General features: G+C 43.5%; 1 protein-coding gene across 1 annotated transcript; it reads left to right on the top strand.

Annotated features, from left to right (window-relative positions):
- Positions 1 to 15,589: 15,589 nt before the first annotated feature.
- Positions 15,590 to 52,200, top strand: TMEM154 (transmembrane protein 154). The gene is made up of 7 exons (XM_045552120.1): positions 15,590 to 15,707; positions 27,727 to 27,984; positions 28,075 to 28,113; positions 35,561 to 35,588; positions 36,695 to 36,780; positions 38,886 to 38,943; positions 49,837 to 52,200. Exons 1-7 carry the CDS (start codon positions 15,644 to 15,646, stop codon positions 49,850 to 49,852), a joined length of 549 nt encoding a protein of 182 aa, XP_045408076.1. The 5' UTR covers positions 15,590 to 15,643; the 3' UTR covers positions 49,853 to 52,200.
- The last annotated feature ends 15,803 nt before the right edge of the window (positions 52,201 to 68,003 follow it).

Raw genomic sequence — 68,003 nt, 5'->3', positions numbered from 1 at the left:
AAAATCTCACTGGATGCTTAAACAGCCATCCCAGCATTGTATAAACCCAAATCCCTGCGCACGTACTATCAGTATCTCAAAGATGTGAGAATGCTATCAACCACTGAGTCTGAAAATTTTCTAGCAAAGTAAAAAGCAGTTGCACATGCAGGGTAACATTTATTATTTTTTCTCCTTTTTCAGTCCTTAGTGAAAATGAGAACAGCAGGTCACCGCAATGCGCAACCCTCACCTGCATGAAGGGTGTTATTAAGCTGTCTCTCAGCCACTGGTTCTCCCCAGGCTACGCGGTTCTGCTTTCTGTCACCTCTGCTCAAAGGCCTCACTGGACTCCCCGTTGTTAGTCATCTGGGTTTCTCTTCTTTGAACCTTTTCCAGGTTCTTCAGCCACAGCTTCTTGTGATGTCCACTCTGCAGTTCTGGAGCCCAGCTCTGTCCACAGAACCCCAGGTGCCATCAGAGAGGGTGCTGGGAGGATGACCCCACAGTGCCAGCACACTGCATGAACAAAACACTGCCCCGATGCCCCAGACCAAGGCTGGGGCTCCCCGCAAAGTGTGGGTGTTGTTCAGTTTTACTCTAACTTTCCTAGTCATCATGTTTTATTTGTCAATTCCCTTGGTGTACCCCCTTTTATTTGTGTCTAATGATCTTTTTTATTCTCCCAACTCCTTTGATTTCTCTAATAGAAAGTAAATGTCACATATTTATATATGCACAGAAATTTAGACTGTCTATGCACAAAAAGGTTGGAAGGAGAAACACCAGAATCTTAAAAGTTAGTTTCTCTGGGAAGTGAGATTACTAGTGATTTCATTTATTTGCTTCTTGCCTCTCTGAACATCTAAGTTTTCCTATGATTGACACAGCAATTGTTTCATTTTTGAAAAAGGCAAAAAATAAAATTGGAAAATTAACTACCTGCATGCTCACAGGACAACAACAAGAATATGAAATGCCTGTGTTAAGTAAGGTCTCACTGTGCCCACGACAGCTTCCACTTTAGCGAGATACAAAGCCGTGCTTGGCCTCAGGGTTTATCTAGGACTGCCCATTTTGGCACTGACACTAGGCAAACCGGGACAGGTGGCCATCCCCCCTCCCAGCCGCCTCCATCTCCCTTTTCTCTGTTGAACCACAGTGACTCCCTCTGGTCTGTAGGACACGCCTCTGACGTGTTATTAATAATGTCTTGCTTTGTCATTTCTCGGGTAGTTCAGCCCAATTGGGCCTTGAAGACAGAAGAAGCATCGCTGTGTCTGGCGGTTCAAGGGAGGCCTAGCAGCAGTCAGAAGGCGAATGTGAAGAGGCAATTGAACTCAGCTCCCTTCCAGGGACAGGGACGGAGCGCAAAGCCTTTGGGACATCATGAAAAGATGAAGGTTCAATGGAAGAATCAATGTTGTTGCAGGAGCTACTGATAGTGCTTTGTGGGGACGCCTCTCAAGAGGGTGACAGCGGAGGGTAAACACAGCCGGGCTTTCTTCCCATGGACATTCATTATATGGGGACTTTTGTTAACTGTATTTCTCCCTTTCGTTTTAAATGTGTTATATCCATCCATCTCATCCAGAGATCTGAGCGTATGAATGTTGCATTGTAAATGAGGGGTTGTCAATCCTGGCTGCACAGGAAGATCACCTGGGACACTTCTCAATGCTCAGGCCCCACCCTGGACCATTTAAATCAGAATATCTAAGACGGGAACTTAAGGAATTTATACATACACAAACATACATACATATATAGACTAATTACATGTAATATGTAATTATATATAAATTAATGTATTAAGATATATATAATATTATTTACATATTATATAGGGATGCTCCTCAACTTATGATGGGGCTGTGTCCTGGTAAACCCATCATTAAGTTGAAAATATTGTAAGTAGAAAATGCATTTAATACTGCAATAAACCCAGTGTAAAGTTGAAAAATCATCCTAAGTTGAACCATTGGGCACCATCTGCATAATATTTTATGTATATGTATATAAACTGACAGTTGCTTCCTAGGTAGAGGGCTGCCCCAGGCTGGGGGTGAGGACATTCTGTTCACATCAGTGTTTAGAAAGCACAAGTGACATCCGTTAAGGATTGCAGTATCACCCCATGCTTTCCCGAACAGTGATCCCACAATCTGGGATACAACTCGAATTATTTGAGGGTCAGATGCGGGCAGGTAGGGCAGGTATATGTAGAAAAGAAGTAAACTGGATGTATGTGTGCCTTGTCTTTTCTCAAAGGTTCACAGCCAGGCCGCTGGGGACACAGGCAGCAAGTGTGAGGCGAAATGAGCCACCAAGAGCAAGAGGCCTCTCTGATCATGGGCTCTCAGCCCAGAAGCTCTAAGCCAATGGCTAAACACCGTGGCGGTGCAGTAGCATCGCCTAAGATTTCTTGAATGTACAGATGCCAGGTCCCCACCCCCAGGGTTCTGGCTTAATTCGTTTGAGGGTGTGTCTGGTGTATCCACATTATGTAATTGTTCTCCAGGTGATTCTGAAGTGTAGCCAGAAGGAGAACCCCTGATTTTAGCATTGACGGGCGCCAAATCAGTGGCCAGTCAGGAGGGGAGAGGGGTACGGGGGTGGCAGAGGGGCTCAGAGGACCTTGTGTGCCCTGTGCAAGGCTGCTAACCCTGGGATCACTCCAGCTACTTTTTATTTTGTCCTTTTTGCCTACTGATTTTTTCAGTTTTACAATTTTTAATGTTTCAAAATGTCTAGTTTTCTTTTGGATTCTCAAATGGTAGCTACGTCAGAATCACCAGGAAGACTTGTTAAAACAGATTGCTGGGCCCCACCCCGAGGTTTCTGGTTCAGTAGCCCTGGGTGGGGCCCAGCAGCTGCATTTCCGTGCCGGTCCCAGGTCGTGCTGGTGCTGCCGGCCCAAGGACTGCTGGGCTTACCTTACTTACCATTTCATCCTTTCAGTATCCAGTTTTCTAGATTTAGTGTTTCAGTTAGATCTCAATTTTCCTCAGCTTTTGTTTTCCTCTTCTCATTAAACTATGCTATATTTAATTTTTTTTCTTAATCTGTAATTTATCTAGAATTTTTTAGTACTACCTTTAACTCTGATTTTTCACTCCATTTTATTTTGCCAGTAGTTTTTCCCCCTTTTTAAAGGCAGTTCTCAAGAATTTCACACAGTTATTAACTATAGTCACCATGTTGCACAAGCTCTCTTGAACTTGTTCTGCCTAACTGAAATTTTGTATCCTTTGACCAACATCTCCCCAAACCAAACCCTCACCAGTCGTTGCCCAGGCTAGAGTGCAGTGGCATCATCAGAGCTCACAGCAATCTCACATTTCTGGGCTTAAGCAATCCTCCTGCCTCAGCCTCCCGAGTAGCTGGGACTACAGGCAGGTGCCACCATGCTGGGCTAATTTTTCTATTTTTAGTAGAGACAGGGTCTCGCTCTTGCTCAGGCTGGTCTCGAACTACTGGCCTCAAGCGATCCTCCTGCCACGGCCTCCCAGAGTGCCAGGATTACAGGAGCCAGTTGTTTTTTAATTTTCCCTTTTAAGCCATATCATAGACACTCTTAGTTGCCCATTCAAAAATCGTTTTGTGCTCTTCTCTTTCCTGTTAAGTAAATCCCCATTTTGCTGAGGTATGGGGGAAGCCATGTGCTCCATGAGCCCCCTCTTCAGTCTCAGGGGGCAACTCCTGATTAGGCTAAACCAGTAAAGGTGATCCCACTTTCCTGGCTGGCAGAAGGCTGAGCAGTGGCAGTAGAGTGTGAAGGGAAGCCAGCTAGTGGTTTCTGGGAGAGTTTTTCTTATAAACAGGACTGGCACATTCTCTTCTCCAGACCTTAGACACTGTTGTGTGAGAGTGTGACCCTTGGAAGAGGAATAGCCATCTGGCCTCTTTGAGGAAACAAGCCTCACAACCAAAGTCAATAAAATCTTGAAGATGACAGAGCAGAAACATGGAGGGAGCTCCGGTCCTTGACTATGTTGCTCAGCCACTAGACCGGTAAGCCCGAGAACTGCCCTGTCTCCAGACTTTTTGTCATGTGAGAGTCTCTTTGTTGAGTAAGCGTTTTAAATTAGGTCTTCTGTTACTTAAAGCCAAAAGCATCCTCCAGATGCATGCTATACTTATTCTTAAAAATAACTATATTTTTATCTGTAGATATTTATGGTTATATCTCATAATACATTTCTTGAGGTCAGGAATCATGACATTTTATCTGGAATTTTCCCAAGATCTTGAATACAGTACACTGTTGCTTGAGAGAATAAATGAATTATTTCATTTTCATAAACTTTAAGATTTACTTTGTGCCAGGTTTCTGATAGCGGACTGGGAACACTAAAATGAAACATTGAGCATGTAGCATTTTTTTTGTTGTTGTTCCAAAACAAAAACAGGGTGTCTGACTGCCTTAAGAGGAAAGGAGAAAGGGGCTTTGTTGTAAGGATGCGGCTGGACTTAGCAGGGACCCGGAGCACTCTCACAGCCCCCTGGGGCCGATCCTTTCCTTGCTCCTGCTCCTTAGACCCCAGTGTTCTCTCTCACTGACTTTGCCTGGCTCCGTGCTTGTGCGTTCTGGCCATCTTTCACCACCGACTGGCCACAGGGCTGCAAAGCCTTCAGTCCAGATTTCGGAGGGACAAGTTAGATTAATTTATTATCACAGTATTAGGGCAAAAGCCCTCAGGCCCACTACCTTATGGGTCACTGGACAGCTTTGGGTTAAGTGTCACGTTCGGTCCAACCAATGGCCACCTCAGGACAAGAAACTATCCTGGCACATCTTCCCTGAAACTGTAAGAGGAAGTCAGGAATGAAAGATGCCATGACTAGTATGCTTAAATGGGTGATTTAGCAAATAACCCTGGAAAGAAATGCATCGTGGTGGAACAGTAGGTGACACTTTCATTTTCTGCCCTCTACTTATCTGCATTTTTCATTTTTTCTACAATGAGCATGAAATAACTAATATAAAATATTAACATTTTATATTAAAATAGGAATTATAAGTAACTAAAAGGTAAAGACAGTCATTTATTGGGTTTAGTACCCAGCATGGTACCACAAGGAACTAAGTACTTTCCTTTCTAATGCCTTTTAGGGTGACGATCTCCATATCAGAGGCAGCAGATGTAAATGACACTAGATCCCCTGTGCACACACGGTGGGCTATTTTGGTTCATTTGAATGTGGAATTGTAGTAATGAGCCTATTTGCGTTAGTGTCAGGTGAGGGCTGCTCACATGAATATCTGCGCTATGACTTCACTTACTTTATACGTAAATAGGCACACAAAAGCCTGTGCAAGACGCTATTTTCATCTGCTTCCAATTTTGCAGCAAGTTCTGTCGTCCACATTGTGTAACAGCAAAGCGCTCAGTCCTCAACGAAAACCCACCAACATCAAATGCAAGTGCTTTTAAAAGCAATCAGTTTTATAACACGGGCAGCAGGAATAAATATTATTTCAAAGAAAATGTTCTTTGTAGAGTATACTTCCTAAGTCACGTCACTGCTGCTCTTAAAAACGTCCAGGGCTCCCTGGTGCTGACAGAATCTAGTTCCATTCCTCACTCATTCTCCAGGACCTTGGCCCGGCCTTCCTTTCCACCCTCACTGCCCACCACGTCTCTTCCTACCCTCTACTTTCAAACCACAGGTAATTGTCCTTCCCCAAGCAAGCCAAGCACTTGCATATCAAAAACTCCTCCTGTGAGTGTATGACAAAATGTGACCAAGAACCACAGTAGCTGTTTCACTGGTAATTAATTTTCCATCGATTTCTTTCAGTTATTTCTCCCCTGGAGTTGTGACTTTTCTACCTTTGTTTCAATGACAGCCCCTTTCCTAAGTCACCTTCTGGGGCATAGCACCTATTTATTCACCCAGCCGTCTAGGTCAGAGCTGGCTGCATGGAGCCAGGGCCCAGGACCAGGATTCCAAGCCTGGTGTGTGCCCTTGGGTCAGTCCCTGTGCTATGTCTTTGTCATGGGGGGCTGGCCTGTGTGTTGCAGAATGTCCACCCACCAGATGCCTGTAGCACCACCACATGGTACAACTGAAAATGTCTCCAGATATTGCCAAATGCTACTGGTTGAGGACTGGTTGGTTTGGTGTGAGCTTTTAGAGCTGTATTCTGGTTACCCTCATGTCTTCCCCCAACTGTTCCTCTAGGCCCATCCTCAGTCTTTGCTGGTCCTCAGATAAACAAGGCTTTGTTTGATTCCATGTTGCCACAACTTTCCCCCACCCCACCTACATCTGTAAAGATGTTTTTCCAGTTATCCATGTACACACTTAGTAGCTTCTCTGGATTCTGTCCACAGAATCTTCTGGAACAAAACTTCATTTCCTGATCCTGAACTCTTTTTTAACTCATCCTTTCCGTCTTTGCTTACTAGACAATCCCACTTTTGACATATACTTTCTGATTTTGACACCTAGTTTCTCTTAGAAATCTAAGTTTCGTTATTGAGTCATTTCTCCTCTTCCTCACTGGCATCACCAACACACCTGCAGGCCTAAAAATCATCCCATAATGGTAAGTCTCTTTTTTCTTTTCATGTATCTTTTCTTGTTTGTTTTTTTTTAATATTAAGAAGGTATGCATGGTATTAATTTTTTTCAAATAGCACAGAAGTGTATTAAGGGAAACATGTCTCCTTTATTTCTCCTTCTCCTCCCTGACCACTTCTTGTCCCAAATTTCACTCTTCCTTTCCAGAAATACACTCTTTTTTTTTTTTTTTTTCAGAGATACACTCTTAATTCCTGGTGGATCCCATCCGTCCAGTTGTCTATGCATATGCAAGCATACTTTTTTCTCATTGCTTTTCCAACATGCTAATGTTTATATGTGAAGACAATTCTTTTTCTCAATCCCTAAAGATGGTCAAAGAGGAGGTTTTATTAATGCTCTGCAAGTATCTAAAATAGGCTCCCCTTCCTGCCAAAGCCCCATGGGAGCACGACCTGTGCTGGAACTGACAACAGCTTGAACAACCTCCAGACATCACCAAGCAAACCCCTTTAGGTATTCACACACAAAACCCCAAACATTCAAACCTCCATCCTGTTGCATTTGATTTTTCAAAAACAGAGGCAATGTGTTTTGCAAAGGACGCTGAGGAGAGAGGAGAGACAGGTTTGTGCAATGGAAAAAAGCAACTCTACACCACAGGAGGAGAATTTAGGCAGGGTATGTAGCGGGGCTTGTTCCAGTGAACGTCCTCCCTTGCAAAGCTTTAGAAGTTAAACTCCTGGCAGGAAGACAGTAAGAATTATTTTGTTTCCGATTCAGTAACTTGTGACCATTTACAAATGCAGGTGCCCAGGTGCAAAGAAGAGATTTTTCTTTTTTTAAACTCCCATTTGAATAAGGGCCATTTTTAGATCTTTTTCTTTAATTCTATTGTCCGTTTAACACTTATTAATTGTTTCTAGGCTCTCCTGTGGGGCAGAGCTTTGAGTAGAAGGAAGTCATAAAGCTAACTCCGATATGGATCTTGCTTTCCAGAAGCATACGGTCTATTAGTGCAGAAAGAGGTTGTCTAAATTATATAACCTGAATATAATGTGATAAAGGTAGTGAGTACAGCTTAAATGCTGCCAGTGTTACCAATATTCTTTCTCTCCAATAAACGCTTCCGTGAACATGGGTTCTAACACAGCTGTCCAGTGACTTGGGAATCCAGGAGTGATAACATAGCATGACTCAGCCGTGGTTCCTGCAGGAGGAGGGAAGGAGATAACTGTGGCAAGTTAAATGTGAACAGCCCCATCTTTTCAAGAGCTCTACAGTATGACCTGACAGCCAATTTCTCAAGGTTTCACTACTTACCAAAAGCAGTTCTTATTTTCGTCTCTGATTTTTCTCCATTCAGGGTTACAACTCCTGAGTGAGAATCCTAAGAGATGTGTGAATCCCCTATTGCTGCGCTAGTGCTATGTAACAGATAATCTTAAACACCTCCATGCCTTACAGTCATGAACATTTATGTTCCTGTTCATGGGTCTGCAGGTCAGCTGCGGTTTGGCTGATCCGGATTTCTGATTTGCTGGCGTCTGCTTTACATTACAGAGGGCATCTTCGAAGATCACAGAAATGCAAGGTGACAGGAACACAAGAAGGCAAGCCAAAGTCTGTGATGGTCCTTAAAGACCTTTGCCCACACCTAGCACACTGTCTCTACCATCATATTTCTTTGGTCAGAGCAAGTTATCCATGGCCTGGCCCAACATCAATAAGGCAGGGAAATAAACTTTGTCAATTCTAGTGGCGGAAACTACCAAGTCACAAGTGTATGAGTGAACAACTCTAAGTCACAGAGGACACGAAGAACTGGGAGCAATGATCTCATCGACAAGGGATCACCACTTTTCACAAAGAAAGAATGTCACAGTGAGATATATAAGCAGGTGACCTCTTGCCATGCAGTAGAGTTGCTGTCGACCTTTGACTGCAAAAGGCTGGCAGGAAAGCACGGTTACTGACACCAGTGCTTGGTGTCGCTGTGTGGTTGTAGCTGAAATGATCATCCCTGCAGATCTGAAGCCTTTTGTTCCTGGCTTCAGGTCAGCTTTGCACCTGCTGCTTCACAGACAGTGAAGGAACCACTGCAGGCTTCTCTTCAGTGTATTTGCCTGTTTATTTCCTTCCTCCGTTCCCAATTTCACTGCTGTCGGGCTTCTCCAACCCACCCTGTTTATGACTGCTCCATTTCAGCTCAGTAACACCCAGCTGTGTGGCAATTCTGGAAGTCACTGCCCGCCGTTCTCATCTAGGCAGGCTGTCACACTGCCGTACATACCACTCTTCTCCTCTGGATCTCAGTCATGGTGGAAAACCTCCATACCCTGGCTGCGTTGTCTGTAGCAGGTCCGTGTCCTTAGAAGCCAAGGTTTACCTCTCCTTTGAAAATCTTTATAGGAATCTACCCCAAAAGGACTCTGATGGACTCACAGAATATGAGCGCTGGGCTTTATGATCATCTAGTCAGCCCCAGTGTTTTACAGATAAGGCAAACAAGGCCAAGGGATTCCAGTGAGTTAAAGAACCAAGACTGGGGCCTTGGACTTCTGATTCTCAATCCAGATGACCCACAGTGTCTCACCACATCTATCTTTCCCTGGGGAGAGTTTGTTGCCTTGTTACTGAAATGATCATGAATATAAGTGGCAGGACAGAAGATGTAATTCTATAAACATGATATGCATTTTAGGGGCCCTAGACTGTTTTGTTTACACACCTACCTAAACCCACCCAACCTATCAGATTAGACCACTTGGTCCAGGAAAAGGAGGCCACAGCTAAAATCTAAAACTAAAAATAAAGAGTTAATTCTTAGCATTTGATCTTCAGAGGGCCTAAGGACCAGAGTTGCATTTTGGAGACAACCTTCCCTACCAACTCTTTGGCCTTCCCAAGATAGTCCTAGAGAAAAACGGGAGTAGAGGGTGGGAGGTGGAGCATGGGAGGGAGGACCCTGAAATAACTGAAGTTAACCCTGAATAACTGGGAAACCACTAAAGTGATTGTATTAGTAAATGACTGTATTGGGTTTACCACTACCAGAAAAACTGGAATTCAAAATTGATGCTATAATAGAAAAATAGAGTAAGTTACTATTTCCCCACATCTGAGTTTGTGACCTGTGAGTTTTGTACCTACAGTCTCTTAGCAGGATTGTGATACTAACTGCTAGTATTGGAAACGAGAGTAGGAGTAATACTGCTAGTTAATATTTATGGAAAAAGATCTGGAAGGATTTAAAAATGGAATAGTTTTGTTTTTACTTTTTATGCATTTTTAATTTTTCCACAACAAACATGTATTGTCTTTGTAATATGAAAAATTTGTTATTTTAATTGAAAAATAATCACCTCTTACCTTCCACTACTCTCTCTTATCTGATACAATATCTTCTCAAGTTTCACTTATTTCTGGCACTACCCACATACATATCTTGCCACTGGAGTTCTTCCTCCTGGCATCTTTCCTAATTCTCTAGAATTTGTTATCTCCCCCAAGCCTTTGTGCCTTTGTGTTTTCTAGTTCCATTGATGTTGAGGCTTTAGTTGTCCAGGACACCATCAACCGGAAATCTGAAGTCAAATTAAACAGAAAAAAGAAAAAAACATTGAGACTATTAATCTACATGTATCATTCTGAAGTGGACTTTGATTTAGATACTGTGTGTTTATTAATAATGTACGTCCTACTTGCAAAAATAATTGAGGAGACTTAGGAGAAAAAAATCATTAAGATACGACTTGATCAAAAACAAAATGGCAGTAAAAGGAAGTTTAGTTCCTTTAACTAGTGTGGGAGGCCACAGATGAGTTTGACTCATCAAGGGCGGGCAGTCAAGGAGGGGGAGTCGAGGGAAGTCTTCTTGATCTGTTCTGATGGGTGTAATGGGGGCCACGGTGGAGGACGGGCACTTTGTCCAGCCTTGGGGGTGGAAGGGACTTCTGAGACAGCTCTCTCCTAGACATGTCTCCTGAACTAGGCCCTGAAACATGAGTTAGAATTAGCCAGGGAAGGAAAAGTTCTAGAAGTGGTAAAGACATCTATGCAAATAAAAGTTATACAATCAAGCTTAATTTTTAGTTCTAGGCTTCCTGACAGTCAAGGCAAAAAGGGGAAACATCATGTGCTACTTATTTATTCCTTTTTGAGAAAAGGGACATATCTTTTCAGGAACTAACAACAAAATTCTAAAACCGTGATTCTCAAGTTTTATTGTGTATACAAGTCCCCTCAAACATCATTAAAAATGCAGAGTTCCGGTCCTCAACTCCAGAGATTCTGACTCCATAGTGTTAGAGCCGGTTCCCCTCGGCCCCAGGAACAGAGAGACAGAGTCACTGAGGCTGCAAAAGGCAAAGGAGTTTATTTGCTAGCTCAAGCCAGGGTCCAAGTCTCGGAGCACCAACGCAGTGGCCTCCCTATGAACCAGGACCCCACCCTGGGATATATTTTTCTGTATGCTAGTTTGCACACAACATGCTAGTCTGCACACAACACACTGGGCACTCCATCCCTCCTCCTCGCTTAGTTCGTTTGCTCCTTCAAAAGTGGCTGATCGTGTTGGCTCCTGATTGGTTGGCTCCAAGCCTTGGGCTTTTCGCGCCGCCCCGGCTGTGGTCAGCGTCATTTCGGGGAAGAGGAGGGTCCGCGACGGGGGAGCTGTTGTCGCATACCTTCTAGTTTTGGGTTACAGGCGATACTGGGAACACACGCCCTGCACAAGCTGTTCATGTGCTGATCATGCCTTGCCCTTTTTATCTAATTAGTTGGTTGGAGGGCCCCTGGACTCTCCAGCCCTTTATCAGGAAGTAAGTTGTGGTTACTTCCCCGGGGACTTGTTTTCCTCAACTTTAGTGAACCCTGTCATGGCTCCACTTAAGCTAAGCGCCAAGCAAGCAAGCCATATATACAGAAGCAGAACTAGGCTGTTAGCTTCTCACATCCAGGAAGCCTAGCCTATCATAGAGTTACCTTTGCTCTTACAATAGTTCAGGGGTAGACTCCAGGATTCTGCCTGTGAACCAGCTCCCCCAAATAGTTCTGACGTAGTGGTCCCTTCCAGCCCACTTTAAAAAATACTGCTGTGAAAGGAAACTCGTACTCATTCCTTTGTTCACTGTCCTACATACTGGGGATACGCTGGAGAACAAGACAGGGAGGCCTCCTGCCCCCAGGACAATGGGAGGAGGAACACGGACTCTCAGAGCCAGTGGGCCCATGTTCTGCCTCTTCTCACGTGCCGCCAAAGGGCCCTCTAGACCAGAGCTCTGCACTTTGTCCCACGTGCCAACTGCCACTTTAGCTCCTAATCACAATCCTTTTCAGTTTCATTTTGTAGTGACCAGGGCATCTGCCCAGGCCCTGGAGGACCCTGTCATCGAGGAGGTACAGCTGAGGCCTATGGTAGCAGCCCCTCAGATTCTCCAAACCCTGCAGCGGCTTTGCTGAACGGCCAGCCGAAGTGTGTGTGACCAGAGTTGGCGGCCTGGATGCAGGGACAGAGCCCACATGGGTGCAGTGGGCTGGTCAGGATGGACCCGGCTGTGCAGGCTCCAGCTGCTCCAGCTTCAGAGGCAGGGAAATTGCCACCAGCCTCTCTCCTGGCAGGGGCTTCCCTGCACACCCTGGGCTTCAGTCCAACCCTTCTGCCCCCACCCTGCGCTGCCCAGTTTCCTCTCTGGCCATTCCTTCAGAACCCGGGACCTTAATATGCCCCCTCCCTGCAGCTTCCCTGCTGCCTTCAGAGCGATATTCTGGCCCCCCCTCCCCCATATTACTATTGCCCTGTCTGAGGGCCGGCCCTTCCTAACCAAACACCATGGCACCAGCAACTACCACCCACTGGCAATTACACAAAAAAGAAGTCCCAGAAAGTTTGCGTGTCAGGGTGGGCGTTTTTGTGTGTGAGGGTGTGTGCACGTTTATGAGTAAGTGAGTGTGCACGGAGGTGTGTGTTGGGAGACTGAATATACAAATGGACAATATCCAGATCATATATAAAAACAGAACTTTGACCCACAATTTGCAGCAACCAGCCTGGGAAAACACCCCAGTATCTACAGTAGCGAGTCCAGGAAGCCAGCCCGCCATAAATCAGATGTGCAGGAAGTCAGGTCTCTGTCTGACAGCTTCCCTAATGTTCATCCCGGCTTCCAACTTAGGAGAAGCCGTGTGTGCACCCCTCACAGCCACCAGAACCGATCGATACCTAGGACTTGCTACGAGTTCTCCAGGCCAACAGACTCCCTTCGGGGCACACCTGAGCCTTCCTTTTCCCACTGCAAAGCTTTCTCTGTCCTCTGCCCGCCGTGGGGTCTCTGCCAAAACACAGAGATGGTGGCTGACTCCCTTGCTATAGCAAGCTCTGGATTAAATAGCCATTGCTTGTTCTCATTTGTTGATCTTCATTCATTTCCACAGGGCGCATGGGTGTTTGTGTGGCAGGGAGCTGTGTGTGTGAACGAGTGTGTGTGCACGTCGTGTGAGTTGGGAATGCTCAAGGGGGAATGCAGAGATGGGAGTCTACACTCACTGTAAGATCTTATCACTTGTCTGGGGTTTTTCCCTGGGAGTCCCTCCTCTTTTGTGGCCCATGGAGTTGGGGAAGGGGAGGGAGATAGGGAGGAGGAATTAGATTGAGAGTCACTTCTGTGACACAGACAGTTGATTGTAAAATTCAGACTCCTTTGTGTAAAGTAATAGAGTCCCTGGAGGTAGGAACCGGGTCTCTTCCTGCCCTCCTGACCATGCTGAGGGCTCAGGCCTTTTCCTGGGCCCCATACTTCTTTCCTGCTTTCAGAAAGCCAACGGCAGGCACCAAAGTGACTGTCACCCCTGCCTGTGTGCCTGCCACTCACTGGAAGTCTCCTCATGCCCCACGGCTGTGACTGAGGCCCTGACTTCCTGCCACCAGTGCATCAGGATTTAATCTGAAGCTTGGGGGGCCACTTGCCAAAATTAGTGGTTGGCAAAATGAAAACAAACACAGGTAAATAGCCCTTTACCCACCACACAGTCTCACTGAGGTTACTACCATTTTCTGGTGGATCATGGTAATTTTCTTCCCCCTGAGATCAGCTTAATCATGCTAAGGGTCTTCGAGAGCACAGGGGTCAAAAGAAAATTACACGGTTGTGCAGGATTTCTCTGCAGCCCAGTTCATTTTGCACACCATGCTAACTGATTTAGTGTCGTGCTGCTCAGAGGCAACGCAGAGCACACTTGTTGAGACTGTGGGGAGCTGTGTGGCCAGGCCACCGGGCTCAGCGGAGGTCTACAGAATAAGACGGTCTGCAGACCATCCTCAGATACCTGACTCTGCAAAAGCTTCCACAGCGAGCTGTAGTTGCAAAATGGAAGAAACTAAGGCTGACAAACTTGCCTCAAGCCTGGGATCCAGCAATGGTTTTAATAGGGTATAAATGGCAAAAGGAAGAGAACTCCCAAGCCCTGGGCCTTCTCTCTGGCATGTGTGGGTCACAGCTGGAGAAATGTGTGCTTGTATGGGACTAATTGCCGCCCCAACTCAGTGCTAGAGGATCTTGGAGCCAGTGGTCTATTCACATGCTCAGCAAGAGTTTAATTGATAGTTCTTTCTCTGTTGTTTTCAAATCAATCATCCAGTTTTGAGCACATCTATTTTCTCCTGCTGTTTGTTCTGCATTGTCACCGAAGGTGCAGAAAGCATATTTTATCACGAGTTGACTTAATAAGGCAGTTTAAAACATTAAAATGCATACTGCCAATCCTAATGGATTGATCATTACATGAATCACCAACCTATTTCTTGTAGATGAGAACTGAGATAAACAGTGACTAATGACACTGAAAAGCAGCGATGCATTAAAGTAAAAATTAACGGCTGTGTCAGGGGCTGAGGAATTTGTCACCCTGTGTGTTTACACCAACCAGATCACTGACGATGAAGCAACCGGAAAGTGGTGACTCAGAAGGCGCTCTGCAGGGGAGGGTTCAGAGAAGAGATGTGTCTGGTGCCCCACACGGGCCCTCTCTCCATCTGCCTGTCTCTCTCGGCACCACAACAGATGTGATTAGGAAACTGCATTCTGTAGCACTCAGGCCCTAAACTTAAACCAAGGAAAGGACTTCAGATAGAACACCTAACACTCTCTAATCTCCCCTGTATACTGAACACCTCCTTCCTGCTTTGTTTCAACTGGGTAGGATTTCCACTTTCATTCTATTTCAGTTCAGTCCTATTTTGTTTGTTGTTAACAATGGCTGAGAAATGTATTGTCATGCAAGAAGGAAGAAAGGGAGGCTACAGATTCCCCGTCACCCCCCACCCCCAGAGCACATTCTCCTTTGGAAATGGACCCTTGGAAACATTTCTCTCTGGGGAAGCAGAGCACAGCCTTCGGGCATGGGTGTAGCATTGCCCTTAGAACTGGGGTGGGCCTCCCTGGGAGGGCGGCATTCAAGGGCTGAGGGAGGAGGACATGTTTGGCTGGGGAGAAGTGATCTGGCAGTTTTCTGATGGTACAGTTGTCCCTGGTGTCTGGGCCTGCTCTCTCCAACACTGCAGCCGCTAGCCACGTGGCGTTATTAAAATTGTATAAAAACTAAATAAACTTAAAAATGCCATTTGCACTAGCCTCATCTCATCTCAAGTGCTCAGTAGCCAACGTGGCTGATGCCTACTGTACTGGACAGGGTGGATCTAGAGTATGTCCATCATGGCAGAAAGTTCTAGTGGACAGCTCTGCCCTGGGCTCTAGGGAGCCCGAGTCTCACCTGGGGGATGAGCGAAATACAGAAGGAGAATGTGTGCGGTCCAGGACCCCCCTAGTCCCAGACCCGAATGACATCTGAGCAAGGGGCACTGTTGCCACGAGGGCAATTTCAAAAGACGGAGGCCGGGACTCAGAAGGTCTCGAGAGGCGTGTGCTGTGGCTGAATCAGCGCTTGAGGAGCAACTTCTCTGTTGCAATCCTCGCTGGTCTGACAGGCTCCTGCAGAATTACATCACTTCCTAAAAAAACAGGCAAACACCTCTCCTTCAAGTTATCACCGACCCAAACAAGCAGGAAACAGGAAATGTTCACGTTTCGGGGCGGCGGCAGCGCGGCCAGGCATCCCGCGCGCCCCGCGAGCTGACATGCCGGCCGCCCGCGCCGCCCGCGTCTGTGCCCTGCTGCCCGCGCTCGCGCTCCTCGGCCGGGGTAAGCCGCCGCCGGCGCCCGCTCCGGGAAGGCGGGTCGGAGGCCCGCGGGGTGCCCGCGGCTGCAGAGCTCTGCGGGGAGGGTGACAGCCGGGGAAGTGGAGAAAATTAGAGCTGCCTTTTCGGGGGGGTGGGGGGTGGACTTCGCTTTCCCTGCAGCTGTCTAATGTCGCTCCAGCTCTCACTTGGTTTAACCTTCTTGCAGTCTTTGTCTTCTAAGATGCGCGGGTCCCTGTAATTTACCGACTTTAATGGGCACATTAAGAAAACCGTAAACTCGTTGGCAGTTCATGTAAAAGAAAGTTCCAGTCGGCTGAAACGCAGAAAGAACGAATTTGCTTTTAATAGTGTGGGCTGAGACGTCTGCTGGTTCCAAGAACTCCTGGAAAAACTGGCGCATGGAAATTTACTACTAGAAAGCGTACTAAAGAAAAAGCATAAGTTAAAAAGAAATGTAAACAGGAAATTATCCATCCTAACACATCAAGAAAGGTCTTTCATCTGCTTTTCTTTAATCTTGTTACTTTTAGGGATTTTTTTTTCATTGATTGTTACTGATGAAGGTTTGTTTGAAAAAGTCATATGACTGTAGCTAATCAAAGGTATTGGGAAAAACAAAATATTATGTCTGGTTATTACAGGCTCGAAGCAGCAATTTATGTGTACCCTTGGCAGTTGCTATAACAAGCACCATCAGCCTCAATTGCCTCTTTTGTTGACAGGCCCTTGGGTTAATGAGCTCCCTGCCCATGGTTTCTGTCAACGGATACTGCCTGCCTCTAGTGTAGGGTGGTGTTTCAAGCAAATGGAAAGTTCTCAAGCTACAGTTCTTCAAATTGGATGGGGGACATCAGGCATGACCTCACAGATGTGGCAACTTCCTGGAGGTTAGCACCCAGCCGCCCTCACCCCCTCGATTTCTCTGGCCCTGGGTGCTCCCCTGTGGTCTCCCTGGGGATCTGAGGTAGCAAAGGGAAGTAAAAGGCAAACAGGCCAACTGAAAAGATGTTTGGTTGAAACTGAAGTTAGTGTTCAAAGGGAGTTTGGGAGTCAGTGTGTTGTGTCACGCAGAGTGTTGGAGCTGGAAGAGAGCTTGAAGATGCTGCAGCTCAAGTGACATGGGGGGGACAGGAGAAGAAACTGGGGTGGCAGTAGGTAAGATGTCTAAGTCTTGCCCTAGTCCGCTCTTCTGACTTCTATTCCAGGATTCCTTTAACCCCCTCTCCCCCAGGGAGGCGGGACCAATCACTCTCTCTGCCAAGATTCCTGGAACCTTTCCCGGTGGTAGGACATCCCTCTGCAGGCAGGGAAGCAGAGCCTTGCCGCCTGACCTCTCTTAACTCTCTCTCAATGCTACCACTGATGCCTCAAACGCTCCCTTGGGAGGAATATTTTGCCTGAGTATTTTCTTGAGCTTGCTGAAAATAATTGAACCTGGATGTCTGCAATGCAGGAGATGCACAAGCAGAATCTGAAGAGACTTGGTTAAAGTTCTTTCTGATGCCTGAATCTGATCGTGTGAGTCTTCCCCTTAAAGACCTTCGGTTGCTTCTCATTTATATCCCCTGGACTCTCACTTCAACCTCCTTTCCAGTGCCATCTCCTTCCAGGTTCTCCCCACACAACTCAGTGGCTCTTGTCTATCATGAATGACAGGTTCTTTTTTTCCTGCCTAGTGAACTCTTACATAACCTTAAAAGGTCAAACTCAATGTGATCTCCACCTTGATGTCCCCTTTCACTGCCCCTTCCTGGGCTCTCTGCTTTCACCTGCTGCCATGCCCCCCATAGACCTAAACTTCTGTTAACACCACTAACCCCTTCAAACCATCCCTGTGTATATGTCCATGTCTCCCCCAGGCTGTGAGCACCTCCAGGGAATATCCTCTTTAGTTCACCTTTGACTTCTCAAAACCCTGTAATGGCTCATCATAAATTAGGAGTTCAATAATTGTTGATAAATACTAAAACCATCCCTAGAAAGGATATGAGGCTGATCACTAAAAACTGATGACTTCCTGAAAACAGGTAGTGTTAGAATGTGAGGAGAAGTGGAAGATGAAAAGTTGCATTTCAGTAGAGTGCAGGGATTATCTAAATAATGCAACACACTTATCGGGACCTGCCTGGATTCCCGATGTCTGAAAATGCAAAAATGCCCATTTGCAAAAAGCTGTTTGATAAAAGCTTATTATTTTGAGATTAGTCAAGGGGAAGGCTATTCTAAATTAAGGGCTTACTTTTTAAATTAATTAATGTATATTTTATTGAGCTGACAGTGCCTAAGACTTCAGAATCTGAGTTAGTTCATGGGTGTCACACCCTTTGGTGTACCAAAGGGGATACCAAAAGCATAAGATTTATTAGCTGCTCCAAGCAGATTGGTCTGTAGAAGGGAGAGTTAAGGGGCGTGAAGCAGAAACAAGGGGGCTGTAACTGTTTTGGTGGCCAAACACTGAATTTACAGAGAGGACTAGGACATTTTCTGGGATAGTTGGAAGAATAAAAACTATATAATTGTTGGATGAACCTTGAGAAAGACAGAAAGCATAGAAGAAAATACTGGTTGCATAGTTGAAGTAGCACTTTCTGACACTGTAGTGTCTCATATCTCATTTGAATGTCATGACTGCCAGCTGCTATTTTTTGGGACAGTCCCAATTTCAAGTATTAATAATGATGGTAACTAATATATACAGTGTTCGTTATATGTTAGGCACCGTTCTAAACACTACGCACACTAACTCACTTAATTCTTAGAGCAACCTTGTAAAGCAGGTACTATTATCTCTGTTTTACATATGAGAAAACTGAGGCACAGAGAGGCTAAGCAACTTGCCCAAGATCACACAGCTAAGTAGTGGATCTAAGTAAGATTCCACCTCCATTCATTCTCTAATCATACACCTTAGTACCTCTGGGTTTTCAGGCTCTACCAGGTTGAAAAACGATAGCTCTGGTACCTTTCCAATTGTAGGTGCATTACATAACTCTTGGCTGGGCTTTAAGCTACTGCATGTTAATAACAGAGCTGCGTTTGTTTGCATTGGGTCAGAGACTGGCTAACAGGAAAAGGAATGATGAGAGTTTGGGTTAAACTTCAGGCTGCCGAGGAGGAAGGGAGAGGCTGAAAGAGGTGCACAGTGAGCAAACAAGACAACCTAGGGATTAGCATAGTTAAGACCAGAAGCAGGAAAGGCAGGATGTTGGAACCACCGGGTAAGAGGCTTCAGGGTGTGGGACCCAGGGAGAGAAAGAACAGCCTGATGTCAGGCAGTCGCTATGGGAGAGCCCTGCTGAGAACTGACCTCCAATGACCAAATTCTCTCAGGGACAAAAACCAAAACAAACAAACAAAACAAAACAAAAAAACAGGCAGAGAAGGGATGAGGTTTACAGTCTTTCTGTATCTAAAATGCTGAATCCCAGGAGAAGGAAGATCTTGGCCTGGATGGGCTGGATTCTGTAAAGACACAGCCCGCAATTTGCCTAGCTGTGTATAGTTTGCACCATCCTCAAGTGTTGACAAAGGTGTAGAGTCACAGGAACTCTGAGCCACCCGCGGGAGGGCAGATGAGTGGAACTGCCTTGTCTGTCATGCTGGTTAAACTGTCACTGGGCTTTTCAATTTGGTTATCATACTTTGCATTTCTAGAAAATCTATTCTTTTTTTATATATACACAATGCCTTGGGGCTTTTTCCTTGTGTTATTTATTCCTTTTTTTATGTCTTTATATTAAACATATCATTGATTCTGTAACTTTTTTTTTTTTTTTTTGAGATAGAGTCTCGCTCTGTTGCCCGGGCTAGAGTGAGTGCCGTGGCGTCAGCCTAGCTCACAGCAACCTCAAACTCCTGGGCTTAAGCGATCCTACTGCCTCGGCCTCCCGAGTAGCTGGGACTACAGGCATGCACCACCATGCCCGGCCAATTTTTTCTCTATATATATTTTAGTTGGCCAGATAATTTCTTTCTATTTTTAGTAGACACGGGGTCTCGCTCTTGCTCAGGCTGGTCTTGAACTCCTGACCTCGAGCAATCCACCCGCCTCGGCCTCCCAGTGCTAGGATTACAGGCATGAGCCACCGCGCCCAGCCTGATTCTATAACTTTTATCTAAAGCTTATGTAGGTCTAATTTTGCTGCTTGTTGTATCTGTTGATGCCTATTTGTGATGGAAATCTCAGGGGTGCCGAGGGCAGAACCTGGCCCTCAGAGGATGGCTCACCCTACTTAATATAACCCCAAACTTTCTGATTCCATCACCAAACTACTGTAAAGCACTCTAATCTCTAATTCTTCTTCTAATACAACCTCTGTCCTGTCACTTTTCTCTAGTCTACCACAAATATTTCCTTTTCTCTACATCTACCACATATTGTTTGTTTCTCTCTCATATGAATAGTTATCCTCCCTGGCAATGCTGAGCTCGTGCTGAGCTGAGCAAGGAGGCTGCTGCCTGGGTGGCCCCACAGGAGAGCCCCCCTCTTTTATGGAATGGGGTGGCAGTGTGTCCCCCCAACCTCAGAGCGAGGCTGACACACCAAGACAGGCAGAGGGCATGGGCAGGAGCATTTGTTTTCAAGTTACTCTTCTAAATTGTAATTTTGAAATTGGCTATTGAAAAGAGAGATGGAAATATAATAAAAATAGAGAAGTACTCAGTTTGGTAATGATCACAACTATCATTTAATAATCCTTTTTTTCCATTTCCAAGCACTTGCATGTCTATTATTCCACTAAAGATAGGAAGATTTTTTTTAATCTTTAAAAAAAATTTTTTAAATCATATATATGTATTCTGTCCCATAAAAATACATATATTTCTTTAAACTGCCAGGTACTGCAAGCTAGCATAGGATTCCAAGGTATGAAAAGGTAGTTGGATGGTGAAACATAACCCAAGTGAGTAACTTCAAACCAGAGACACCCTTACAGTTTGGGCAAATCTGATTAAATATGAGTAAGCTTTCTCTAAAAAAGGCATCGAAATAGAAAGTTTAAAATGAAAAAGACATCAAAGTATTGTGGGTCCCCCATGGTAGGACAGTTTGTTTTTGTTTTTGTTTTTTTGAGACAGAGTCTTACTCTGTTATCTGGGCTAGAGTGCAGTGGCACCATCATAGCTCACAGCAACCTCGAACTCCCAGGCTCAAGTGATCCTCCTGCCTTAGACTCTCAAGTAGCTGGGACTACAGGTATGCACCACCATACCCAGCTAATTTTTTATTTTTTGTAGAGACAGGGTCTTGCTCTTGCTCAGGCTGGTCTTGAACCTCCGGCCTCAATCAATCCTCGCACTGTGGACTCTCACAGTGCTAGGATGACAGGTGTGAGCCACCGTGCCCAGCCATAAGGACGTGTTTTAATCTGATTGTAAATTGCAATTGCAGATTTGCTTCTCAGTGCACAGAGATAAAAATATGACAAAGCTTCACAAGTAAATGCCTAGAGCCAACTACTGCATGAAAGTGTTTTACCAGACAACACTCCTTAAAAGTAGCAAAAAGAACCATTTCCTAACTTTCTTCCAATGTAAAGCATTGTCACCCCTAGTTAACTGGTGGCTGAAAAGGGCGTAAACAACACAGGTGTTTCTTTATCTCAAATACCTTTCCATACTTAATATCCGCCACTAACCTCCAGTGCTTTCGCTTTGCATCTGTTCAACAAGCTATTTATTCTGGCCATATCTTCTTCAAATAAATATGTTAAGAAAAGGTAACAGGTGACTGCTTTCAGTTAATAAAAATTGATCAATACGTGGAACAACAGAGCTTACGATGAAAACATCAATGCCTCCACTTTCCCAGAGAGAATAGAGTCACCTGGCCTTTACGTGGCGGAAACACACGGCCCACTCTGATTCCCCCTGCAAAAAAACCGATAAACATGCAATCTCATTGTTAGGGATGCATAACTTTGTATTAGGCAATTCCTCTCATTCCCCAGCATTAAAAAAAAAAAATTCTAACAGCTTTTTGAGAGAAAATCACCTTCCACCTCTCTTTGTTTGCGACGAGGGATAATCGTGCATGTATTAGTGGGAGGAGGTTGTCAGGGAGAGGAGGACATCGGGCTCTGGATAAAAGTGGTGAGAATGTGACTAGCGATTTTACCTCAGGCCCACCTGGCCTATTCCACATGCCCTTCAGTCATCAGTTCCATAAACAGCAATGTACCAAGGGCTCCCACACAGCAGATGGGGTTCCAGGTGCTGGGATATAGCACAAAGCCGTGGAGGAGGCAGAAGGTAGACGAGAACACGAATGCAGTAATTTCAGATAATAAACAACAAGTTAAGGACCGTTTTGAAACCAAGTGAACCAGAGAAAGTGCAGCACAGCCCAGGGGCAAGTGTCCTGGTGACACCTCTGTGTTCCCTCCACTTGTTGTTAGCATCTCTGTGCAAACGCAGTCGCCGGGCTGTGTCCTGATGAGTCTGGCATGGCTGTTTGTTCCCGTTTCATTCCTATTCTGTCCCTCTCCACCTCACAGCCAGATTCCACAGATGCTGAACTATTGACTTTAAAAGAGATCAACTGAAGAGAGACTATTTAATGGTGTATACCTACCCTATTAATTTTGTTCTCAAAGGCTGCTTTCTCTGTGGGGTTCTCCAATCACATATAAAATTAATGAGGACTGTCATCATGAATAATGGCACATTAAAACAAAGTCCACTCAGTTTTGATTTAACTCAGTAATTCTCAACCTAGCATACATACTTACTAGAGTTATTTGGGGAGCTTTTAAGAAATACTGTTACCCAGGCCACGTTCCCATAGATTCACAAATAACTTATTTGGTTGGGGCTTAAAAACTCCCCAGGTGACACTGAGGCACTGTAAATGTGGAGAAAAACAGGTATAACTAATAATTAAACACAACCAAATGCGATTGTTTGGGCAACTTAAACCAGTATGACCCCCAGACCAGCAGCATCAGCACAACCTGGTAACTTGTTACAAATGCAAATTCCTGGGCCCATCCCAAACCTACTACATCAGAACCACTGGGAACAGTGCCCAGCGATCTGTGTTTTAAGAAGCCCTCTAGGTGATTCTAATGCACGCTAAGGTTTGAGGACCTCTGGCTTAAACCACCAAGCTGTTCTATCAACAGTAAGATTTTCTGGAGATGCAGGTTTTAGACTCTAGCATCCATCACTCTTATTCAGACTTATTCAAGGTGTGATTGTCACAGTCCTCTCTCAATATATGCTGGCCAGACTCTCCCAGCCCCTCTCAAGGCTTCTGTGATGATTTTTAAGCTACTGTGTTCTGGTGACAGAGTCGGCAGCTTCTAGGCAGGCCTTTGGCATCCAACTCCCTGACCCCGAGTCCTCTCAAATTCAGTAAGAAGAAGCATGGAGAACAAGAGGGGAGAACAGTTTGGGGCAGCTCAGGGGAGAGCCAGAGGTGGGTAGGGTCTAAAGTAGTGAGTCTCAACTGTGGCTGCACCCTGGAGCCGTGTGGTGAACTGTAAAAAATATTGAGGCCTGGGTTCCACTCCCAGATAGTCTGATGTGATTGTTTTGGGGTGTGGAGTGGGCATCAGGATTATGAGAAGGTGCCCAAGTGATTCTATGTGCAGCCTAGGCTGAGAACCACTGGAAAACTTTTTTTTTTCTTTTTTGAGACAAGGTCTTGCTCTGTCTGCTTGATTAGAGTACAGTGGTGTCATGATAGCTCTTTGTAGCCTCAAACTCCTGGGCTCAAGTGATCCTCCTGCCTCAGCCTCCTGAGCAGCTGGGACTAGAGGCGCACCCACCACACCTGGCTATTTTTTGTAGAGATGGGGTCTCACTCTTGTTCAGGCTGGTCTTGCACTCCTGCCTCAAGCGATCCTCCCGCCTCGGGCTCCCAGAGTGCTAGGCTTTTACAGGCGTGAGCCACCGCGCCTGGAAGACTTCTTGGTTGGTTTTTATCTCCTCCTTCTGACACTAATCAGCTCTTTGCTGCATACAGAGGTGCAGGGAGAATGACAAGCAGGCGGACTCCATGGGTTTAGTTTCTCCAGCATCCTGAAATTCACATCCACCAGTTACTCCACAGAGCAGGGGAGAGTGGGAACGCCTGACACCTGAGGGGTTTTCTTTCATTGCACTATCTGACTTATACAATCATTTCAATAATTTGTGCATGGAGTCTACATAACTAACAAATGAAAGAACAGGGCGTCTGATTGAGGCCCAACAGCTCGGGATCTCCTGAGTCTACAAGCATTGTCTTATCATTGTCGTATTTCATGTTGTATTATCGGCACGGCAGTCTCTCAGTCAGGGTACTATACTTTTGTTTTCTTCTCACTTTAAAAACTAGATCTTGGTTGTGCATTTGTTCCACTTTCAAAAAAAGAGAAGTTAGCTGGTGTGCTTCCCTGAGGAGCGAAGTCCTTTCTGCTTAGTGAGGATGCAGGGAGCGGGGACGCCGGGAGCAGGGACAGAGGGGCGCTGTGCTGCTCACCTGCCGGGGCTGCTGGGCCGCCTCACTTTTCCCACTTACAAGGATTCCCCGCAGGGTCCTCACCACGTGGGAAGAGTGAGTCCCAGACATGTTTGCGTGACATTACCAATAAGTATTTGTAAGTGACTCCGCACACCGTGTGGTTTAGTATCTGGTGATTTGGGGGATTTTAGGATTAACAGGAAAGTGAGATGCCGCAGCTTAGTGTCATCACTCACGTGACCACTCTTACTATCTCTTTAAAATGCTACATTATCTGAGCAGAGAGAGGGAAATGGAAAAAGGGAGCATTTCTGGGAGAGTTTGTGTCGGGGTCACTTAAGATGACCGTGACTGGGCCACCCGACGGGGAGCGCTTCTGCCACACCTGCAGCCTGTGATCCGGCAGGTGGGTGGCACGCAAAGCCATGCACTTCTGCTTCTAACACGTCTCCCTTGTTCTCCTTGTCCTTATTTTGCCTGCTGGTTCTGCCGTCAGCCCTCCTGGGGTCACACCTTCACCCCTATGCCTTAGCTCTTAGCTCTGTGATCTTGGGCAAGTCATGTAACCTCTTTTCCCCAGTGTCTTTCTGAAAAAAATGGTGAGGACAAAATGAGATAGTCCAGGTAAAAGGCAGAGCACAGGGATTGATTCTTAGTAAATTCTCAAAAATGGTTGGCCTGAAATAGCATTTTTTTTTTTTTTTGAGGCAGAGTCTTGCTCTGTCACCTGGGCTAGAGTGCTGTGGCATCAGCTTAGCTCACAGCAACCTCAAACTCCTGGGCTCAAGCCATCCAACTGCCTCAGCCTCCTGAGTAGCTGGGACTATGGACTTGTGCCACCTGCCCAGCTAAATTTTTCTAAATTTTTTAGTTGTCTGGCTAATTTTTTCTATTTTTAGTAGAGATGGGGTCTCACTCTTGTTCAGGCAAGTCTTGAACTCCTGACCTCAAGTGGTCCTCCGGCCTCAGCCTCCCAGAGTGTTAGGATTACAGGTGTGAGTCACCACCCCCAGCCTCTGCAATAGTATTGATAATAGCAGCAGCTGCAGAAAAGCAGAAGTAAGCAAAAGAAATAAAAGGGGGAGTTTGGAGGAGGGGCTTTCAGATGGCTGACAAGATGCATCTGGCTCTTGCTTCTTTCACAAAGAAAGCACTGGAGGTGGCTGTGGGTGGAGGATTTCAGGGGAGCTCCAGGGATGTGGAGATGCAGGGGCTGTTGGGCCCCAGGGCAGGATGCAGTCTGGTGGGGGCTGGGCTCTCAAAATGGCACCATGCTGTGGTTGCTTAGGGCTTGGGGATTTGTGGGACCCAGCATGAGCTCCCTCTCCGGAGCAGTGCCATTTCCTGGCCTCCAGGCAGCTCGCTTTGTTAGTCTCAGGCTGGAGTCCATGGTGGGGATGTGACCAAAAGGGTCTCTCACCCTTTCCCTGCACTGGGGAGTCTCTCCAGGTTCCCAGCCAATCTTGGCCAAGCAAGCTGCCTCGCTTCCCTCTCTCTATTTGCTTGAGGTGTTCCCTGTCACTTTTCTGTTGAACTCCAGTGTTCTCTCCCAGATAATCTATTCAGAGTGTAATTTTCTTTTTTTGAGACAGAGTCTCACTCCGTCACCCCAGCTAGAGCGCAGTGGTGTCATCATAGCTCACTGCAACCTCAAACTCCTACGCTCAAGTGATCTTCCTGCCTCAGCCCCCCAGAGTGCTAGGATTACAGACGTGAGCCACCTTGTCCAGCCTGAGTGTGATTTTCTATTTGCTCTTTTGGTGCTTTGTGAAAGAGGCAAGTGCCAGATGCATCTCGTCAGCCGTCTGAAAGCCCCTCCTCTTAAAAAATTGCTAGATTTTTTTTTTACCCTGCTTTTGGCATATATGTGAGAGGAACATCAGTGAGTTTACTCTGCAGTTTGTAATTGATTCTGATGGTTTGGGGTAGCATTTACCAAAGTGATTATCAAATGGATTCCCTGGTGTGGGAGACTGAAATGGGTACCTATATAATCAAAAAAACTAGACTGTGACTGTCTTAGCTCAGCTGCCATAACAAAACACCACAGACTGGGTGGTTGAATCAACAGATATTTATTTCTGTTGGCTGGGAAGTTCAAGATCAGGTGGGATGTTCAAGACGAAGGTGCGGGAAGATTTGGTGTCTTCTCACTGTATCCACATATGGCACAGAGAGAGAGAGAGAGCGAGCGCATGCACACACACTCTGGTCTCTTTCTCTTCTTGTAAGGGCACTAATTCCATCGTGGGGTTCCACTCTTAAGACCTCATCTGAACCTGATTATCTCCCACAGGCTCCACCTCCTAAGACCATCGCACTGGGGATAAAGGCTTCAACATACGAATTTGAGGGGAACACAAACATTCAGTTCATAACAATGGCCACACATTTTTATTGTTTCAACCCAAATCAGATGACTCCATTGTCATGCAGTTTATGAACATGGATAAACTATCGAGTTGGCTCTGCTATGTCCTGTTTGGTCATTCTACGGAGTCATTGTCTAAACTGTACTGTAGAGTGGGATTTAAAGCAGCCAAATTAGCTATTTGCATAGCACCTTTCATCGTAGGAAGAACTTTCATACAAATTATCTCATTTGATATGTTTTCTGTAGCCTAAGCTTATATATTTTCCTCCGTGGGTCCTTTCTGAAAGGTAGGCACTATTATACCAGGATGGGACAAAAAACTTCAGCTGGCCTTGCCATGACCACCACGCAGCCAGGTGAATTGTCACCAAGTCAGCGGTCCTTTTCCATCCCATGGGGAGCCACGGGATGGTTTTTCAACATACTCTGAGGTTCAAATAGAATAAAGTTACCTATAGCTTGATAATAGGGAAAGCTCTACAGATGCATTTTAATAAATAAATTTAAATATTGATGCAGTTTCCTTAGTCTCTAAGGGAGCCTCCCCTTGAGAATTTCACCTTACCAATGAGATATGTATTGTATTTTTATTTAGAATCCAAGAGGGTTCCTGTCAGGTAATCTTAGAGGCAGACTCAGTTCCCATGTAGAATGTGAGACTTTACACTGAAATCTGAGCAGTCACTCCAATTTCGAAGAATTCTTTTCCATTGATAGGTAAACTTTTTTTAAAAATGAGGACACAGAGTGCATTTCTTTACGTCTAAAAGTATTATTTGGTATGTACTTAAGTTTCAGTAAATGCAAATTTAAATTTATTCAGAAATTTTATTAAGATATGATGATACCCTATAGGAGATGTCCTGGAATACCACATAACCTGGCTTGGGAGATCTCATAGACATGAAAAAGCTTCCTGATGCCTTTTACTTAAGCATGAAAGTGTCTGGTCAAGGCTAAACTGCCTTCCTTTGTGCAAGGTCTGTCTCTGGGCTCTGATTCCACGTTCAGGCTACTCCCAGCTTGAGCTGCATTTGTTAAATCAATGCTCTGTGTCACATGGAACTGGGAGACCAAATACAGTGAGTGGATCAAGTTTATCACTGAATCTATCTAGAATACATTTAAAAATCATTAGAAACATAACATACAAGCTTTGTCTCCATGGCAATCTCAATTTTGTGCCTATTCCCACAGGTGATTTTGAGGTCCTAGAATCCTCAGGAGATACTCCCTGGCCAGCTGAAAGAGGAGATGGAGAGACAATTTCAAGCACGCTTGCTGCAGTGACCACAGAAGCATTAACTGCAGATACGAATTCCACCAACGTCACTGAGGATGCAATTCAGTTAGATCTTTTATTAATGGTTGTGATCCCATTGATTGCATTGGTCCTCCTACTTTTATCAATGGTACTCTTTGTAGCATACTATAAAAGAGAAAGAACTAAAAAAGGTAAGTATTTGATGTATTTTAATTTGCAGACAATTGATTTGTGTGTTAATGAACAATCAATGACACAGAATACTTTTTGCCTCTACACAGAGCCTTCTAGCCAAGGATCTCAGAGTGCTTTGCAGACATGTAAGTATTATTCTGCTTATGGTCAGGGATGGGATTGGAGAAGGAGCTGAGATTTTTAAAGTTAAGCAACAAGCGCTATATAAAATAGTAAGTGATAAATGATATGTTTTAATGAGGCTTTCCAGAGGCTAATAATGCCATATTTCTTTTTTTTGAATGTTTTTAGCTTACATTGAAATTTAAAATATAGGCCTACCTCATTTTACTTTATTGTGCTTAGCAGATATTGTGCTTTTCACAAATTGAAGTTTTGTGGCAACCTTGTGTTGACCAAGTCTATTGGCACCATTTTTCCAATAGCATGTGCTCACTCCGTGTCTCTGTGTTGAGAATTTGGTAATTCCCACAATATTTCAAACTTTTTCATTATTACTATATCTGTTATCATGATCTGTGATCAGTGATCTTTGATGTTACTATTATAATTGTTTTGGAGCACCACAAACCCCACCAACCAGCCCTTCTTCCATCTCTCTCCCTCTCCTCGGGCCTCCCTTAGTCCTGAGACACAACATTATTGAAATCGGGCCAATTAATAACCCCACAATGACTTCTAAGTGTGCAAGTGAAAGGAAGAGTCACACATCTCTCACTTTAAATTAAAAGCTAGAAATGATTAAGCTTAACGAGAAAGGCATGTGGAAAGCCAAAATAGGATGAAAGCCAGGACTCTTGCAGCAAACAGTCAGCCAGGTTGTGAATGCAAGGGAAAAGTTCTTGAAATGAAAAGTGCTAGTCCAGTGAACCCACAAATGATAAGAAGCAAAACAGTGTTATTGCTGATATGAAGAAAATTTTAGTCTGGATAGAAGATCAAACCAGCCACGATATTCCCTTAAGCCAAAGCCTAATGCAGAGCAAGACCTAAGTCTTCTCAATTCTATAAAGGCTGAGAGAGGTGAGGAAGCTGCAGAAGAAAAGTTGGAAGCTAGCAGAGGTTGGTTCATGAGGTTTAAGGAAAAAATCCATCTTCATAACATAAAAGTACACAGTGAAGCAATAAATACTGATATAGAAGTTGCAGCAAGTTATCCAGAAGATCTGAGAAAATTGATGAAGGTGGCTGCACTAAACAGCATATTTTTAATGTAAACAAAACAGCCTTCTGTTGGAAAAAGACGCCTTTCCTAGCTAGAGAGGAGAAGTCAATGCCTGGTTTCAAAGCTTCAAAGGACAGGCCGACTCCCTTGTTAGGGGCTAATGCAGCTGGTGACTTTAAGTTGAAACCAATGCTCACTGAGCATTCTAAAAATTCTAGGGCCCTTAAGAATTATGCCTAATCTACTCTGCCTGTGCTCTGTAAATGGAACAACAGAACCTGGATAACAGCACATCTGTTTATAACACAGTTTACTGGATATTTTTAAGCCCACCATTGAGAACTACTGCTCAGTAAAAAAAGATTCTTTTCAAAATGTTACTGCTTATTGACAACGCACCTGGTCACTCAAAAGCTCTGATGGAGATGTACAAGGAGAAGAATGTTGTTTTCATGTCTGCCAATACAAATCCATTCTGCAATCCATGGATCAAGGAGTAATTTTGACTTTCAAGTCTTATTATTTAAGAAATACATTTTGTAAGGCTATAGCTGCCACAGAGAGCAATTCCTCAGATGTATCTGGGCAAAGTCAATTAAAAACCTTCTGGAAGGATTCACCGTTGCAGATGCCATTAAGAACATTTGGGATTCATGGGTGAAGGCCAAAATATCAACGTTAACAGAAGTTTGGAAAAAGTTGATTCCAACCCTCATGGATGACTTTGAGGTGTTCAAGACTTCAGTGGAGGAAGTCAGTGTAGATGCAGTGGAAATAGCAAGAGAACTAGGATTAGAAGTGGAGCCTAAAGATGTGACTGAATTGCTAGAATCTCATGATAAAACTTGAAAGGCTGAGGTGTTGTTTCTTATGGATGAGCAAAAAAAGTGGTTTCTTGAGATGGAATCTACTCCTGGGGAAGATGCTGTGAACATTACTAAAATGACAGCAAAGGATTTAGGATATTACATAAACTTAGTTAATAAAGCAGCAGCAGAATTTGAGAGGACTGATTCCAGTTTTGAAAGAGCATCCAACAGCGTCTCATGCTACAGAGAAATCTTTTGTGAAAGGAAGAGTCAACAGATGTGGCAAATTTCACTGTTGTCTTATTTGAAGAAATTCCCACAGCCACCCCAACTTTCAGCAACCACCACCTTGATCAATCAGCAGCCATCAACACCAAGGCAAGATCCTCCACCAGCAAAAAGATGACATCTTGCTGAAGGGTCAGGTGACTATTAGCATTTGTTAGCAATAAAGTATTTTAATGAAGGCATGTACATTTTTTAGACATAATGTTGCACACTTAATAAACTACAGTATAATGTAAATATGTTTTATATGCGCTTGGAAACCAAAAAATTAGTGTGACTTGCTTTATTTCAATATTCACTTTGTTGCGGTGATCTGGAACCTAACCTGCCATCTCTCCAAGCTGTGTCTTTATACTGCTGCAGTCTTTGTACCTTATCCAGATGAGGGCCCTGCGTAACCCTGGCCAACAAGCCAGTGTAACATTTCCCACCGAAGGAGGAAAGGGCAGGGCTGGTAGAGCAGTGGTTCAGAGTAGGGTTAGGGACAGGTAGGCTGCAGACTTTGGGACCATCACCACAGAAAAGGATTCTTTCATCTATATTTCTGTCCCAGATTTTATTTTCTTCCCTAGCCCACATCCCAATTTGATCTTGAAGAGGCCTAGGTGAAGCATTGCTCTTGCTCCCATTGAAGCTATGCTACCTTTTATCATGAAATTCAACACTGTCTACAGATTACTAACATCAATCTGAAAAACAGTTTGGTAGAAAACTCCCTAGGTCAGAGACACTCTGAGAGTATTCAGTTCCGATTCTAGAGGATCAGATATAAGGTTTTCAGGGTAGTCCTAGATCCAAAGCAGACTTGGGTACTTGTGTTGGTAAAAAATCACTGTGATTAGATTTTTAAGTTGAAGACTTTAAAGTCATTCTAAAAATTACCAAAGGGATAAGAACTTCTCTAATGATATACCTATTCATACACATATACACAACCCACTCTGTGTCCCTCACACCCACTAAGCAGAGCACCTCTGGCTTTGAGATCATGTCCTTGGTCCATGTGCCCCACCCCCTGTCCCTGCACCAGGGTAACCTGTCGTAGCCAGCGGACAGGCAAATGTGAGCTGGAGAAGAAGCCCTGGGCTGTATCTCCTTTCATGGCAGGGGCTCATATAATAGATTCCAAGGAAATAGGAAATACACTTATTTCTCCACTACTTGAAATTTCAGAGTGACCTAATAACAGTGGTAATATAGGGGCTTATTGATAAGGTTAAGAAAAAGCAAAAGCAAACAGAGCTGCCTGGACTTCATTTTTTTTAAACTCAAGGAAAGTAAGAATTTCCTGCCCTAAACCATAGGCCTCACAGCCAGTGTTACCTAACGGAGTCAAGGGCTGGGGGTTGTCCACTTAAATGCTCATGCTCTTAGGCTCTAAATACAGAAAGTGATTTTTCATTGAACTTACTGTGGAAGTGGCATAGTTCAAAAGCCATTTATAAACGAGATCCAGCCTTATCCTCAGACATGACCTGGGCATTCTACACTGCAGCTATCCTTAAAGTATTTTCTGAGAGCATGGCTTGACTCTCAGGACATCTCCATACCTGGTTGACACTATTCCTTCTGTCTGGAATTTCCTTCTCATCTGCTTGGCAAACTGCCACCCATTCTTCAGGGCCCAGTTCTAAAGTTTTTACAAAACCTTGGGTGATCCCTCCCCAGGCAAAATTAATCACTACCTCTTCTGTGCTCTCAGAGTACTTTGTCTACACTTATGGTTCACGGTATTTACATTGTCATAAATTGGTGACTTGTCTTTTTTTTTTTTTTTTTGGTCTTTCTTTTCTACTAGGTTACCTTCTCTTAAGAGAACCAAGAACTTCTCTTATTTAGCTCATTTGACAGTGTGGTATTGAAGTCGAAACTACTGACTCTGGAAATACATACTATGCTTGGTTGGCTTTGGCACTTCCGAGTTCTGTGACCTCTCTGATTCAGTTTCCTCATCTGTGAAATGGGCAGATTCAATACCTACCTTATAGAGTTGTGAGAATTGAGTAAACTTATATAAGTATTGCACTTAGAAACTATAGTACCTGGCATATCGTAAGTGCTAGCTTATTATTTATGTCCCTTTATCTAACACAACTCCTGCCCAACACATGTTTCTTGAATAAATGAGTCAATAAAAGAGTGTTAGAATGTTTTTTAAAGATCACCTACCCTCAGAGGCAAAAACAAATTTGCACGTTATCTTTACTACAAACTGGTACATTGTTTTTAGTTTAAATATGCCTTGCTTTAAGACAACACAACATAGAAAACTTAGAATTTCAAAACAATTGCTTATCACAAAAGTTTTTGACAGAAAGAGCTTTATTTGAATTTATTCTTTTACCAGCCACTCCTTTAACATAATCATTAACTGGTTAACAGATGAATATCTCTTCAGAAAAACTAAATACTAAAAGTTAATAAAAGCAGAATATTTAAATTTAAAAAAATTGATTTAAATATGATTTTTTTTCAGGAAAAATGAAACTGTCATAGTGGGTCAGACCGGCATTTTGCTTAGAAAGTTCTCAAAGGAATGCTTTGTGGGAGGGCATGGATTCCCACACGCCCCATGGCCCCCTCAGAACGTTAGGAATAGATGTACTGTTTCTTTTGCCACATGGCTAGAGCCTGACATATTATTCTAAACCAGGAAGTAAGTCTGTAAATTTGATAGCTGGGGAGGACTTGGCCAACACTTTCTGAAAGGAATACTTCTGATTGGAAATTACCCTTTTTCTTTGGGCCTGTCTATTTCATGTCCAGGAAAAAGGAAACATTGTGTAGTAAGTTGATGTTCAGCTATCATTCTTCCTAGACCTCCAGGCATTAAATTTGCAGTGTCTTGACGGCCCGGGTCTCTCTGAGAGAGGTGTAGGGAAAACAGCTGGCAGTAAACCACCGCTTTAAAAAGGCTGTGGCCGCCTGATGCCGGGCTTGCTCAGTAAATCTCCAGAAAGAGATGCTCTCTCTTGCTCACTGCTCAGCAGGGAAACAAGATAAGGAAGCCAGAGGCTCCTGCTGCTCCTGCCCTCCGCTAATCCCCACCCGGACAATCCCACCATCAATGCGCAGATGACAGGATCTGGGAGTGGGATATCGTCAGGCTAAGTGGGTGTAATGTAGGAACTGAAGGAGGAGGACAAAATGGGCAGGAGCAGATGAAATGGAAGGACTGTAGGAGGGAAAATGGAATGGGAAGAGGGGAATGCGGTGTAAGAGCTGCATTTGCCTCCTGGCTGCAAAGAGTAGGTAGCTATTAATAAAGAGACAGAGGCCAGGTGGAGTGGAGCGGGTAGGGCCTGATTGCTGAGGACAAGTAATTGGTCTCCCTCCTGGTTTAATGCTCTGCTCTTGTGTGCTCTCCCAGATGTTTTTCTGTTGCCATGGCGGCCAGGGCGGGGGTAATGGCCATGGAGCAGGGAAGATGAGGGCACAGAAGGCTTTTTGCTCTGTTTTAATACTGATTACAGGGGCTTCACATTTGGTGCATCTGAAGCACTTTTGTAATGGGTTTTTAAACTTTTCCATCATCTGCATGCAGGGTAGCTTTTGCTCACCACGAGGCCTGTGGGGAACCCAGATTATAAAGATAAATCCATGCCCACAACAGTGGGGCTGTGGAGCCACTTGTTCTCTGAGAAATTAGTGGGGAGTAATACAGCAGGGGAAAAGGGAGAGGGAGGAAGAGGGAATGACAAAACGGGGGGATCTTTATGAGTCACCTGTAGGGACATTCAATTATGTAGGGGCTTTATTTATCATAAAAGCCCTTAAGGATGTAGCCTGTAGATTTTAGATTAAAAAATGTACATATATACATAAAATATAAGATGAAGAAATTTTCCTTTCCCCAATCTGAGTTTCTGAGGCTCAGGCCTCTGCAGGAAGCTCTGCATTCCTACTGGAAGCCAGGACATAACCTACAGCCCCTCGAAGGCAAGCAGCAATGGCATGAAACTTACATCTGTGCCCAGCTTTCCTGGATTAGCAATGCCATTCAAGCTTGCCAACCCACAGGAAATTACGGCAGCTCACTGCTGCCAGGGACTTAGTTCCAGGTGCCTGCTGGTTGTGTTCCCACGCTGGGACCTGCATTTCTACAGGCCAGACAAAAGGAGGCCTCTGATTGCCAAGGAGCAGGAACGTCTATTTGGTGGACCTTTACGAAGTGCTTTGCTTTTTAGTGGTCTTCACATCATAAAAGGTACAGTGGGCCGGTGCTATCCACTTACTTGACATCATTGCTTCATTTCTCTGGATGTGCTGATCGTCCTGCCAAACGAAACAGGGCTTCGGCTGGGGCATCAGGCTCCGATTCTTGCCACATGTTCATCTGGAGTCTGATCTGCGTTAAAACCATTTTGTAAACCGTGGCTCTTGCCTCAACCAAGAGCAACAAAAAGCAAGCCTGTTGGATGTTTCACTGTTGTGATAACGCTAAGTCTAAACGATCGGACATGAATTTAACCACAGTGGTGGACAATCAAGATTAAGACCTACTCATTTATTCAATAAATACTGAGTAGGTGTTTAAGTATTGCTAGCTGGACCAGAGCTAGAGGGAAACCACTATGCATGAGACAAACATGATCCCTGCCCTTTTGGACCTATGGTCTAGTGGGAGAAACAGACAACAAAGGATCAGACAGATGAACTGAGCAATGAGGAATTGTGGCCAGTACTATGAGGACGGAAAGCAAGGTGCTGAACAACGGAACAGTAGGGAAGACGGGTCCAGCTTTAGCTAGCGGAGGCGGGGAAGGCCTCCCCGAGGAAACAGTCGGTCCCTGAGGATGTGAGAGATCCAGCCATTCAAAGAGCAGGGGTAAAAGGAAAGTTCCAAGGGGAATCTTGGATGGAGCAGCTCACCTCCTACTCCAGGACAAAGGCAGAGTGTCATAGTGTTCAGCACGGTGTAGCACAGAAGGAGATGAAGCTACAAACTTTTGAACTGGGACATCTTACAGAAGGGGGCCAAGCCCTCTTGTTCAACCCTTTCTTTCCCTTACCACTGTTTCCTCTTGATGTGGATATAAAAAATAAAGAGGGATGAACATCCGATCTGAAGTGAGTGCTCTCAGAGGAACAGCCATACCTAAAAGAAAGCATTTCACGTGGATTAGGACCCCACTTCAACATGGCAGTCTGCACTTGTTTGACTTGGAGGTTAATTATTGCTCCTTTAAAGACATTGTTTACTTAAAGTCATTTTGTTCTCTTTGTAAAGGAGACTTCAGCCGTTGTTGAAATAAAAGGCGGTTACTAGCCAACTCAGCTAACACGACCTCTCTATGTATTCCCTTTTAGATGAGCTGGGAAGTGAAAACGTGAAAGTGTAAGTCTTCCCCGCTGCCCCCAATCCAGCTCGGGTGTGGGTAACAGGGAGCACTCTGCCTTCTCCCTGCGGGGCTCTCCCGCCTTCCCCGCTGGGGAGACGGTCCTAGTGGCCCACGGGAGGACGCGCCCGGTCCCCAAACCCCACCCTGCGCGCGATGTGGGCGCAGGAGAGCGTGGGATCTGCCTTGTTTCGCGTCCTCTGTCCAGAAAGGAATCTTCTGACTGCTACCAGTTCCAAGTGCATAGTAGTGAAATATTCTGACCCTGGGCGTATTTCAAGGACATCGGTTCATTTATTCTGATTAAAAATGTTATCACCAGGGAAGATACTTGAGCTGGTATTACAGCAGGAGAGCCCTGGCAGAAAACTGAAGTTTCCGCAGGGAGGGGAGGGAAGGAAGGATGGCCAGAGAGACAGGGGCAGACACAGAGACAGAGAGAAACAAGATTCCACCTAGGAGCGTGCTCTGGGCGATGCCACCCCCTCCCCGTCGCAGCTAGTTTAGAAACTTCTGGTTTCCTCTAGCCGGTGTACCGCCCACGCTGCTGTTCCGGGCGGGTGGTCCCTCCTCCCCCAGCCGCGTCTTCGCAGGCCAGGGGCTTCTGTCCTCCAACTGTGCGCTCTGAGCTCTGGCCAGAGAGGACCCTGGATTTCCGCAGACCAAAGGCTCCACTTATCCAAGAGAGAAAAGCCTTGGAATTGAAGGGAGAGGTGATAAAAGTAGCCTGCTGACAGTGCGGCACTGATGAAAAACCCCAAGGAAAGGGAAGTGAAATTAAGCAAGGCTGAAACACTCAATGTGGCAACGCCGCAAGGAGCCTCACAGTGGAAGCCTTGCAGACTTGACCTTGCACCTTCAGGGGAGCAGTCGGTCCCCTGGGTTCCTCTTTTAACCCACATGCTGGGCCTGTGGGCCCTCCATTTGGGGGCCAGTGATAGATGTAGATTTGTTTTAGTGTTAGCCTTCTTCCTGTGAAAATTTGATACTCTGGAATAGTGCAAACCCTCTGGCTAAGACAATGCATAAGACAATGAATCAAGTTCCTCGAAATTGGGCACAATTACACATTTTTTCCAATAAGCTTTTTGGTCCCTATTTCTAGCCCCATTTTTGAAGAAGACACACCCTCTGTTATGGAAATAGAAATGGAAGAGCTTGATAAATGGATGAACAGCATGAATAGAAATGGTATGTAGTAACCTAAACTTGTTTTTCCTTTCCTCTCTAGTAACAGAAGGCTGCAACAGCTTTATAAATAACTCAATAAATCTTGGAGTGTGACAGAGCCCAGTCCCACATTAGATCTGGTGCATGCAGATAATAAACTTGGGTCTGACAGTCCTTAAATATTCACTTTAATTATTGCATCAGTTGTTGCCATTTGCTTTTATTTCTGTACAAGTTGTTGAAGTGGTCTTTTTCAAGCAGAAAATCGTCTTTTTTTTCAAGCAAGGAAATCTCTGAGACCAAATTATCCAGAAAAAGTTAGCTTCTGGCAGTACCTTATATATTATAGAATTTAGAGATCTACAATTTTAAACTGTATATGGGTATAAAACTTTATCAAATGTAGTTTACATACATCTGTGCTGTCCAATACAATAGATACTAGCCAAATGTAGCTATTAAAATTATAATTAAAAATTTAGTTTTTGTAGCCATATTTTGAGTGCTTAAGAGCCAATGGCTACTATATTGGACGGTGTGAATCTAGAACATTTCCATCACTACAGAAAGTTTCACTGGACATCACTTATGTAAATGGTAATATAAGTACCCCCGTGAAACTTAATCTCCAGTTGATATCAAGCAGTAATGGTAGTATATGTTCCTTACTTTCCATTAAATCAATAATTGGATTTTAAAATCATGATATCTATGTTTTCTTTAATAAATTATTTTGAATGCTTAGATTACATTAATAAAATCCACTATTTATTTTATCATATTATTTGTATTTTTAACATTTACCTTAAGAATATAGAGGCTGGGCACGGTGGCTCATGCCTGTAATCCTAGCACTCTGGGAGGCTGAGGCAGGAGGATCACTCGAGGTCAGGAGTTTGAGACCAGTCTGAGCAAGAGCAAGACTGTGTCTCTACTAAAAAAATTGAGAGAAATTAGCTGGACAACTAAAAATATATTTAGAAAAAATTAGCTGGGCATAATGGTGCATGCCTGTAGTCCCAGCTACTCGGGAGGCTGAGGCAGAATGATTGCTTAAGCCCAGGACTTTGAGGTTGCTGTGAGCTAGGCTGACGCCATGGCACTCTAGCTTGGGCAACAGAGTGAAACTCTGTCTCAAAAAAAAAACAAAAAAAAAAACCCCAATATACCCTGGGATCTACAGAAATTCAATACTCTACAATAGACTTCTCAAATCTAAAGATTTCTTATTAGAATTATTGTTACCAGAGGCTTATCAAGATAAGCTTTCAAAAAAGTTAGAACCACTCAACTAGTACAATTTCTAACAGCTTTTCATATTGAGGAAAATGGCTCCATAAGGCATTTGAAGATAGGGATTGGTCATTGAGATAGTCCTTAAAATAGTCTTATTTTATTATTTTTCAGTTTGTAAAAGTAATATACATAGTAAAATTTGGAAAATGTGGGAAAAAATTAATAGGAAGAAAAAATCATTTTACCACCCAAAGACTGGAAATATAACAACATAATGTCACGTTGTTGTATTTCCTTTTGGGCCTGAGATTTTGCACAATACAAAAATCATAATCCTATCATTACTAAAACCAGAAAACTGGAAAAGCATTTCTAGTTACTAACTAAAGCTGAGTTATTTTGACACCTAGGTGATATATCTAAAGATTTTTTTCCCCTTACAAATAATGAGCGGTGTAATGCAAGAGAACGCTGATGACTTTAAGTAGACTGGTTGTGTCCCACCTACCTACTTCTCTTTTGTGCAGTCTGACTAAAATCTTTCTGCAGACACGTTAGGATCTTATTCCAGCATCAATCCTGAAACACGCAGATTCCAGCTTTTAGAACACTGAGGCGCTGCAGGGCCTGAATCACCAAGCAATGATAAATTGCACCCTTTCCAACAGGGGCAGAGGCATGTTGAAGTCTCGTATCTGTGTTACTAGTGCTTTTTCCATTTCAAGAGCCTCACCACCATTAATCTTTTAACAGCTAGGACTCCCTGCTGAGGCCATTTCACACAAGTAACCACACAGATGGGGGAAATGCAATGCTCCACTGTGCCAGTTTTGCGCATAGAAAATAGAATTTCAGTGACTAACAATGAGTTTGCTTTTATTCCACCCTAGCCGACTGTGAATGTTTACCAACCTTGAAGGAAGAGAAGGAATCAAACCACAACCCAAGGTACTTCTAGTTTTTACCACAGATTATATGTATTAAATATTTGGTGGGACGGATTGGAAACCACTGTGGAGCACATTTTGCTTTCTCTGTGCCTACACATTTTCTGTGGCAATTTGCATGAGTATGCGTGTGGTAACCTGGAGATAAGGAAGTGAGAATTGCAGAACACAGAGGCTGCAAAGTCAATATCCTAGTGGCTCTTTCTCTTTAGCAATGAATTAGCATTGACATTTTCTTGCCCTTCTATAGAGACACTGTTGAGTCAACTTCTGTTTTAGTCATAAAACTTTCCAATTGTGACAAACTGTAGGTTTGTTTACCTTGGATAAGTAGATGTTTGGTAAGGAAAACAGATGGAGTGGACAGTCTTAAAGTGGCTAATTGGAAACTCGAGTGAGTAAAATGAACATTTTTGAAAAGCAAACAAAGAGAACCGACCCACCTGGATTTGATTGTTACGTGAGACAAATTAAATGAGAATTTTTTTTAAAACGCTCCATTTCACCACAAGGTGGCTCCGCTCAACAGAAAATTTTAGTGCATCAGGGTTTGGGTGTAGTTTAGCAGTCCACACTCTCGTTTGAATTATCTTTTGTAAGGACAGAAATTACTATGTTTGGGGTGTTTTTGACTGAGAGTTGTTGGGTTAGGACAAGGGAAGTGCTCTCAGGGAAAAGGATGATTCAGCAGGACAAGGACTTGCTCTGCAGAGCACTGCTGTAATCTTGGGGGTACCAAGTTGTTGGTAGGGATCACCCACGGACAGCCGGAGAGCAAAGAACTTGAGCCGGTGGCTGAGATACTACACTTCTGTAGCAATACATAGGCTAAACCTTCGGGGCAGGATAAACACTCTCCCTCCATGTTAGGTCTTGTGCCAGTCATCTGAAATGCTTTCAGAGTGCAGTCACTTGTCATTGGGCAAGTGACTGCATTCTCTGAGGCCTGAGCATTGCAAGGGAAGACTTAGGTAGTGATTATTAGGGCAGTCAGGTGTTTGTCTTTGGACCTTTTTCTGCATATTCTCCCTAAACCTTACCTAAAAAATTCACCAACCTACATCTCTCTCTGCATCCTGCCACCATAATCTTATTCAGGCAAACCTCAACTTGGATACCAAAGTCTATACCTTATTGTAGACTGAAATCAATGTTACAGCTCTAAGTATTTATGTGTTAAGGCCGGGCGCAGTGGCTCACGCCTGTAATCCTAGCACTCTGGGAGGCCGAGGCGGGCGGATCGTTTGAGCTCAGGAGTTCGAGACCAGCCTGAGCAAGAGCGAGACCCAGTCTCTACTAAAAATAGAAAGAAATTATCTGGCCAACTAAAATATATATAGAAAAAATTAGCCGGGCATGGTGGCACATGCTTGTAGTCCCAGCTACTCGGGAGGCTGAGGCAGGAGGATCGCTTAAGCCCAGGAGTTTGAGGTTGCTGTGAGCTAGGTTGACGCCACGGCACTCACTATAGCCTGAGCAACAAAGCGAGACTAAGATTCATCGTTGGTTCAGAAAAGATTCTATCCTACTTAAAAGAGAGTCTGGATATTAACAAGCAGGAGATAGAGAAAAAAATGCCAGGGGGAGTATTACAAATGAATATTTCCCCCATATTTTTACCTTACCTAAAAATGAGCCAGTACATATGTCTAGTATAGGGCTCAGATCACCACCAAAACTGCATAAGCATGCGATTACTCTATCGCTGATGAGCACCTTCAAATGATGAGGAAGGTCGGTGGTTTTTCTATACCTGCCTCTTGCTCTTTCAAATTGTTGCCAGCACGGAGGAAGCTTAACATTACAGAACTGTATGGGTGTGAACTTCTTAAAAATCAGATTTTTGGAGGTCAGGTGCAGTGGCTCATGCTTGCAATCCCAGCACTCTGGGAGGCAGAGGTGGGAGATCACTTAAAGCCAGGAGTTCGAGACCATCCTGGGCAACATAGCGAGACCCTGTGTCTACAAAGAAATTTTAAAAATTAGGTGGACGTGGTGGTGCACATCTGAAATCCTAGCTACTCAGGAGGCTGAGGCAGGAGAATCGTTTGAGCCCAGGGGTTTGAGGCTACAGTGATCTATGATCATGCCATTGTACTCCAGCCTGGGTGACAGAGTGAGACCCTGTCTCTAAAAAAAAAAAGAATTAGATCTTTGAAATATTGAGAAAATGAGCTAGAGTTCATTTCTGCCTGTGAGGCAAAAAGCCTTTACCTATTTGGAGAGCTGCATTATTGCTAAATTATTTTTAAAGGGAACGTCTACATTCCTCTGTGGATCTGGAGCTATCTGACGTTAATGCACAGGATGACTGTCAGGCCTCCACCTCACTCCCTCTCTGTGAAGCCAGCACCAGCATTCCAGATCCAAGAATGGCGAGTCCCAGGTCTTTGTGCCGCAGGCACTTTATGATTACTTGAAACAGTATTACGACATTGCAAAGTTAATTTTTATTCACTAAAATTTAAGAAAAGTACAAAGCGCTTAGAACGAAGCCTAGCACAAAATAAACTCTCAATAAGCATTGGTTATTATTCTAATTATTAATAAATTAAAACTGATATATAGAATCTCACTGCCTTTTGGGCTAATAAGCCTGTGTCCAAAGGCCCAAACACATCAATATTCATGGGGTGGAGGGGGGACATTATTTTTGCCCCTGGTTTTCTTGGTTATTTCTTTCCGGATCTACTAATCCTGAGAAATAGGGAATTTGGTGGATTTCCTATGAGACTTGGTTCTCCTCTATTGCTGGCAAAAGCCCATTAATGTTGGTGATTTCAGAATCATCCCATATCAGTCTGGAGTTTTTGAAAGGGCATTAGTACCTTATAGTTTGGATAATCTTTCTTTTCTGTCATAATTTCATCTACATTTCTTTTTCCTAATGTCTTAATTACATTGATTATCAGTAAAACATTTACTTTGAATATCTAATCTGGGACAGAAATAAGATTTGGTTTTTTTCTCTGAAAGTTTTGTTAGAGATACAGGTGGAAAGTGCATTGGTCATTGGACTTAGAATCAGACTACTTTTAATCCTAGCACTCTGGGAGGCTGAGGCAGGAGGATTGCTTGAGATCAGGAGTTCAAGATCAGCCTGAGCAAGATCGAGATTCTATTTCTACTAAAAATGGAAAAAATTAGCTGGGCAACTAAAAATAGAAAAACAAAATTAGCCAGGTGTGCAGATGTGTGCCTGTAGTCCCAGCTACTCGGGAGGCTGAGGCAGGAGGATGGCTTGAGTTTGAGGTTGCTGTGAGCTATGATACGCTACTGCACTCTAGCCCAGGCAATGGAACGAGACTCTTTCTCAAAAAAAAAAAAAAAAAAGACCTCACTTTACTGTTTATTTGTTCTTTAGACTAAGACATATCACTTCAGCTCTCTGACCTTCAGTTTCCTCACCTTGAAAAATGGAAATAAGGGCACCTGTCCTTCTAGTTTCAGAGAATCACATGAGAAAATAAACCCACTATGTCAGTCTTACAGCACCATGCAAATGAAACCAATTCTTTTTTTGCAGTGGCAATAGTCCTTCCCTTTCCCTCACTAGCTTTTTAAAGATTATTTTTAAGAGCAGTTTTAGGTTCACAGCAAAATTGAGCAGAAAGTACAGAGATTTCCCACATACCCCTGCCCTCACACATGCAAGCCTCCCCTATTATCAACACCCCCCACTAGAGTGGTACATTTGTTATAATCAGTACACCTACACTGACACCTCATTATCACCCAAAGTTCCCCATTGGCTTTTATCTCTGTGGCTGACCCTTCTCCTATTATTGAAACAGTATACAGGTGAATTTAATGCTTTGGAAAGTAAGTAACAGTCATTGAAGATTGAGTTTAATGGCAAACACGCTTCTCCAAACTTCTGATAAACTGAGACTTCTGGAATCCATTTATAGGGCTCAGCTTTCCTTGATGGGAGAAAGACATCCCTGACATAGAACCTCTGTTATATATTAAGCCCATCATGCTTCTAGGAAAACGGAGTCTCTCTGATCACTATCTTATGCTTAATCGTGTGCAAGGACTTCAACCTTCAGCCTCCTCTTGTTAAGGACCTTAATCGCAGGTCTTTCAGAACTTTTCCTGTATGTCTCATTGGCCAGCCCTTGTTCATTACTTTCCTCTGCCCTCATTAGACATTTTCCTTGAACTATGGCATCTAACATACAGCACACGATTTTAATAAGGACCAGAGATGTATGAAATACTATGGGAAATTTACACTATGATTTAAAAAAAAAAAAAGTCAATAGGAAAAGCAACAAAGGAATTTGTGGGGAAGTGAAGAGTTTTATATTCTTATTTCCCACCTTAGCATTTTCCATGATTCATACTTGCTGTGTGCCTGGCATTGGACAAGAGAATAGTAGGGTCAGTGGTGTTCCAAGAGATGTGAGGAGGGTGGTGGGAGAGGCCTGCCCTTGAGTTGGAGAGAATTTCATCACTGCATTGCTAAACATTGCCAGCACATGGTGATGCCAAAAGCCAGATCCAGTTAGTTTGTTTGATTATCGTTTAAATTCTCTATAGAAAATGCACTCCCTATTGTCTAGCCTGACCCTCACAACACCCTCCCCAATGCCACTAAATTGTGGTACAAACAAGAACGAGACCCTTTTTTCATGGCCCATATAATCTAGCCAGCCTCTTCCTTCTCCGTGGGGCATTAGAGTTACACAGTTTCTGGAAAGCTCAGTGTTCCTGTCTCTGCGACCTTAGATGAATAACCGCAGACAAGGAATCACAGATACTAACTAACTGCTCCTCTCCTTTCCCTTTATCTCTCCTGACCACAGGGATGACTTTACATTCAGCAACAACATTGTGAAAGATTAGGGAAAGAATTAGATTTGGTTCCACCCAGGTGGATTTATAATTTTGAAAGTATAGCAATAACCACAACAATCATAAGACATGTATTAATACACAGCATTTTCTCCATGCCAAATGTCTAGGTACTATTACATGAGAAATTAACTAGGTCAGAGGGGGTAAGTAACAGTATACCTGTTCTTAAATTACAATAATGCTACTATTTATTCTGTGACTCATGTTTCTGAGATCAATGGCATTACAAAAATGGGTAACTTCAGTATTTCTCTAGAGTTGTCCAGGTTAGTTTAATAGAGAATTTTGTGAATTTCTTCCTGTTTCTTCCCTCTGTTTTTATGAGAAAGTACAATTTTCTGTGTAGTTTTTCAAAAGATAGTTATTGAGCACCTAATATGTGCCTGACACTGTCTACATCATGTCAAGACAACCAGTTCAGAATGAAATAATCTGGGCTGGGCACAGTGGCTCACACCTGTAATCCTAGCAGTCTGGGAGGCTGAGGCGGGAGGATCACTTGAGGTCAGGAGTAGGAGATCAGTTCTGAGCAAGAGCAAGACCCTGTCTCTACTAAGAATAGAAAAAATTAGCCAGATGTGGTGGCATGCACCTGTAGTCCCAGCTACTTGGGAGACTGAGGCAGGAAGATCGCTTGAGCTCAGGAGTTTGAGGTTGCAGTGAGCTATGATGATGCCCCTGTACTCTAGCCCAGTGACAGAGAGAGACCCTGTCTCAAAAACAAACAAAAAAATGAAATAAGCTGTCTGAGAATTCAGAGGAATTAAGAGGCTCGTCCAAGTTCACATGGCGGGTTTGTAATAAAGCTCAATTTAGCTAAAGGAAAGTTTTTTTAAAACTGCATTTTCATTTTCCTTTATTAATTAGTTAAAATAAAAGAAATTTTATAAATTAGAAGATAAATTATAGATTTTTTTTAAAAAGGACACAGCACAAGAAAGCCAGCCACCGATGTGTCCATCAGCCAGTGCAATCATTGACTTAACCATTAATTGCAAGAAAACAGTAGTTTTATGTGAACTTTTTTTGACCTCTCCGCTCAAGTAAATCTTTGTGGCTACTTCCAATATTTTTCTTTATGAGTTTCCTCTTTTCCTCCCTAGTCCCTCAAAAGTCATTTAAAAGTATATAGATGCTCCTTGACTTACGATGGGGTTCCCCACTGCATGTTGAAAATGTCGTTAAGTCAAAAGCACAGGATATTTTCAATGTACAATGAGTTTATTAAGGAGTAGCCCCATCATAAGTCAAGAAGTATAGTGAATGCGTATATGCGTATTGTTTTCGCAACATTGTAAAGTTGACAAATTGAAAAATCATTGAGTGGGATGTCGTAAGTAGGGGACCATCTGTACTTCAAGCCAACGAGTATTAAGTGCCAGTCGGTTTCCATCAATCTGAAATTGATTAAAATGCAGGAGGGTGTATGTGTGTATGTGTCTGTGTTGGGTGAGGAAAGATGTACTAAATCTTAAAAACCACAGCATTGCTTGAAGAGTGGCCCAGATTATGTCTACTCTATGGGCATGATCTATGTGTCTTGGACTAATTCTAGGCCTGGCTGTGATGTTAGCCAGATGGGTGACCTCTATAATTCCCCCCAGGGCCAGGCCTCTTACGGGAAGGAGAAAGGACATTATATTTATGAAGAGAAAAGGAGCCTGATCTAATTGTTACGTGACTTTGTGCTAAACTGAACTCTGCACTTCCCCCAAGATGAGTTAGAGAACATCCTAACACAGGAAAGGTTTAGCGTAGGTTTATTGCCGTCTTTGGAGATAGGGTCCATGAGCTGTGGCCATAAAGAGGGATTGTTACAAGACAGACGGGTCAGGAGAACAAAGATGACTTATCTGATTCTGACTGCAACAAAGGGGCAGTTATGAAACAAGGTATTCGAGTTGCATCTGTCCTCATTTAACTGGTAGCACGCCAGTTACATGCCTTCTTAAAGAAAATAATAAGATGATGCTTTTTAATCAATTAAATTTGTTTTTATTTGTTAGCCTATAACTCTACAGGCTTTTGGGAAAGGTGTTTCACATTCTTAAAATATCTGCATAACACTCCTAGAAAAATTACTCACTAATGTTGCTGTCATAGATAAGTTACTAAAACAGCACCTATTAACACTGAGGGGATCCACAAAGTTTTGAAGCAAGATCACTCATTTTTTTTGTTGTTGTAATTCTGTGGCAGTTTGCCAAGATATTTTTAACGGGGAACTGTAAGATTTGCCAGAGTTAAAAACATCTGGGTTTATTTGATCATTTCACAAAAATGATAAGTAGCCAAAAAGACAGCAGGGAACATATCTAAATAAAGGAGAGAGAGAGGGAGAATGAATGAATGCCTCCAGGCCCCGGTGGTGCACCAGATCCCGGCTTGCTGACTTCATGACAAGCCTCATGGCCACCCCTCCACCAGTGAGCATGGCTACGCTCTGGGAGTGACCTGATATCCCACAGGTGAAGCAACTTGTACCCACATTGGGACTGTCTCTTACGTGGCAGTGCTTGTCACATTGCTCACGGTTCACAGCGATGTAACAGTAACCCCATACCTTAAGCTCCTTTTTCTTTCTTGGCACTTTAACCAAACAAATTCTTGTTGACAGACAGTGTCACATGCTGAGTATTCAAAATGTTTCTCCTTAGAAATTTAAAGTTTGTTTTGCAAGATGGTTTTTTAAAGCCTTTGGGTATCTGAAATGATATTCAAACTAGTGTTTTGCCAACAGACACTGGCTACTGTAAAATCTGCAAAACAGGATAACTAATATTCATTAGTGTGTCAGGCCTGTAATGTTTCGCCTGCATTTTCTCGTTTATTCTTTACAACAACAGTAAATTCATGGTAGGGTTACGTACGTGTTGCAGACGAAATGAGACAAGGAAACTTAGGCTAAGAAAGCTGAGCTTGCCCAGGTTGTACAGCAAGAAAGTGACTGAGCCCGGATTGAGGCTCAGCCCCTCTGACCCAGTGCTCTTATCAACTATGCCACAAAAGCTGCTAGTTAGCACATATGAACATTAATACTATCATAAAAGCAACGCAGATGTGAACTACCCAGAGATGACTGAAAAAACGCATGGGATAATATAAAAAGAAAATGTTCAAATTTTTATTGAGAGATATAAAAGAATTGAACGAAGGAGAGAGATCTTGTGTTGCTGATGAAAGACTCAACAACGTAAAAATTATCACTTTAAATTCCACCCGATCTCTTAAAAATCCCAATGCACACTTATTTCATTTGAGGGAACAACTGCTCAGATAGCCAGGACAATTCTGAAAGAAAGATAAAGAGCAGTTGTACGACGGCAAGGGCGCAGGGGGTGGTGGGGAAGTTTGCAGGAAACGTGTCATGCTTGGTCAACAATCAGACAGTCCACACCTGGAACAAACACGAATGAACATTTCATAGCAAGTGGGTTATTCAATAAATAGTCTTGGGACAACTCACTGACATTGGGGGGAAATTTAGAACTCTACCTCACACTTTATACTAAAATAGACTCCAGATAAATTTAAATGTTAGAAAGAAAAAAGCCAGAAAAAATATAAATATAGGAAAATATTATATCACTTTGAGGAGGAAAGTATTATGACACATTAGTCAGAAACCATATTATTATAGAAAAGGATAGATTTGATTACATTAAAAGCTCAAAAATGTTGAACTTCAAAAAATACAATAATTAGAAGATAAACGACAAACTGGGGAAAAAGTTTTGCCATATCTATGCTGAACAAAAAATGATTATTTTTAATACACAACTGATAAAAAGATAATTGTCCCATTTTAAATATGAGCAAAAACTATCAATAAGCAATTTAGGAAATGATGAAACTGAAATTGCCAATTAAATGTTTGAAAAAAATGTTTCTTCTTCATAGTAATCAAAAAAGGAAAAGTAAATATAATACCATTTTTACCCATTGGATTTACAGAAAAATGAAAATAATAATATCCAGTGTGGGAGAGGACGTGGGAAGAAGGATATTTTCCTGAAGGGAAGTGTTGGGAGAATATAAATTGTACAAAATGTCTTGGGAAGAGGGATAATTTGACAAAGGGCTATAAAAGCTTTAAAATTGCATAAACTTCAACCTAGCAATCCTTTTCTAGGGATTTATGCAAAGGTCACAATTGGAAGTGTGCAAAGATGTAGCAATGTTTATAACAAATGAAAATTTTAAACTGGAAATAATCTAAATGTTTAACAATAAGGGATTAGCAAAAAAAAAAATTTTTTTTGATCTAGTGAGACAATGGAATGCTATGTAGCCACTAAAAAGATAGTGCATATTTATTAGGAAGGAAAGATGTTTATATGTGAATGAGAGTGAGAAAAGCAGATTACAGAATAATAGACATAATATGATCCCATTTTTGTACAAAAAGAATAGATATCATTATCACAGAAAAAACTTTGGGAGAATAAATACCAAAATGTTCATGTAATGAGATTATTGGTATTTTTGTTTTGCTTATTTGTGTTTTCTTTTTTTATTAATCGATATGGACTGCTTTTGTATTAATTAACTTTCAAAATCACTTCAGTTGTAACAGCTGGACACGGATCAGTGTTGTGGACAAAGGATGCCTTTGCCCTTGCAATTCAGCTTTGTATTAAACTCTGCTTAGAGTGGCTGAAATTTTAAGATAAGGCCCCAAAAGGAAAACAGGCAATTAGGAGACTTATGTTCTGTAGAGATGGACTCCCGGGTCTTCGAAATACTATCTTGCTACCACCCTGTTTCCAGGAAATGAAACCTCCTTGGCCAGTTTAGGAGTTATTCAGGGTGACGTCAGTGAAAGGAGTTGTTACATCTACCTTTTAGATAAAAAATTTCTTAATTTCTTCAATTTTCAAGGCTTCCATTTGAAATGTTTTGATGTAGTTTGGCCTTTTGTTCACTTCCCTGCCTCAGATAAAATTCTGCACACCCCCTTTCCAATTGTTCTTCCTTCCTTATCATAGCTTCTTCCCTTGTCTTCACAACAGGACAAAAACACCACACGCAAAGGTATACATGATGTCTCCCCTCCCCTCTCGTGGATAGATCTACCTATCAACAGACTGACCGATCTGTCTTCTATTTGCCTGTCTCTCTACCTATCATCTGTCTATCCATCTAACTATCTATCTGACTTGCTTTAAAGGCCTCTTCAGGAACACGTAGTGTTGCACTGAGCAGGAGAGCACTGGAGTAGGAGTCAGAAGAATATTGTCTATTGCAGACGGTACATACCTATGAGCTAAGGAGATGCCAGATCTGTTGATTATTATCATTCCCTGGAGACAGAGGTCACTTGAAATGGAGAGCTTCTAGAATTGGAGTGAAGGGGACACAAAACTAACCAGAGAAGCGCGGGGAAGGGTAGAGCCACCTGCTTTCCGGGAGCCTGGGGGAGGTATGGCCTCAGTGTGGAAAAAGCTGTGCAGCCAGACATTTGGCAGAGACAGCCAAGTCAGAAGCAAAAGCACGAATCAGCCAACAGCATGGTCATGTTCAAATACCGGCTCCGTAATTTATGTCTCCTCACACCCCAAGATGCCTGATGACTGAATTCTAAGTGACACCAAGAAGGCACCTCCGGATCCTTCGTAGGTATGAACGGAACAGGTGATTGAAGACATGCCGGGACCACAAGCTCTTGAGGGAAAACAACACATGGAAAACATTTTTTTTAGAGAAAAGGCAGTTTGGCATATATTCATAGAGAAGGGGATTAGATTTAATTAAAGGGGGGAACCCCAACTCCATCTGGTTCTCTCCACATCAGCACTGGGGAGGGATGTTGGAGCGAGAGCGAGGGATTATTTCTTGGCTTTCATGCATTTCCTCCTCAGGGATCAAATATAAAATTCAAACTGACCTTTGTTTTGGAAATCACACGCTGGACGCTGCTGGCATCCCGACAGTTTATGTTCTCTTAAGTCACCTCCATACTGGAGTGACCAGCTCTCGATAGCTTCTTGGAAATAGACTGTTATTCTGTTTTGTTTTGTTTTTCTTACAGTGATAATGAATCCTAAAGCTGCATGGTACTGATGTTTTCCAAGAGAAGCAGCCCTGAGGGAGCCTGCTGGGCCAACAGAGGATACGAATTTAATTAATTTCAAATCAACGTAGACACAAGAAGCTTTTGCTGTTTCTTCCAACGCCCACTCTTCCTAGTGACGGCCTCACCTGTCTGGGGGAGAAGGTGTGGCTGAGAAGAGGCCTGGCTGCCGTCCACTGCTGCCTGCGAGGGGGAGGAGGAGCATGCGACGCTCTCCCTCCTCTCCGCCCACGTCTAGTCGCTGGACCAGGTCTGGCCAGGCTCTCTGAGTCCCTGTGACCTCTCTCTTCATTCCCGTGGTTTACATCAGGAAGCTGGGTTATCTGTGCTTTCCTCCTGGGCCACCTTGTAACCTAGCTAGCTTTGAATAATTTCCTCAGATTATTCAAGTCCTCTGACAGGTAAATTATAATCAGCTGGAACTTTTCTCAAGGAGTGTTATGTCACGGACAGGACACCAAACAAAGCAAGCGTTTCAATGTATGCACCTTCCCAGCAGGGTGGTGAGCTCCGCTGGCCAAAAAGCAGCAGCCAGAGAGTCCACAGTCCCAATGAGATGTTGTTTGGTGACCTGTAGACCCTGATCAGCCAGGCCCAGTCACCCTCGGGAACTTCTCCGAGGAACTAGGAAGCTTCCATGGAAGAACAAATCACCTCTACTTGTCAACATTTCCCCAAAGCTCTTTGTTGTTCCCCCACACCTCACTGGTGTGTGATATGTGGGGAGGGAGTGTATTCAGGGGTGTCATCTGTCACCTTTCTGTGTGTCAGGGATCTCTAAGGTAGTTTGACACAAACAGAAGAGGAGCAGGAAATATCTGTGCCTGTGGCGGATGTCACTCACTGTGCTCAGCATTCTTTCCTGCCAAACTGGGACAAGCCTCATGTCCTCAAATGGCACTCCAGGAGGTCACTATCAGGCCATCAGTGATGACATCCTATGTGATATTGTTTGACATCCTTGTGCTAAAAGCAATGGCGCAAAATGTGGAAGCGTCCATTGATCACTCCCACACACGTAAAATCAATCTCCACTTAATCCTTAATTTTCTAATTGTGACCTTTTAAGCAATCTAACAAATTGGGAGTCCTCAGCTCTCCTAGGACACCTGATATTTTATTCCAGGACAGAAACAAAGAAGGAAAACTATTTATTTTACCACTCACATATAACCTGGGGGAGATGGGGTTAAACAAACATTTGCTGCTAAATTGGGGGTCCTGTGTTTGAAAGCCTGCCTTAATGCGTGAAAAAAATATTGCCCCTCTTCTACTTTTTAGGATCCCTTTAACAAGTATTTGCCTTCTGAACTATGCCGATAATTTTGAAGGCAGAGTTCCAGACCAGAGAAGCCTTTCTATACGATGAAAGATACAACTGTCTGGTTGTGTTTAACCACTGCTATCATGCTATCCCGTAGAGACGAGACAAAAGACTCTTCATGGCATTTAACCTCAACAGATTTGTCTGTCATATTCTCGTCAGCGCATCCACATATGGCTTTGTGTTTTCATTGCTATCTTGCACACTCGTATTCAACTTGTGATCCACAGTGACTCTCAGACCTTTATGCCAAAATCGCTGTTTTCTGAATCATGATGTATCTGTTTTTCTGCTATGTTTGCAAACTACTTTCGGTTTGTTTCTCAACATTTTGACTCTCAGAAGAGGCTCCGTGTCCTTTTTCTCTCTAGGAAAGGGAACACTCAGGCCTTCAAATTTGATCCAACCCTATCAAATAATGAACTTCACAAGTTCAGAGAAGTACACAGGGTCCTGGAATCTTACTTTGATGAAGCTGTCCTTTCTGATGTGATACAAATATTCTTACTCAGTAGTTTAAATAATTTGAAATCCCAGAAGAAGCAAATTTCAGCAATGTGTCATTGAGTTTATATCTGACCAGTCTATAATTGCACAGTGTACAAGGCACTTTTTAAAAAGAGAGTGTATTCTGGCAAAATATATGAAGTTGGTATGAGTCAAAACAGTCAGGCATCAATTCTAACACCTGTGTCTTTTTATTGTTATTCAGTCAATAGGCATTGTGTATTTATGACAAGTTCAAGAATTGGTTTTAAGCCCAAACTTAATTTTATGTTTCAGATTATTGTTAGTTAAAAAAAAAAAAATCTCATTAATTTGCCCTAATTGGATAACCAATCAGAGCAAAATCTGACTTTAGAATATTTTAAAGATGTGTAAGTTTTACTGCATTTTTGTACATCTTAAGCAAACTAGGCGAACAGCATTGCCCAGTTGAACTCCTCAGGAAACTTGTTTTAATAAATATAAAAATATCCATTTGGGACTCAACTCGATGATGCGACTTCTCTCTCTAGGAAGGGCGTTGTTATCCACCGCGTGCACACAGCCTGCATCGGCCCGATACATTCACGGTGGCAGATGCTTCTGCTGTTCACTGCAGCTCTAGCAATTAAAAAAATACTTCTGTCTATTCTTTTATTTTGCTTGTTTAAACCATCAGTTCACACCATCTCTGGGAAAAGGCCATATGTTGAGTAAACATAAAATGTAGACTTTAGTTTCAGCTTCTGTGAGAATTAGTACCAATCCTGAATGTAGTGGAGTGATAAGACATGGCTTCACACTGGGAAGACACTGATGACATTCTAATGGTGAGGAAAACATTGACATTTTATGCTGAATTAAATGAACACATGCGACATTTTCACATTCCGAAGGCACTCGGGATGAATTCTGGGGTTTCCATTTCATAGCTACAACGGGCAGGCCAGAGCAACTTCACTTACAGATGCAGTTCTGAAATTTCTGCAATATGACAACAACCAGAAGAATTCCTGTGTATTAATATGGAGTGGAATCAGTCAAATTGTAATAACCTGAGCAACCAGTTGCCTGAATTATGTATTTTTTTTGAGCAGGTCTTTGGCATTGCCTTGGTACTATCTTGTCTGGAACCAAGATTTTATTTTCCTCTTAGTCCTCTTGGGGGGTTGTTATTTGTATGTACCTGGTATTTTATTTTGTTTTGTTTTTCACCCTACTACCTTTTCTAAATAGCATGTCATGCTCATGAGATAACAATTCATACAATTAGGCCGGGTGTGGGGCTCACGCCTGTAATCCCAGCATTCTGGGAGGCCAGGGCGGAAGGATCACTTGAGCTCAGGAGTTAGAGACCAGCCTGGACAAGAGTGAGACCCCGTCTCTTAAAAAAAAAAGAAATCCCTTCAAGTATGTAGAATAGAGCTTTCTATGAACTCTGTATATGCTCTATGCTCTTTTTGAATGATATTTTAAAAAGTTAAATTTCTAAACCAAAGTGCTTAAAATAAACACGAAGACTTTGATTGCAGCACTGTACAAGATTAGAAGTGCCATGTACAACTGTTTAAGACAACCAAAGGTGGATGGGACTTTTTGTTTTGTTTTGTGTGTGTGCTTTAACACTTGGACTTCAGGTGCAAAGGGCTCAGGTAATCATACTCTTCAGTTCATATCACATTATCATCATTGGCCTTAGTACTTTGTACATAAGTAATTGGACTTTTACAAAAAGTATATTCTTCCAGTTTTCATTTCTTTGGTCTGCATGTAAAAGACTGACCAAATGATATGTAGCTACAACCTTACAGTAAGCAACAGTTTTTCCAATGTAAAAATCAGGAGTTGAGCGTGAGCATTGTATTACTCTGATTTAGATGAAACCCCTGCAATTATAAATAACATCCGGAATCTGTGAAAATTCTGCATGTTTAATAAATGCTAGCTTTCAGAAAGAACAGGAATTGTAGGTATGTAGCAAGTTAGAAAATAATCTGGTAGATCAATAATAATTTAATACGTGTGTATCTTGTATTTAAATTTAACTGAAAATAATGTGAAAAAATACTGTTTGGCTCTCTTTCATTTTGCAAGCAATGCAAAGTGGTTCCTGGGGAAGTCAGTTAGATTATCACATGTCATATTTATCACTTAGCTTTTGTCCCAGCAATATATAAATTCCACCTTGAAGCCTCATATAAGAAATGGTCCCATTGCTACTGGTTAGAACTGACTTATAAAACTATCAAAGTTTTAAGACAGAAGGTTTTTTAGATGTTTTTCTCCCACTTTGCATGCTGAGAATAGTATACATAATAATATTTTGCCTTTATGATTTACTACTTTATAAATGTCAGGTATGCATGTATGTATTTCCATAAATTATTCTATTCTCAGCTGCATGCCTTTTTTAATAAAAATAAATAAGTACATATATGTTTGTATGCTAAATTGCCCATTCAGCAGTGATAGATTGAAAATATTTCTAAATTTAATAGAAAAATAAAGCACTATAAGATAAGGGGAAAGACTATCTCCTACACTAATCTCTATGTAATTAATGAATATCAATATTTAGAATAAAGGTTTATTTGAAGGTAAAATATTTGTTTACTAAAATGTTATTTACTAAGAATACAGAAGTGAATATACATCTTTCTAAAGAAAAATTCTTTTAATTTCTGCGGCTGTGAAAAATAATTGTTACCTTCATAATTCCATTCTTTTGATCCACATACTTCTTTAAATAAGTAAAGCAATACCAATTCAAAAGCTCCTAAGGAATTGGACCTGCTTTATACAAAATTGTCTGGGATAAAAATTCATTAGCTTTTCTACATATCTAAAAGATATTATTGTACATTATTGTCTTCATTCTTCCTTACAAAACAGTTTTAAATGAAGGAATGAAATTTTAATTGTTTATGGGAATGTACCTTTAAAAAATATTTTTAGTAAAAATGAAAAAATCTTAGCAATAAACCTTCTTTTTCCTGATTACTCACTTTTCTTCATGCCTTTAATTCTAATCTCATCTTCCGTACCTTCACATTATAACAGAGCAGGGCGGCATGGCAGAGTCCTAACACGTAGACAGTATGGAGATTTCCTGAATAAGGATACATTCTTTCAGGTCACAAAGACTAGTCCATATTTTGACAAACAAAGGGGAGGTAGATTCCTCCTAAAGGTCCTGACTAAAGTAAAACCTGGTCAGTGATGGCCCCATAGACCCCTAGAATCTGCTGCAGAGTTTATTTCCTTCTTGTTTTAACCAGAACTTAGCCCAGAATTGGCTCGGACCCAAAGAACAGACAATCCCACAGAGTTAGAGAATAATCATCTTGACTAGCATTCATTGTGTGTATCAGTTAGGAATTAAATTCAGCCTCTGATACCAGAGACACAAAAATCAAATGGTTTTTAGAAAGACAGCTTCTTTTTCCCAGATAAAGGAGTACCGAGGTGAGCTGGTACGGTAGCTCCATGGTCATCGAGGAACTGAGTTCCTTCTGACTCTCCCACCTTCATTAGCGCAGGCCTTCCATCCTCAGGGTTGCCGTGTGATCCGAAAGCTCTAGCTCCAGCATGATATTCACAAGGAGAAGGAGGGAACCACCACAAGGCTGAGCCCCCCAACTAGGTCAGCCACTTTTAAAGAGCGTTCCTGCCAGCCCAGTGAAACACTTCTGCCTGCAGCTCCTTGGCTAACCTATATGCCAGAAAACAGGAACAGTAGTCTCTGCAGTTGGTGCATTATCACATCCAGCAATAAGGGGCTCCATCTCACAAAGTACTGAAAGAATCTTGGGCATCTGACAAGGTAGCGATCCTGGCCATAAGGTACTAAACATACATCACCTGATTTTAATCCTAATAATATACTTACAAGGGAGGTTTAGAGAACTTATAACTTGTCTTGTGTCTCCTCAACTTCCAAGCACAAGTTTTTAATCCCTGTCCTACACTGCCTCCCCAATAATTAGCAATAGGAAAGTGTTTAAGAAGGCGTCAGCCACTGTCAAGGAAGCCTGAAGGTGTGCACAGCCTGAGATAAGAAGTCACAGAGGCTGCAGGCTGAGATAAGAAGAAACAGAGGCTGTGAAGGCAGGATCCCAGGCCCAGAAGAAAACAGCCAGGGCTTGGAAAAGGGATGATAAGAAAAAAAGCCTAGTTTTTGGACATAGGTACTGGTAAGGGTTTGGTCACTGGGTAAAAAAATAAAATTCCCACTTACTAGAGCTGGAGTCAATAGGATATTACCCTCTTTAAGGTTGCAATGGAGAGATCTGCCCAGGCACTCTCAGAAACAGGTGTTTAGTGCTAGAATTTGAAAAAATGTAAAGCAGCCTGGAATATCACCTCTTTCATAGCCATAGTCACTCTGGCTTTCAGGATACCCAATCTGACCTGTGCGTAGGACTTGCGGAGAACAGGAAAAGCAGCACTGCTCGGCGTTCAGCCCAAGTGCAAGTGGCCCACCCCTGGATGCATTTAGCATTCATACTTCCCGAGAAAGAAAATCTGATTGAATGGGTATTTCAGCCATCCATGGCTGCCTAACAAACCACCTCAAAACTTAGCAACTTAAAACAACAAGAGTCATTTATTTTGCTCAGGAATCTGCAATTTGGGTGGGGCTCAGTGCAAACGACTCCACTGTCTTTCACACAGCATCAGCTGGGCAGCTCAGCTGGGGCTGAGGGTTCCCCATTCACATGGCTCACTCACATGGCTGGCAAGTTTGTGCTGGCTATTGGACAGGAGCCCAACCAGGTCTGTGGGCTGGGGGACACATAGTCCCTACCACATGGGCCTCTCCATGGGCTTCTTGGACTTCTTCACAGCATGGTAGCTGGGTTCCAAGAGCAAGTATCCCAAGAGAACAAAGTGGAAATGCATGGCAATCCTAGACTCAGAAGTCACATAGCAACACTTCCGCCATACTTTGTTGTTTAAGGCAGTTGCAAAATCTACCCAGGTTCAAGGGGGAGAGGACATAAACCTCACCAGTCCATGGGAGGGGTGTCAAGGTCATATTGTGAGACAAGCAAGTGGGATGGGGGAATTGTTGCAGGCATCTTTGGAAAATATGATCTGCCAAAATTGGTGCATCTCCATGCAATATGGAGGAAATATATTAGGTAATCTCATGTCAAGTAAGCTCAGCGATATTTGACTCTACTGAGTCTAGTGCCTGTGTGGCCGACTTTGGCTTGGGTAGAGACCTCTGGTTCAGTGATCTGTGGTAGGTGGTAGAAATAGTTTTACCAACTACATGAGGCATGAGCTATGCACAGAATGGGTTGTCGATGGGTCAGACACATAGAAATTTATGACCACACTCAGTACATAAGCTTCAAATGGGAGCAGATTAGATCATGAACACTTTGACGGTAGGGGTCAAGTCTTATTCATCTCCATATCCTGAAAAGTGATTGGCACTAGTGGGTGCTCTATAATAATGGAAAAACCAACTATTTAATGGGCTAAGAGTTACTGTGGCACCCTTGCTTAAGTAACTAATCAGTCTTTATTGTCAGTGAGTACAGAGCCCAAATGGACCATTTTCTCCCAAGTTTCCAGGTTTAATCACATTTTCCTCTTCCATCTAATAGATCCTGACATTATTCTTTATTTTAAATTGTCCTCTTGTATGTGTATCTTATTTTTTTAACTACCTTAAATCCAACATGGAAAGAGGCTGGGAACAATCATAATTGAACTAACAGGCAAGTGCAGCTGGAGGGAAAGTGGCCCCACTTTGAAAGGCGAAGGAGCACTGGGGAAGGAGCTCAGCAGAGAGCACAACTCTCAAAGCAGCTCTTTCTAACTCAGCTCTTGGACTTCTCTCCTTTGTGCTCTGGAGTATCCACAGAGAACAGAAATACAAGTTTTATTAAGAAAAAGAGAAAATAGTCCATTTTAGGCGATGATACAAGCACAAGATAAGGATTGTTTCTTCTCTGAGCAGGAAGACAGATCAACAAGAGAAGGGGTATTGTAAATCCTTCTTGAGATGTTCCCCAGCCATCTCTGAAGCCAACTGAGCCAGTTAATGGAGAGAGAGAGTGAGCTGTGAGAACCGTTTCTCTCTTCCCTCCATGGAGTCTATACAGAAATACCTTCGTCTTGTTACAAGTGGCAACTGAGAGCTTTTTACATGGTGTGAATGTGCCTTTCTGTTCAAAGCTCTATTGCAAATGGACTCCATCCTTCCTCTTTGCTCATGCTGCCAGGCCCTCTGCCTTCCAGTGTCTGGGATGGACACAGCTGGGGACACAGCCCATGGAGTCCATGGCAGGATCTGTGCTCTAGGCGGGGCTGGAGCAAGACCAGGGAGAACCCAGGTCGGGGGATGTGAGGAAAAGTTCTTAGAGAAGTCTCTGGTTAAAGAGGGAAAACTATGATTAGCTGTTAAAACCAAAGGGGCAAGAGAGGGGGTCAAAATCTGGGATACAAATTAGAGGCAAGAGTTCGAGGCAACTGGAAAGGGTTGGGAGCGAGGCGAGGAGGGGTGGTTTCCACAGTGGAGCCGAGCTGGCCGAAGTCTGCTGTTATTGGCCACTGGATGCCCCATGAACAGTCGCCAGCCCAGCCTGGGAGTGCAAGGGCGGCAAGGACACTAGGTAACCAATGCCTTCTCTTTCTCAGCATTGCCCGTTTTCGCTGTCAAGTTGGGAAACTCAGTTCCAGAGAGACAGGGTGAATAACAGACCCTGACCTGGGACCCCTGCTCTCACAGCATCAGGGTGCCTGTGCTGACTCCTACCAGAGCTGTGCACGTGGCGGGAGCTAACTGGGTCACCTGAGGGAAGGGGCAGGCCACCTACACCTTTGGCCATATCCAGAGCGGATGACATGAGACCCAACACTTTCTTTTGAATTTAAAAAAAAAGTTATCCTAAATAAATACACTTCTCCTAATTTTCTCTCCTTAAATGCAATATTGATGTGTTTGTTTAAACAAGAGTCTTGGTTGCAGTGAGAAAATGTTCAACTCAAACTAGCCTGGATCAGAAGGAAACTTACTGGCTCATGGAACCAAATTGGGGAGGGGCAGGAATGTGCTGATTCCAGGGACAACCAGAACTGATTCCAGGCAAAACTGGAACGAGGGACAACCAGACCAGCGATTCAAACACAAAAAGGCTTCTGGTTTTTGTCTTTCCTTTATTCTCCAAGACAAACTTTCTCTACAGAGCTGTAACTATTGCAGCTAGTAGCTCCAGGGAGCTCCAGGGAGCTTTCCATCTTTACCACCAGAGTAGAAGGAACCTCTTTCCCTGGATCCAATTTTTAGAAGTCCCCCAGGAGGAATTTGATTAGACTGTCTGAGTTTTATGCCTAACCCTGTAAAAATGAGTATTGGGACTGATATTTTCTTCTATTACCATGGGCGGGTGGTTGTGGGGGAAAGGAGACGGGGAAAGCAGTGTCTGGGGGGAATCAGAGTGCAATGACCAGATGCCTGGCACTCAGGGCCAGCCGAACACGGAGATGTCCACCACTTCACCTATGCACGTGCAGAGAGTCAGAATTTGAGAATGGGCCAGATTCTCTGGATGGTGGATTTGCTGATACTTTTCATTTCCTTCTTAGTACGTTTTTAATATTTTCCAAATGTTCTACAGTAAATACATATTACCTTTGTAATAAAAGGTTTCTAAAAAAAAAGAGTAAGGCAAATACATTTTCATTAACCAAGGCAGAACCAAAACAGAAAAATCTTAATTTTAGGTCTAATATTCTTGCAGCACAAATGTCTTTTGAAACTTATTGGCAAAGCTAAATGAATGTATTAATACTTAGGTGTATGTGACCAGAGCCACTTTTTCTTTTGTAGAAAGGAGAAAGGATTCTCGAAAGGGGAGGTAGGAAACCCTCAAAGATTTGCTTCCTAGTTTTTTCTATATGTTTTCCTGTAATCCAAGCTGAGCTTAGGCACACTTTACCCATTTCCCTTTGGGAACTGTGGGAGAAGCTGGGAAGTTTTTGGGCCTCTGTATTTTCCTGGGGGCCCAATTCACCATTTAGGACGAGAGGAGGATATTAAGGCAGCTGTCAAGATCCTGAGAAGCTAAATGGGAATGAGGCAGAATTGGGAAGATTTCCTCTCTCCATAATGCATAATGTCTAATCACTTGAGTTCTTTTCATGTTCAGGATCATTTAACATGAAAGAATATTTTGAACAAAGAGCAAAAATATCTTCCATTTTAAATTCTCTTCATTGTGCATTTCTGTAGTTGCTAAAATGTCTATAATTAGCATGTACATCTTTTATAAAATAAAAAATTATTGAAAATAAAGTCCAGTTAAGATTTTTAAAAAATAATTTTCAATTCCACCAGCCTAGCAAAGCAATTTCCATTTTTAGGAGTGCTTTGGAGTCTCTGCCTGTCACTTTCTAGGAAAGAGAAAGTGAGAAGGGTCTGGGAGTGGACTGTGGCGTAGAGTTACACAAGGTGACTTGCTCCAGCAGCCCAGGGGGAGCACGCAGCGTTTCCTGAAAGGAGCAGGAACACTTATCAGCTGCTACTGGAGCACTTGGAAGGTCAGTGGGAGAGGAGGCTAGTCAGAAATCCTACACAGAAAATACTCGAAGGCTTCCCTAAAGATGCCACTGGGGTCTATTCATTCAGCAAACATTTCCTGAGTGCCTACTGTGCACAAGTATTAAAGATACAGAGGAGAGGTAAGAGGGTGTAGAAAAGCCCACAGCCCCTGAGCTGGACTGCCTGGGTGGGTTTGAAGCTGCTGTGTGCCTCTGGGCAGGTTACCAAACCTCTCTGTGCGCTGGTTCCCTCAGAAGATTTTTGGAAAAACTGCATGAGTTAATATATATATGGATACTCTGAACAATGAGTGCCTAGAGTGTGATAGGATTGTCGAGTGCTGGTTGTCACAGGTATGGTCTCTGCACTTAAGGAGTTTACAGTCCAGTAGCTGAAACAGCACACACTGGAGTCTGTGGAACAAGATGGAAGAGCAAACAGGTGCATTTTGTTAAGATACAGAGTTGCTGGGAGGCTCCCTGCTGAGAAGTTTGTAGGAGATCGTGCTGCCCAGAACTCTGGCTGCAGGTGCCATTTTGTAGGTCATTGGGTCACAGAAGGCATTCTCCCACGGTGAGAGCTGTTCATTCTGTATGGGAACGATGGGATCACGATGAAGACTTTTACTGAGTACTTACTCTGTGCTTTTCTAAGTGCTTCATGTGAATTAACTCACTCGACTCCCCCAGTTTCAGGTACATTATTCCCACCCCCATTTTACAGATGGAGAAACGGAGGCACAGAGAGATGAGGTAACTTGTTTATGGTCACACGGGTAAATGCGGGTAGAACTGGGATTTAAATCCAGGTAGTCCGTATCCAAAATCAGCCTGCGTGTTACTGGGGTCACCTTGCAGATGTGCTGTTGACACTGACTATAGAGGAGTTGTGCAGAGTGACCCTGGATGCTATTCGCCCACCGATTTGAGTATCTTTCATTTGTTACTTCAGTTGACATTCACAGAGCCCCTTGCTCCAAGTAGGGCACAGTGGGCCCCGTTGGGTACAGAAAGGAAGCCAGGATCCTCCTGTTTGGGAAGATAAGGTTTGTGCCCAACGCAGAGTGACAGATTCTCCATGAGGAGCAGATACAGTGCTCAGACACAGGAAGGATGACTCTGGGTTGGGGAGAGCAGTTGAGTTTGAACTGGCTCTTAAAGGACAAATGGCCATTCAAGGAAATGAATGACATTCCAGCCCTAGGGCAGGGCACAGGAAGGACGTGAGCTGGGAAAGGGCAGGACAGCGCAGCGCGGCTGCAGCACCCGGGGTGTGTGAGAGGGAGTGGCAGGCCTGAGGGCTGCATTGGGCAACCAGGCCTCATTGCAGAGCCCTTGAACTTGGCTTGGAAGTTGGAAGTTGAGAATAGAAGTCAAATGACCAAGACTGGGATTTGGAAGAATGATCCTCGGCACATGGAAAGTGAGTTCCAGGAAAAGGTGACAGGTGACAGGAAACAGGAGGAATCAAGAAGAGATGAAAAGAGAAATAGGAACGGCCCTGCAAAATGACTGGGTCGCTGCTCACCCTTCTTTTGTCACTTAAAACCCTTCAGTGGCTTCCCACTGATCTGTGAATGAAGCTCAAAGTCAGTAACATGTTGTGAATCCTGCCATCCCTTGCGGGTCCTTCTTTCAACTCATGCAGTATATACCCTGCCCCTGCCTTCTCACATGCTGTTTCCACTGCCTGAGATGCGACCCTGCCACCCCCACGTGCCCTCCTCTTTGCCACGTTAGGTCTCATTCACCCTTCAGGTTTCAGCTCAGTCAAAGCCTTCCCTGACCCCCAGGGTATGTTCTCCGTACCTTTCCTTTGTAGCACTCCACGCACTTGCAATTTCACATTTGTTTGTGTGATTATTTAACTGATGTAAGCTTCGTGAGAACAGATAAATGTCTGCCTGACTTACCCTTGTACCCTCAGCACCAATCATCTATTGAGATAATATGCTCTCAAAATGTTAGACCGATGAATGGAGAATCTATAGGATTTTGTAACTGATTGAATAGAAGGATGAAAGGTAACACTAGGCTTTTGATCACCAGTGACAGGAAAAGTGGTGTTGCCATTTACAGCAACGGGAAGCAGGAGAAATGGTTTTCCAGGGATGATTATGAATCCAGCATTGTACATATTGATTCGGAGGTTCCACAAGTCATCAATCTGTCCAGCAGCCAGAGCAAATCTAACACCACTATTTAAGGAAAATATTACAGCTAAAGGAAGAAAGAGTGAGGAGTTTGAAGGCGTATAAGAATTGGTTTGCCTGCAAACAGCAAAAAATTCAAAAGAATAAAGACTTACATATGTAAGGGCGTATTTTCCTCTCACATAAAGAAGTCTGGAGGTAGGAAGTCCAGCGCAGGGAGGGTGGCTCCGTGGCCATCTGAGAATCACGCGCCATCTTTCTCTGCCTCCATTCTTAGCATGTGGACTCTAGCCTCAGAGTTGCCTTTGGCCCAGGAAGGCTGCAGAAGTTCTAGAGTTCTAGGCATCAAACCTGCCATCCTGGCAGCACAAAGGAAGAAGGGGGGAGGTGACATGGAGGCCCCCGAAAGCCTGATGCACTTACATCTCACTGGCCAAAATTTAGAAAAGGGGTACATCATGTTTCGAGGAAAGCTGGAAAATGTAGCCTTTTAGAGGGCACATTGCTACCTTGAACAAAGTCAGAGATTTTTCTGCTAAAGAATATTGGCGATCAGGTGGGCAATGGCTTATTCTACTATAGGAGGGAGCAGTCTGGATGAGACAGCTGAGGTCATAAGAGAAATGTGAAGTTGCACATGTCCCCCAGCTAAGGGGAATGACAGTACCAATCACAGCTACATGGAATTTAAGAACAACAGGGAATCTCAGTAGTCACCTGAGTCCAGTCCCTGCAATTTTACTGAGAAGGAGAATTGACCCATAGGACTGAAGACACTTGGCCAACATCACACAGCAAGTGGGTGGCAGAGTTGAGGCCAGATCAGGTCCCCTCGATGAAGTGATAGGAAAGATTGTGGGGACAGTTTGTAGCCTAAATAAGGGCTGACTCTATGGGACAGAGCAGGCTTGGGATAGAATCCCAGCCGTGTGACCTCGGGCAAGTTACCCAGCTGCTAGGAGCCTCAGCTCCTTATCGATCTGTGCAGTGGGTCATGGCGTAGAGTAGGCATTCCATAAATGGTATGGAATTATTATCATTATTTTTAGAAATAGAGACATAGTTTTGGAATAATTGAATCAGTGAACATATGAATGAATGAAATTGAAACAGAAGACAGACTATCCCTCTTAGATGGTTTAGCTGCTTGCTTGCCAGCAGATATAAAGCCGGATAGGTCACTTCCTATCTACCCTGGCTTTAAACTCTGTTGCTCTAGCTTTCCATATTCACCCTGCAAGCATCCATGCGTCCCTGGGCTCACTGTGGCCTTCCTGCCAAACCACACCACTCTCGTCCGTGACACTTGATCCTCTTCTAAACACACCAGTCCTAGGAAGGATGAGCTAGACACAGGTTTCCTCTGCTCGTTGATTTCATTCTGCTTTTGTCACCCTCACGTAGCCTCATATATCCCCTCTCTCACTGTCCCGTCGTCTTCAGCAACTTCCTCTCCATTCATGAGGCAACATCTTTTGAGTGTTTACGTAAGACCAAGCTTATACTGATGGACAGTCTGAAGAAGACAGTAGCTATAGACTCTGGCCTTGAATTACTGACAATGATGCCAAATGCATGAGCCATAATGCCATGGTTGCTTTGCAGTAAGACACAGGTATCTGTACTGTAGCTACCCTTTTCCCACCTTACCCCCTACCTCTGACATTTCCCCATCTCTCTGTCGTTATCTACTCTTTGCTACTTTACCTAGTTTTGTGTCATAATTAGTAATTCTTATGCAATTTAAAAGGCTAGGAAATATTTATATTTATGATCTTTTCTTTATTGTCTTAAACTACTTCATCAATTTAATATCAACACCCAAGGTAAAATAGCATCAAATTACCAAATGAAACATGCAAAAATCCGTAAACACTGTAAGTGAGATCCTCATTAAAATTAATTTATTTTCATTGGGCATAAACTGGATCCTAGTTTTATTTGGAAATGCAAAATTTATGTCTGTTGTAAAATATGGCAATAAGTCCCACATTGCTGTAGCCAGGGCTATCCGCCAGCTGGAGAGGAAATGGAACTCAATATTTGCTTGTCTGCGAAGGTTTCACATCCAGAAGGCCTGAAGCCCTCTCTGCAATAAGAACACTCCCACATTTCCTCTCCTATGGGGTTCTGCTTCTGCCACTAACTAGCTGGGTGACTATGGGAAAGCTGTTTCACTTCTCTGGGCCTCAGTTTCCCCATCTGCAAAATAAGGAGGCTAGATTCAATTATTTCCAAGTCAATAGTTCTCACACTCAAGTGGTTATTAAAAGGATCTGGGCTGGGCGTGGTGACTCAGGCCTGTGATCCTGGCACTCTGAGAGACTGAGGCAGAAGGATTGCTTGAGGCCAGGAGTTCGAGACCAGCCTGAGCAAGAATGAGACCCTGTCTCTACAAAAAATGGAAAAATTAGCTGGGTGTGGTGGTGCACAGCTGTAGTACCGGCTACTAAGGAGGCTGAGGCAGGAGGATTGCTCAAGCCCAGGAATTTGAGGTTGCAGTGAGCTCTGATGATGCCACTGCACTCTAGCCTGGGAGACAGATCTTGGCTCAAAAAGAAAGCATCTGAGCTACTTCTTAAAAATGCAGAGTCCCAGGTCACCACCCCGAGGTCTAATTCAGCAGCCTGGGGTCTGGCCCAGGAACTAGCAGGTTTCACCAGCATCCCAGATAATTCTCAAGCAGGGAGTCTGGGGTCCACACTTTGAGAAAACTCTACGCTCTTTTCCCGTCTCAATATTCTGAGTCTTTCTCCGAAACATATGGCAAATAGATTCTAGAAGAAGAATAAAAAGGAAGAGGAGGAAGGGAAGGAAGAGAAGAAGAAAATAAGAAAGAATCTTGTTATCCCTGAGAAAAGAGGTCTGAAGGGCAAGTGCCAGGGTTACCGGGGCTGAGCTGTTTGCACGGACTTCTCTCCCCTGAGTTCTTGGGCTCCCCTCTCAACCACACGCTGGGGAAGCTTGAGCCAAGGCTGCTTTTTGTATTATCTAACTGTTCCCTATGAACAAGTGTCTTATGTCCTTTCAAGTGTGAGTCCCCCAGCCACGAGGTCTGCTTTTACCTAGTGGGCATTTTCAGCAGCCTCGGTGCAGTGCCAGCTGAGCCCCAAAGGCTTGACGAGATGTCAACACAAGTGAGACAGTGGCCAGTGTTGAGTCCTGGGAGAGGAACTCTTTTCAGTTTTCCCAAAGTATTTCTCCCTCGGGATCGAAGCACAGTTACCTTACAAGATCGGCCCCCTTCATTATGAATCTGAGAGGGAAAAGCGGAGATGCTTAATTTCCCCTGCAGAGACCTTCTTATTGCTAGTAACATTTAGGGTGATGGTTACAAGTGGGCATTTTTTGGTGTTTAAATCAGGTACTGCTTAGTGTTTAAATCAGGTACTGAAATAATAGCAACTGCAGGTAAAATTTTGTGCCATTTGTCTCAGTCTTCTCTGGCTGCTGTAACAAAATAGCATGGACCAGGTGGCTTATAAATGACAAAAATTTATTTCTCACAGTTCTGGAGGCTGGGAAGTCCAAGGTCAAAAAAGCACCTGCAGATTTGGTATCTGGCTAGGTCACAAATTGCACCTTCTCGTGGTGTCTTCGTATGGTGGCAGGGGCTAGCTTAGCTCTCTGAGGTCTCTTTTGTGAGGACACTAATCCCAGTCACGAGGGCTCTGCCTTATGACCTAATCATCACCCAAAGGCCCCACTTTCTAATACCATTGTCTTGGTGATGAGCTTTCAACATATGAATTTGGGGGGAGGCACAAACATTCAAACTGTGGCACTGGTAAGTAATTTACCTGCACTAACTCGTTTAAACCTCACAACAAACATATAAGAAAGGTTTTATCATTGTATTCATTTCCCAGAAAATGAGGCACCAAGAGCTCAAGCAGCTTGCTGAGGGTCACACATCTCATAAGCAGAGACCCAGAATCCCAGGCAAAGCGGTTTGCTCTCGGAGCCAAAGTTCTTAACCACTTTGCTCTACTGCTCTCATATGTTTTGAAGACTCTCAGTGCTCCGTTGGCTGTGGTCTGTGACCCTAAAGAGCTCCTTAATCATCCCTTTCCCAATTTTCCCATTTGCATCTGTGCTCGGCAGGAAGACCATGCAGGCTCTCCTGCACAGTGAACATTCAGAACCCTCGGGAACGCGGATAGCCTGGGGGGGCCAAGAAAACATGAGAGCTGGTTAGCAGTGCTGACCAGACCCGCAGGGCCCTGTAAATGTGTGTACAATGGCAAGAGCGGCGGGAGCAGTGGACAGCCTCTCCCCTCCCTGCCCCAATAACTTTCAAGATGAAGGTCTGCTCCATTTTTCTTTGAGTGTTGTACGTTTTTTTTTTTGCTCAAGTGAGTATGCTTCGCTTATGCTTCAGTTGATTAGATGAAAAAGATGAAAACGCCTTGTGCATATAAAGTTTCCTCCTGCAGCAGGGGAGCAGATAGCTAGATCTCCGCTGTAATGATGAGTCACCGCCTGGATTTGAAACAAACGCATCTACAAAGACACACGGGGTGTAGACTCGGTAAATAACGCGGCACTTCTGAAACCGATTTCTGCCAGTGAGTTGTTTTCCCCCTAATCTTTTTTTCCACTCATTTTTCACTGCTTTGGAGCTATTCTAAGCAGCAAGCAGCCTTCTCATTCTCTCCATTAAAATGCGGAGTTATGCGCCCGCGTCTACCTTCGGAGTCCTGGGAACCAGACTTAGTACAGAGAGAAATGAGGGCAGGGCTAAAGAGAAACATATAAAAAATAAATGAGCCATTCATAAAAATGAATATTATTACCAAAAGGAACCGTCTGCCAACATCTCCGTGTATATATTAACTCAGCTGCTATCTCTGTAACAACAAGGAATTAAGCCAATGCATCATCTTTTTAGTGGCTGCTCAGTTGATTTACTATTAACTTTAAACAACCAATTGTGAAATGAGCACTTCACTTTGCCATAATGATGGTGAGGTTTCGCCCGTACCATTTTTTATCATGCGAGCCTGAGAATTGGTAAAAATAAATTCAGCTGTGCTTAGCACACTCTTCCAGCACTCCAAAGGAACCAGATATTCAGGTGGGAGAAAACTGCTTAATTTAACCAGCTTCATGAAGGCATTTCCACAAATTCTAAAAGCTGGCTTTATTTTTCTTTAACTTAGCATATCTCTCCCTGAAAATCCGAAACGCCAAGATGTTGGGCTTTTTGCTGTCTGCCCGAGTAACCGCAGATTGCTTCTTTTTCATCACACGGAAAAGCATGCGTATTGGACGCCTCTCCTCTGAGGCTGCAAGTCTGTCTGTGAGCGAAGCCCACAAAGAGCCCTCGTGTTGACAGCTCAGTCCGGGAGACAGTCTGAGCACCTGCTCCTTGTTTCTTGCTCTGCGTTTCGCTGGGTCACACGCGTCTGCTGGTTCCCTGCCTCTCACAGCTGGTGCTGTGTTCTGCCCCCTCGTGTAAGTTGGGACCATAAAGGCGACTGATTTCCACACGTGGCTTGTGGAATCAGTGTCATTACTTTGCAGCCGCCCCTTGTAAATCTCTACAGGCTACAAGCCTGTGTCTGTCCCCTGCGGTTCCAAGAACAATCCACAGCGAACGCTGA

The sequence above is a fragment of the Lemur catta genome, chromosome 5 (assembly GCF_020740605.2).
Source record: "Lemur catta isolate mLemCat1 chromosome 5, mLemCat1.pri, whole genome shotgun sequence".
Lineage (NCBI taxonomy): Eukaryota > Metazoa > Chordata > Mammalia > Primates > Lemuridae > Lemur > Lemur catta.
Note: the sequence above shows the minus strand (reverse complement) of the source record. Positions and strands in the feature narration are given on the sequence as shown.

Excerpts from the sequence above, each read along its gene's own strand:
- TMEM154 (XM_045552120.1), top strand. The coding sequence starts at position 15,644 with ATGCCGGCCGCCCGCGCCGCCCGCGTCTGTGCCCTGCTGCCCGCGCTC. Across the intron at positions 28,114-35,560 it reads TCAGAGTGCTTTGCAGACAT|ATGAGCTGGGAAGTGAAAAC; the intron begins GTAAGTATTATT and ends ATTCCCTTTTAG. Across the intron at positions 35,589-36,694 it reads GGAAGTGAAAACGTGAAAGT|CCCCATTTTTGAAGAAGACA; the intron begins GTAAGTCTTCCC and ends CCCTATTTCTAG.